The sequence below is a fragment of the Lactuca virosa genome, chromosome 5, assembly GCF_052849685.1.
Source record: "Lactuca virosa cultivar CGN04683 chromosome 5, Lactuca_virosa_CGN04683_v6, whole genome shotgun sequence".
Lineage (NCBI taxonomy): Eukaryota > Viridiplantae > Streptophyta > Magnoliopsida > Asterales > Asteraceae > Lactuca > Lactuca virosa.
In genome coordinates this window covers 355,117,738-355,189,826 of record NC_136430.1, presented here as the reverse complement: position 1 = coordinate 355,189,826, position 72,089 = coordinate 355,117,738, and the positions used below count along the sequence as shown (strand labels likewise).

Genomic DNA, 72,089 nt, shown 5'->3' with positions numbered 1-72,089 from the left:
ACATATGAACCTATTTCTAAATCTGACTTCCTCCTTAATAATTGTTTACTAACCTAAAGTAAGGAGTCCTTAGGAAGTTATTGATAACCAGGGTATATCGGGAAGTGGGGAACATGTTCTAGCGCAACTAAAATTGAACCATTTAGAGGTTGTCTGTAGATCTCGCTACTTAATTTAAGTGGACAACAATACTCGTGGTCGTCGTCAGCTGAATGGTATATTTGGAAAAGTTTGTCAATATTCTTCGTGTTTAAGTGGACCACAATACTGGCAATTGACCAGATCTATTCATGAAGGTGAAGGTACTGATAAACAAGTTAAGACTGTCTCACAACTTTGATCCCAAATATTTTTGTTTTTGTTAAATTTGTTAATAGTTTTCCTCTATGCACAAATTTAGGGGGAGAATTAAAAAAATTGCAAAAATCAAACAAAAATCAGAAAATTAAAAATCCAAAAATAGTGTTATATTTTGTTTTATTTCCTGTTCAGAAAAATCAAAAATCCAAAAATATTTTTGTTTCTGTTTTATTTTTTCAAAAAAATATAAAAAAAAATCCAAAAATATTGTGTGCTAAGTTTTTTTTAGTTTTTGCTTTGTCTTGAACGGTGAATTCAGATGTAGATGAGACTCATGGAGACTGTACCGAGATTTTCTAAGCCAAGGCTTCGTCCGTGATCATCGAAGAATTCTCATTCGAATGAGCAAGAAATGAAGACTATTCTTTCAACATTCAATCCTTCAACCCCAGAAGCAAGGTCAAGCTGTAATTGAAGATTATGTGACAGATTGCATTGAAGCCTCCTCAATCAATTTGTTGTTATTCATGTACCTGCTGAAGTGATCCAGAAGATTAGTTCTCTCTATTATTCTCTCTGAAGATTCTCAAGCTGAAAGCGCTATCTTTCAAGAATCTTTTCAAGAAGCCTCCTCACCCAACGTGCGTTCAATGCCAAATTCTGAAGAAAAGCCCAAGTGCTCAAGATGAAGTCATTTATTGAAGATTCATCATGTTCATCTTGAAGCTGTGAAGAATTTGAAGATTAATGTTGAAGCCAAGCTCCCAATGAATATTGACAAGAAAAGCCAACTATTTTTTAGGGGGAGTTTGTTGGGCCAATTAGAAAAGAAAGCTATAAACCAAGGGGGAGATTGTTGGGTCAAAATTTGGTTTATACTTTACTTTTCAAGGAAAATGTATTTTTATGTCTAGGACCGTAAACAACTTGGTGTTTACGGCTGTATACATGTTTACGGTTGCGTTTACGGCCGTGAACAGGTTTACGACCGTAAACCCATTCACGGCCCATGTCTACTATATATAGGGTGAGGAGTACATGTGTGAGTGTGTAAGGCTAGAGAAGGAGAGCATATTGTAGAGAGAGAAACTAGAGAGAAGAATAGTGTGTTTGTATGTGAATCTTGTATTTTGGATCTTCATTCTAATCAAATCATACAAGATTCATCATCTTCTTCTTCTCCTTCTTCTTCATTTGATCTGGCATCATCCGTTTGATTGGGATTCCGCACCATCAAACGGATCTGATTGATACACAAGCAGATTGGGGACTTACAAGCTTACATCAAAAGATAACCTAATGATTATTTATAGGGAACATAAAATATTTACCAAAAATATAAAATCCTAAAAAGGCTTCCCTAAATAACGAAAAATACCAAATTAGTTTCAATACCTCAAAATACTCAACATTATTAAACTATATAAAAACATCTAGATGCAATTTTTCTTTTAGATACAGAAATGGTTTTCTAATGAATTGTTTTCTTGTAGAAATAAGTTGGGAAGATGATTAAGAAATGGAATCAAGGAATATGTCTTATATAGATTTTGGGCTCTTCTGAAGTATGTTTCCATGATTCTGTTTAAACAGTTCAAAGTTCGCTGCCTATTGCTTGGACTGCTGAGTTATCTTTTTTTTTCTGGTTTTTATCTAAAGGAACATAATTCGAACTATTCAATTTAGAAAGATCTTAGATTCTGGTTAGAGGTTTGGATATGTTGTGGAACTGAAGTGTTAATTAGGATCAATTGTTTTCACTGTTTATGTTAGATAGGGTTCTAAAGGAGTCATTAATTTTGTATTTGGTGCTATTCCGTTGCTTTTATTGGTAATTCATGATACTTAAACCATAATCAAGTATTGATTTTGTTTTGTCTCGAGGTAGTGTCCGCGACTGTTTTGTGTTGAGGCCAACACAACGTGACAAAAGCTCGGTCACGACTTGGCAGTCAGCTGGGAGACTTTGACCGTTGACTTTTGGACCAAGTTTGACTTTAGGTAAACACTAGTACAAAAATGACCTACGGTCACACTTTCCGAAAAACGGCCTGACACACTTTTTATTAAAAGTGCGGCCAAAGGTCACTAAAAAAATTTAGATACTGTTTTTAGATACATTTAAATTAGTTTGTGTGACCACTGTATAGATAATCAAAACTTTAATCACATTTAATTATAACAAATGTGACAATTATTAGCCACATTCGAACAATGCGGCCATATGTCACCATCAACCACGTGTATTGATTAATGTTGTGATATTATTTTTATAAGAGACAATAGATAAGTATATGGTCACATGAGGCAATTGTATATGTTTCTGTATCATGGTGCATATTTTAGACACATTAAATCTAATGTAGCTAACATGTGATACATATCGTCACATTAAATATTTATGTGTCCATAGAAAAGTGTTTACTACATTACTTTTAGTGGTTTATGGTCATGTGCATTTTATTATGTATGTCAAAATATGATGAATTAGCTTTGAAAAAAACAAATATTGTGAGTGTTATTAGCATTTGGTTATGGTTACAATTATTATGTGTGTCTATATGTAAATCTAGTTATATAAGTAAAATAATGTATGTTCAATATAATTATAGTATGGTCATTGAATATGTGACTATGATTATATAATGGTCATTCTTTTTGTACTAGTGTATGCCTTAAGTTAAAAAATTGTAACAACTGGTAAAATTGGTCAGAGTTCGGCGGTCAAACCCGCGAACCGTTATGCAATAAAGACCAATTGTGTGTAATTTTATGTTTATAAAGTATACTAAAGATATTATATTTATAATTACTTTTAGAATATCTCAAACTGCTCAAACCTTCTATCATTGAACATCAAATCAAAAATTACAAAAAAATTAAATTTATTGGTGACGTTAAAAAAATAATTTTTGCATCAGATATATCTGAGAGTTATGGATAAGATATTTGAATAGAATATATGTTCTCCTGATTTCGTGGATATAAAGAACGACCAAAACGGGCGTCGTATGAGAAAGTTACGACTCTTTAAAGTTATAAAAATCAGTATTTATCTGATTTTTTTGAAACGAATCGTGCTCTGTTTCGTTTGAATAACTTCGAATCTCGTAAACTGTTTTTGAGCACGTTTTTGAACTCAAACTATGTTCTATTATTTTATTATAATTTTATCACATTATTAATCTCGACCAAAATCATATTCGAAAAATCTGTCGAATCCGATCCTACAAATCGCAAAACTTTAAACGGATTTTACCGGAGTTCTACTTATCGGATTTAAGATCCGTGTGACTTTTTGGAAATCTTATAACCAAGATTATCATTTTTCATTTTCAAAAAAATTATTTTATATCTGGATCGAGAGCACACGAATCGAGAAAGTTAGAAAATATCACCATTTTAGATATTCCAAATATGACATTGTACTTTTGGCACTTTGAGTCGATCATAATTGATTTTAAATTACTAGCAATATGACTATAACATCTACACTCAAATTTTTCTACCACATCACTCAATAATACACAAAATACATGTTTCTACATACACAAATACATGTTAATAATTGAAGCAATACATTGCTTCTAAAATTACCTCAAAGTACAACAATAAATAAAATTTGACAACATCCAAGTATGTTGCTTTCAAGTTTCACCTTGACCAAATTCACACTACTTTTCTTACAAACTTCATCCAATCCAAAGTATATCAATAATGTATGGTGAATACCAAATTTGGAAATTGAAAACAAATGTATCACACCACAAAAACCCAAAATCCTTCTTTATTTCTCTTCTCTTTTCTGATTCATGGACTATTTTGGCCAATGAAGAAGCATCAACCACTCTTTTCATCTTCATCATTTCCTGCCAGGGACCACCGGTGGTGGGTGGCTGTTTCCGGCGAAACCAAGATGGGCAGCATCCCCGTTTTCTTTCTTGTGCCTTACCTGTCAATGGATTCAACCCAAACCTCCACCAGAAGTGGAGATTTCCCTGCAATCAAGAAGACATCAAGCCAAACACACCCTATTATTGTTGTTGCTTTGCCCATTTGACTAACCTGCGACGAGAAAGGAACCCACGAGGGTTCGCTAGAGAACGCCCACTGCCACAATGCTCTGCCACCACCGCTGTTGACAACAGCCACCACCGAACCGCTTTTCTACTTTCGCATCCTTCCCTTCCTGTTCACCTATCTCAGCCAAACACGCCAGCTACTTTCGAAAAAGCACGACCCCAAACACCCCAAACCCAATCGATGTTGCTTGTTGTTCTGATTTCTTTTCCGAGTTGTTGTTGTCAGTTACAAAATCACGAAGACCAAGGATGGATCGCCGTTTTTGACGGACTTCTTCTCCCTCCTCTTTGCGATTGGTCTCCTCCACCGAGCCACTTGCTGCCACCTTCGATTTCCTTTTCTCTCCGCTCGACAGATGAGAGGCGTATGACTGCTTCATTCGCGTTTCTTTTGGCCGCCCATTCCTCTTCCCTGAGGCTGTGTGGTATCGTCACGAGTGGGTTACATGTGAAAAGAAAGCCACGTAGGATTTTAAGCATTTCACAACCAACCCACCAGGTTGTGGAAATGGTGTTCACCGGTGGGTTGGTGGTGATGAGGCAAAAGGAAGAGAGAGACAAAGAGTGAGGATGTTGTTGCCAATATTATATTGGCTGTCTTCTTGCGTCTTCACAAAGACGCCACACCCAAACCACCGGGGCTGGGGGCGGTGTTCACGCGTCCTTGGCCCCTCCACCTCAACTTTTCACGTGTGAAAAGGTATCCACTTCGGATAGCATGATCAGAAGAAGATGTGTCTCCTTTGGTATATTTGGGGGGTGTTTGGATTAGCTTATTAGCTTATTGCTTATTAGCTTATTTGTGGTGGTAATAAGCAATAAGCAATAAGCAAGGGGGGAGATGCTTATTAAAATTAGCTTATTTAGCTTATTTCTAACCCAATAAGCTGATTTTTAAGGATTTTATCCAAACACTTAAACTTAGCTTATTGTGGTAGGAATAAGCAATAAGCAATAAGCACGCTCTTTTTTTCCTATCCAAACACCCCCTTGGGGAATGAGGCCAAACAATTCATGTGTTTAATACTTTTAATTAAAACTGACCCCTTTGACATAAATGCTTTCAAGGCAAATCCTATTGGACTTACTCTTTACAAAATGGTCCTTGTGCTGTTTTAAAAGATCAAAAATAGTCCACTTTAGTTTAATTCATTACAAAAATAAATTCTTTTGGTTTGATATTTTACAAAACAAACTCGGGAATGATTTAAAGTCTAAGAATGGTTACTTGCGGTTATTCACCAAAAGCTTCACCAAAACGAATCGGAATCGAGATCACACATCGAATGTGAGTTTCTACGTCCCCTCTTTTAAAGTTTTAATATTTGGGGGAGAAGACATGAGTGTCTATTAAAGTTTTGATGATTTCAAAGTATTATACATAAAATAGCATCATACTTTATTATTGGTCAAGAGTTTATGAAAATAACAAACTAAAATGTATAAATCATAAAGCAATTATATAAGTTATAGTAGAATGTGTTGGTGATTTGTTTCACTAATGTGATTTAAGTGTAATGGGATTACTTTGTTGACCAAAAGTTATCTTGATAAATATTAAACGAGTAAGGAAGGTGTGGAGTGCACACTTGTTTAAGTTTATTCAAGATTAAAAGTAGACTGTCATTTAGGGCGAAGCCCCTAAACGAACGGGGATCCGGGGGCAGCGCCCCTGGGAGCGGGGTCCAAGGGGCAGAGCCCCTGGCTGGTATATTGTTGTACTGAAAATGCATCAAAAATCCAAATTTAGAATATTTAACCCGTTTTTTGGCTTGGTATTAATCCTTATAGAAAACCCGGATTTATGACAGTTTTTTGACTGTTGCCAAACTGTTTTATGACAATTTTGACAGTTTTCAGACAAAGGATGTATTTAACCAATTTTGGTCAGTTTTTTCTGGTACTTACGAAATTCATATATCTCATTCTCTGTTCTATTATCTTCTGAGTCTTATCCAATCAAATATTAGGGAGTACCACCCAATACTTTGATTTGATAGTGAAATCACAATTCTCAGAATATCCAAGTGCCTTTATTACCCTGAATTTCTAACAAAATGCTATAATTGACATAATTACACTTTGTTGTGATATATTAATTAATATTAATAAAAATCACAAGATTATAATTAGATTGATATAAAGATATAAGTTATGCGACGAATCATAAACTATAATACTCATCGTATATATGTGCACAAAAATATTGAGAAATCATAAAAAGACATTATATACATAACAAAATATGTTATTCAATATAATTATCTACAAAGGAAATGTACATTGTCTTAAACGAGTATAAACAAAGATTTGACAAATATATAATAAATAATTGAAAATATACCAAAAATCAATTATTATTATTATTATTATTGTTATTATTATTATTATTATTATTATACTCTTGATCATCACGTGGAAACAATTTCTAAGTGAATGATATAATTTATTTTTATAATTATTATAAAAATATAAATCATTTTAGTTGGGATAGGAAATTTGTCACATATGATTATATAATTGAGTCTCGGATTTTTAGGGATTATTAGCTAATAAATTATACATCATATCAGTTATGCAACTTATCAAATATCGTCATAAATGAGTATCCGGCTATGCGAACAAACATCCTCCTTATCGGCTAAAGTAAGGAACTACTCAAATTATTATCGCCACAATAGTCGAACGCTACGTAAAATTCACTATTTAACTAATTTCACTAAGATTTGAAAATCTTAATAATCTAAGATTTGCGTTAGCGACCCTAGTAAACTATTTAGGTGTTATATTTGCTCTATATTCCCTCACATCAATTTAATTAAATAATATATCCAATTAACTCGTTAGGTGTTAATTGGCATCATTTTTATTTAATGTAATTCGTTTTATCCTCTTACCAATGAAATAGCTTTGCATCGCTCAATAACTTTGTAACAGAACAATAACGTTGTTAAAAACTAATAAAGAAATCAATATATTAATTATATTGCAGCAAATAGCAATATACTTATGTGTTTATATCCATATTAGTAACCTATTCTATTCTTGTCCACAATAGCAACCAAGTTGTATATTTTCATCAATATATGTGATATGGAACATATTTAACTTAGATGGCTTAATGCTTGAGTCTTTTGGCTTAGGGCTTAGTATTTAGGGCTTCTGAATTAAGGCTTATGGTTTAGGGCTTAGGGATTACGACTTTGGGCTTATATCTCATGGCGTATGATGTATCACTTATAGATTAATACTCATGGCTTACGGATTAGGTTGTAGGACTTAGGCTTAGGGCATTTGGCTTATGGCTTACGACATAGGGATTAGGGCTTATAACTTAAATCATATTGCTTGATGATTAAGGTGTATGGCTTAAGTCTTATGACTTATGTCTTAGGGCTTAAGCCTTATGGCTTATGGCTTAAGCCTTAAGGATTATGTCATATGGTGTAAGGCTTAGGGTTTACGGGGTATGTCTTAGAGTTTATGCATTTGTGTATGTGTATGTGCATATATGTATATGTGCATGTATTTCATAAGACCTAAGCCTTCAGAACTACCACATAAGCCCTAATCCATAAGCACTACGCATAAAGCCCTAAGCACTAAGCATGTACCAAGCACTAAGACCTATGTCGTATGGTGGGTTGGGTGGGTGTTAGAAATTGTAGGATTAAGGTGTACAACTTATGTTTTAGGGCTTAAGGATTATAACTTATGGCTTAAGACTTATGGATTTTGGCTTATGGCTTAAGGTTGATGAGACATAAGCTATAAGATCAAAGTACTAACCCTTAGTCTTAATCTTTAAACTATAAACAATATGCCATAAACAATAATCCTTATGGATTAGGGTGTATAAATTAAGCTTCACTCTTGTCTCTTAAGGGTTATTGTGTATGGTTTATGGCTTGTGTCTTATATATTAAGGATTGTGGCTTATATATGACTTATAACTTAATGTTTATGGCTTATGGCTTATGGCTTATGGTTTATGTCTCGAGACTTATGACTTAAGGCTTAAGACTTATAACTTATAACTTGTGGTGTATGATGTTTGGCTTATGGCATTATGGCTTATGGCTTATGACTTATGACTTAGGGCTTATGGATTATGGATTAGGTCTCATGTATTATAGGTTTAGGCTTAAGGCACATTCCTACATCCCCACCTCACACACACCCACCAATTCACTTAAATCTACCCCCACCTACACCAATACCACCCACCTCGCCCTATATTCACATCCACACCCCACCCTCACCTTATATAAGCTACACCACCTACCCACACATACACCTACTTTATACACATCTGACCCATACCATGAAACTCACATGTATATACTCATCCACCAACCTCTACCATCCCATACCCATATGTAATGCCTGTGTTTCTAGGCTAGGCATTAATATTGACATTATAGTCTAGGTTAACCTTTGTAACTCGTTTTGAAGAAACGAAAAGGAATTATGTGTTTTATGCTTAATTATTAGGGCTTAATTAATTAAGAATAAAAATGAGCGTCAAAAATTAATTTTTAGATAAAGCCGATATCTATTAAGAAACTTGTAGTGGGCGTGACAAGGATTACAGATATATAAAGAATGCCAAAATCCGAGTTATGACGAAGAAGTTATGACTTGTCGAACTTTCGCGACAAACCGGCACGGAGCCGAATGTCGTAAAAAGTGAGTTTTCGAAAAACTACTTTTTGGCCTTAGTGATCTAAACGAAACTCGTAGTGTTCGTTAAACCGAGAGTAAGTATAAAAAGAACGCCCAAATCTGACTTCGTATGAGGAAGTTATGATTTTTCGAAGTTTCAGCTTAGCAGTAGACAGCTAAAAACTCGAATTTTAGATCGAGTGATTTTTAGCCGACACGACCTAAACGAGAATCGAAGGTCTCGTCATTAGTAGCATAACGGTAAAAAGTATGACGAAAACGGACGTCGGATGAAGAAGTTATGAATTTTTAACGGATTTCCTGTCCCGGTCTGTTAAAAATAATAATATAAAAATTAAAGTCAAAATTAGCCGACGAAGTCTAAACGAAAGTTGTAGAGCGTAATTTTACCTACGCGTGCATATAAAGAACGTAAAAAACGGAGCTCGTATGCGAAAGTTATGGATTTTAGAAGTTTTTGCACAAAAACCGAGAAAATTCGCATAGTCACGATTTGCCACGTCACCCTCGCTTAGAACGTGCCACGTGTCCGAAATGGGTGAGTCAGGCGAGTCACGTGTCCGAGCTGCTGAGTCATCCGAGCACCTGATCTGATCCGAAGTGGTCCAATAGCGGTGCGACACATACTCTCTTGCACGTGACCGAGCCCTCGCATGAAGCCACGAACACACCCTACTTCGGACTAGACCTCGGTCCAGTAAGAAGAGGCCAGCAGCCCCTTCGCACGCGCAGACCATGTGCGAGCCATGTGCTGCGCACCCTCGCCTGCGGACCCCACCACCAAAACCAACTTCGGACCCCTATAAATAGAAGGGTCCTGCGAGCCTTCTCGGGTACTTTTGGGATTTCACCATCTTTCACCCCTTTCTTCATATTTTCTTCATCTTAACATTCCCCAAAGCCCCGGTATCGATTATAAGCCCCGGAATACGCCACGAAGTGCCCGTGAAGCCCGAAAAATTTATCTTTTCGGTTTCGAAGCCCGACCCTCGCAGAGCCCGGTTTCTGAATAAAACTCCCGGTTTTATTAGAAACGATTGTTTTTAGGAAACGAATTGCTGCCCGATTTTCATTAAATCAGGTGAGTGTATAGTCACTTTCATTTTACACATAGATATGAAGTATTTACCTTATAATACGTGCTATGTGTAAATATATTAATTGTTTATTTGAGGTGACTGTTGAGTTGATGTTTTATACAAGTTTTAAACTGTATAAGTATTTTTATCTACAAATATGTTGGGTAGAACATGGGTAGATAGTTGGTGTGTGATGAAATAAAGTGATGAGAGGCCTCGTTGTGATTTGTGATTCAGTCATCTAGCGGAGTTTGGATGACGACCACGGACTTTCTAGACAGTCTAGTGGGAAGCACTAGCAGGCCCGCAACCTGTAGGTGTTAATGAACTTGGGTGTTTATTCGCTGTACTCCATCCCCCTCATGGTTGCCTTTAGGACATGTATGGCTGAGGAAACCCCTTAGCAGTAGTGTCCATCCCGATCATATTCTTTAGGCTAGGTCCCTTGTGAAAAGTGTTTAGGGACGTAAAGTGAGGATAACGGGAACGGGTAATCAGGGTTATTGTTGATAGGTGAACTTAATAAGTTTATTATTACTGTGGGTTGAAAACCCTATATGCTCGCCAGGCTCCCAAGCCTGACCCACTCAGCTTTTTATGTTACAGGTAGTGGACCCCGAGCATAGTCGGAGGACGATGAGAGATTTTTGGATTATAGGCCAGTAGTTGTAAATAACTGTTGAAAGGCTTATAATGTCTTGTTTATGCTTTTGATCTGTATCGGAACATGACATCCCGAGGTTTTGATATGAAATGAAATTATATATTTCTTAAAGAAAGGTTTTGATAATTTTTTTTTCATATGTTGTTTGGGGACCAATTCCGCAACATCTTTTGAAAAGATTTTCTGATTTTATTTTAAAAAGCATAAATTAAATCGGTCTTTTCTGGCCGAAAAATTAGGGGATGTCACAGTTGGTATCAGAGCATTAGTTTAAGCGAACTAAGAAATTGTAGGATTTCTAGACTTAAACTTAGAATGCTAAGTGATGATTGTGAGATGAGTGTCTACCATATTTTAGACACGAGCACTAGTTATTTTAGGAAAGATGCCTAAAATGCCCTTATGTGCTAAATGCTATGTGTTTGCCATGTGTGCCATTAATTGTTCGGATCTATGGTCTGTTGCCGACCGGATCTGGAAAACCTTATGTGTGTAGGATTCTAAGCGTACGATTACGACATTAGAACTAACATGTAAACGTTTCGGAGTGATAAGGGAATTGAAATGTCTAACAAGGATAAAGACCTAAATTCGCCTTATTCGGTATATAGATTGTAATGGCAAGAACTCGTAGTGGAGTTGCAAATGCAAACGGAAACAGGGATCAACAGCGTCAACCTCAAGTAGTTGAGCAAGTACCTGTTGTAGGAGCTGCACCTGAGCCAATGACGATGGCTGGGGTACAAGCAATGATACAGACGATGCTGGATCGCAAAATGGAGGAGACGAGGCGATTACTACAACAGAATAGGGAAGAGACTACGATACCTGTTGAACAGCCCTTATTGAATGAAGGGCAATCAGTAGGAGGGAACTATAGTGGGACTCTTGGTCAAGTCAACCCACCGATAGTTAGACAAAACAACCAGGATGGAGGAGTTGATGGACGCGGATGCAAATATAAAGATTTCATGGCATCTAAACCACCATATCTATCTGGGAGTCCGACACCAGTGGAAGTCATGAATTGGATCTCCGAAATGGAGACGATGTTTGAAAGTTGTGAGTGCAGCGACAAACAAAAGACCGCACTTGCAATTCCTCTGTTAAAGTCTGGTGTGTTGAGCTGGTGGAAATTACTAGCTGATTCGATGCCCAAGGGAGAAGCTAGTAAGATGTCTTGGGAAGACTTTGTGCTACAACTGAAACTGCAATACTGTTCTGAGCAGGACCTTCTGGAAATTAATAATGAGTTCCAGAATTTAAAGAAGGGAAAGATGAGCGTTACTGAATACGCTGCTAGTTTTACTGAAAAGATGAAGCTTGTTCCTTACCTAGTTCCAACTGAACTCTCTAAGGTCAACAAGTTTGCCCTCGGATTACCAGCGGACTTTGGTCCGATGGTTAAGCAAGCAACCACTTTGAAAGCCGCCATCTCGGCTGCTAAGAATGTGGAGATTCAGATCAGGGAGAAGGGTCTGGAGAGGGAAGAAGTTGGTGAAAAGAGAAAATTTGAAGGAACTTCGGGTTCTAACAAGAAAAGAAAATTTTCTAAGTCCAAGAAGTTTGGAGAAGGAGGAGGTGAAGTGAAATGGTGTGAGAAGTGCAAGAAAAAGCACTCTGGGAAATGTAGCGAGGGGGTGACTTGCTACAAATATGGAAAGACTGGGCATTATGCCAACGTGTGTCCATCCGACAAGAGGGTATGTTTTGAGTGCCATGAAGAAGGGCATGTTTTTAAAGACTGTCCAAAGAGGAAGGATGCAGCAAAGCTCAATCTACCACCAAAGCCGAAAGCGAGAGCCTTTCAGATGACCCTTGAAGCTGCAAAAGAAGAAGTCGATGTCGCTTCAGGTACCTTTCTCGTAAATGAATTGCCTGCCCAAATTTTGTTTGATTCTGGAGCCAATTACTCCTTTATTTCGCATGAATTTGGTAGAAAACTAGCTTTGCCTGTTGATAGACTAGTTAATGCCTTATTAGTCGAAATTACTCGATTCATCCCAGCAGTACGAAAATGTATAGGGATCTAAAACCCTATTACTGGTGGCCGACGATGAAGCTCGATGTTGTTAAGTATGTGGCCGAGTGTGTAACATGTGCTAGGGTTAAGGCACAACATCAGAAACCGTATGGGAGTTTAGAACCCTTACCTGTACCCATGGGTAAATGGGAGGACATTACCATGGATTTTGTGACTAAACTGCCCAAGACAAGGAACGGTCACGACATGATTTGGGTGGTCGTGGATCGCTTCACTAAGAGTGCGCATTTCATAGCCGCTAACGAGAAATGGTCTATGGATAAACTTGCGAGTTCTTACGTGAAGGAAATTGTGAGGCTACACGGTGTTCCGTTAACGATTGTATCCGATCGTGACAGCCGTTTTACCTCAAGGTTTTGGAGAAGTCTACAAGAGGAATTGGGTACCAAGTTGTGTTTGAGTACAACTTACCATCCTCAAACCGATGGTCAGAGCGAACGAACGATTCAAATATTGGAGGATATGCTGAGAGCATGTACCCTAGAATTCCAAGGTAACTGGGATGAACATTTACCTCTAGTAGAATTTTCCTATAATAATAGTTTCCACTCGAGCATCAAGATGACACCTTATCACGCTTTGTATGGGGAGAAGTGTCGAACGCCATCATGCTGGTTGGAAGCTGGGGAAAAGCAGTTTATGGGACATGAAATAGTCCATCAGACTGCTGAAAAGTTAAAAGTGATAAGGGAAAGGATGTTAGCTGCTCAAGATCGACAAAAGAGTTATGCTGACAAGAAAAGACAACCGATATCCTTCGATGTTGGAGATTCGGTTTTACTTAAAGTCTCGCCGTGGAAGGGACTTATAAGATTTGGTAAAAGAGGAAAGTTGAGTCCAAGGTTTATTGGACCATTTAAAGTTCTTCAGAGGATCGGGAATCAAGCTTACAAGCTAGAATTACCGGAAGAACTGGAGGGTATTCATAATACCTTTCATGTGTGCTATTTGAGAAAGTTCACGGGAGATGTGCCCGACATAATTCCCATTTCTGAGTTAAGGTTGGATGAAAACAAGAGGTTGATCGAAGAACCTAAGGCAATCGTTGACCGTAAGACTAAGAAGCTGAGACGCAAGATGGTCGATTTAGTGCTTGTGCGTTGGAAACATACGAATGGGCCTAATCTCACTTGGGAAACGGAGAGTGACATGATGAGTCGCTACCCGCATTTGTTTGCTGATGTGTGATTCCGGGGACGGAATCCTCCTAAGGGGGAGAGAATTGTAATGCCCGTGTTTCTAGGCTAGGCATTAATATTGACATTATAGTCTAGGTTAACCTTTGTAACTCATTTTGAAGAAATGAAAAGGAATTATGTGAATTATGTGTTTTATGCTTAATTATTAGGGCTTAATTAATTAAGAATAAAAATGAGCGTCAAAAATTAAATTTTAGATAAAGCCGATATCTATTAAGAAACTTGTAGTGGGCGTGACAAGGATTACGGATATATAAAGAATGCCAAAATCCGAGTTATGACGAAGAAGTTATGACTTGTCGAACTTTCGCGACAAACCGGCACGGAGCCGAATGTCGTAAAAAGTGAGTTTTCGAAAAACTACTTTTTGGCCTTAGTGATCTAAACGAAACTCGTAGTGTTCGTTAAACCGAGAGTAAGTATAAAAAGAACGCCCAAATCTGACTTCGTATGAGGAAGTTATGATTTTTCGAAGTTTCAGCTTAGCAGTAGACAGCTAAAAACTCGAATTTTAGATCGAGTGATTTTTAGCCGACACGACCTAAACGAGAATCGAAGGTCTCGTCATTAGTAGCATAACGGTAAAAAGTCTGACGAAAACGGACGTCGGATGAAGAAGTTATGAATTTTTAACGGATTTCCTGTCCCGGTCTGTTAAAAATAATAATATAAAAATTAAAGTCAAAATTAGCCGACGAAGTCTAAACGAAAGTTGTAGAGCGTAATTTTACCTACGCGTGCATATAAAGAACGTAAAAAACGGAGCTCGTATGCGAAAGTTATGGATTTTAGAAGTTTTTGCACAAAAACCGAGAAAATTCGCATAGTCACGATTTGCCACGTCACCCTCGCTTAGAACGTGCCACGTGTCCGAAATGGTTGAGTCAGACGAGCCACGTGTCCGAGCTGCTGAGTCATCCGAGCACCTGATCTGATCCGAAGTGGTCCAATAGCGGTGCAACACATACTCTCTTGCACGTGACCGAGCCCTCGCATGAAGCCACGGACACACCCTACTTCGGACTAGACCTCGGTCCAGTAAGAAGAGGCCAGCAGCCCCTTCGCACGTGCAGACCATGTGCGAGCCATGTGCTGCGCACCCTCGCCTGCAGACCCCACCACCAGAACCGACTTCGGACCCCTATAAATAAAAGGGTCCTGCGAGCCTTCTCGGGTACTTTTGGGATTTCACCATCTTTCACCCCAAAGCCCCGGTATCGATTATAAGCCCCGGAATACGCCACGAAGTGCCCGTGAAGCCCGAAAAATTTATCTTTTCGGTTTCGAAGCCCGACCCTCGCAGAGCCCGGTTTCTGAATAAAACTCCCGGTTTTATTAGAAACGATCGTTTTTAGGAAACAAATTGCTGCCCGATTTTCATTAAATCAGGTGAGTGTATAGTCACTTTCATTTTATACATAGATATGAAGTATTTACCTTATAATACATGCTATGTGTAAATATATTAATTGTTTATTTGAGGTGACTGTTGAGTTGATGTTTTATACAAGTTTTAAACTGTATAAGTATTTTTATCTACAAATATGTTGGGTAGAACATGGGTAGATAGTTGGTGTGTGATGAAATAAAGTGATGAGAGGCCTCGTTGTGATTTGTGATTCAGTCATCTAGCGGAGTTTGGATGACGACCACGGACTTTCTAGACAGTCCAGTGGGAAGCACTAGCAGGCCCGCAACCTGTAGGTGTTAATGAACTTGGGTGTTTATTCGCTGTACTCCATCCCCCTCATGGTTGCCTTTAGGACATGTATGGCTGAGGAAACCCCTTAGCAGTAGTGTCCATCCCGATCATATTCTTTAGGCTAGGTCCCTTGTGAAAAGTGTTTAGGGACGTAAAGTGAGGATAACGGGAACGGGTAATCAGGGTTATTGTTGATAGGTGAACTTAATAAGTTTATTATTACTGTGGGTTGAAAACCCTATATGCTCGCCAGGCTCCCAAGCCTGACCCACTCAGCTTTTTATGTTACAGGTAGTGGACCCCGAGCATAGTCGGAGGACGATGAGAGATTTTTGGATTATAGGCCAGTAGTTGTAAATAACTGTTGAAAGGCTTATAATGTCTTGTTTATGCTTTTGATCTGTATCGGAACATGACATCCCGAGGTTTTGATATGAAATGAAATTATATATTTCTTAAAGAAAGGTTTTGATAAATTTTTTTCATATGTTGTTTGGGGACCAATTCCGCAACATCTTTTGAAAAGATTTCTCTGATTTTATTTTAAAAAGCATAAATTAAATCGGTCTTTTCTGGCCGAAAAATTAGAGGATGTCACACCATACCCATATTCGAACCTACCCACCCATTTTACGTCAACACATATACCCCCACACCATCTCACCCCTGTATCGCCCACTTAAGTATTTGTTTTAGAGTTATTTCTGGTTTACCATCATTAATCAAATTTTAAAATATTTAAAATTTTAAAAGTAATTCATTAGAACTTCAGTTTTTTTTTTATATAAAAGATAATGAAAATTATTAACTATTAAACTTTATTTGTCTTTCTTAACTTTTGACCACATGTTTTATTTTATTTTTTTAAATGTGAAATCTTTTATTTTGTTTTTTTTGAACTTTTTAAAATAAAATATTCATTTTCCTTAAAAAAAACCTGTTGCCGCCATTCTCCATTTCGATCTTCATATTTTAAATTTTATATCTTTCAAAATTTTCCAAATTTTTAAATAAAAACATTCATTCCTACCGGTTTCCCCAAAAAAAACTCCTTGCCGCCTCTCTCGATTTCGTCTTCGTTCCTATCTCGATCCCCCCTCACACTCCGTCTTTTATTGCCCTAAAAAACGCATCTTAGGCCCTCGATTCTTTCTCCCTCCCACTCGTTTCTCCTCCATCTCCAAATTCCAAATTCTGGTCGTCGCCACCATCTAATTTGCACCGCCTCCGTCGCCGGCTTCCCCTCTATCTCCGACAATTTCTCCATTCACGCATCCGCGTCCGCCAGCTTCTGCAGGTAAGGGTTCCTTTTCCTTTTCATCTGAAAATCGAGTTCTAGATCCCTAAATGTAGTTTTTTCTTGAATTGTTTGAGGCTGAAATCGAGATCCAGATGCGTATATGTAGTTTTTTTGTCTTCTTTTTTTCCTTTGAAAATCGAGTCCCTGTTCTATGGTAATCCATTGGTCTAAGTAAAATCTTTCTTTAACTTTGACCAAAAAACATTCAAAATCCATATCAGATCACAAAGTTATTTATTCCATTCATCATGTTTTTGTTTGTTTTCTTTGAAGTCAATATTCAAGATCTGTGGGTTATCAACCATCGGTTTTAGCTCTAGCTACAATGCTTCATATTATAGATAAAGTTGACTATTTCAACTATTTTTGACTATCCGGATCAGATTGTTGATGTACTCAAAACCACCAGATATTTGGAACCTTAGAAACAAGGCTCTCTTTAAGGGCAAAAAGGGGATTTGTTATGTTGTGTTTGATCACATACGGATGCGGTAGCTTTTAATTCGTTTAGTAGCAGGTGTAGGAAATATAAAATTGAGTGGAATGCTTGGTTAATTAGCTCCTCTGTGTAGTGCTCTAACTCCTTTGTAGATAGTTTTGTGCCCAGCCAACTTCTGGCTTGGTTATTTCTATTTTCTAAAAAAAGTTAACAATATCACATTATAATTGGAGGGTGTTTTAGACAATGGGATGGAGTTGGTAGTAAAGAGACTATCAAAATCATCTAGACAAGGTTCACAAGAGTTCATAAATGAAGTCATTTTAAGGGCAAAGCTTCAACATCGAAATATCATGAGGCTTATAGGGTTTTGCCTCGATTCGGATGAAAAATTACTCATCTATGAATACGTATCCAACAAAAGCCTCGACTACTTTCTCTTCAGTAAGCCAAAACACCAAATTTGATTTATTTTTAAACTTTTTTGTATGAATTTGTTACAATCTCCAATTTTTTTAATACAGATCCAAACAAACATGGGCAGTTAGATTGGACGAAATGATATAAAATCATAGGAGGGATTACTAGAGGAGTGCTTTATTTACATAAAGATTCAAGATTAAGAATCATTCATCGTGATCTGAAGGTTAGCAAAATTTTGCTGGATTTTGATATGAACCCTAAGATTTTTGATTTTGGTCTGGCGAGGATTGTTGGAGTGGATCAAACCGAAGTAAACACCAATCGAATTGTCGGAACATAGTAAGTTTTCAACTCCCTTGTTTCTGTTGGTAATTTTAATGTTATCAAACATTAAAGGGGTTATAAAGTTGATTTCAATAAAAAAAATCAACCCTTACCCAACCTATTTAATTAAATGGGTTAAAAAATTTTGGGTTGAGTTTGGGTTAGGTCGGCTTATGGTAGCTCTAGTTACATGGTTAATATTGTGAGGGGTCAAAAACTTTAGATACGGGTTTCACTATTTAGGGTGCATTTGGTTGTAATTTTTTTTTTCAGTTTTCAATTAAAATTTTCAAATAAAAATGAAAAATTTTGAAAACACGTTTGGTTGTTCCACTTACCTATTTTGCTTCTATTTTATTGCAGACACTAAACAAACCCATTCTACCCTCCGGTCATGAAAATTTACATTTACAATCAAGTTCTATAGATATCTAGTTTCAAAAGCTGCTTGGTAAAAAAATGCAACTTTTCATTCTCTTAGTTGTTACACATGCTTAGATTTACCCTATATGCGGTTCTTTGTTACCACCTCCCAAGCAAGAAACACCATCCATAGACACATTCTCTTTTAGGTCGTAATGGTCTTCAAAGTTAATGTTCAACTCCCATTATAGTGATAAAGGTGTAACTCAGTTTTCTCTTTTAGGTCGCAATGACCTACCACTTATTATTAGATCAACGTTGCTATCAAATAAGCAACTTTATCTGATTGTATGATTTACCTTGAATTCTTGATAGATGATGGTTGTAAAGTTGTAATATTGTTTTTTGGGTTTGTTATTAGGGAGGTTGAATGGGATCTTGGGTTAGACTAAAGATGATGTGGTGTCCACAGGGTGACAACAACAGGCAAACCTTTGTTTTTCCGATCCTATTTCAAGATTCCTTTTAGTTGACAGACCATTATTGTATATATTGAATAAGTAGAGACTTTATGTGACATTTTACAAGTCGAGCATATTTGATACAAAAGTTGGAAATGCTTTGAATAACAATTTTGTGAAGCTGGGTCCGTGGTATGACAACGGGTGGGGTTATATAGCTTTTTATTTGATAATGTGTTGATATATATGATGGTTTCTTTTGGCAATTCACGTGTGCTGTTTTGACTATATGTGTGATCCCTTCAACCTTATTGTAGATTCCAACATTGAAGTTTTTGCAAGAGTCAATCTTTCATTTACACTACCACTGGCGGAGAACTATTGCAAAAAGAAGATTAGATGAAAGTAAGATATTATACTAGAGAATAAAATGAGAGTACCTTGCTTTTTCTTGCATCTAGCCAAATTAGAGGCCTAATGAAAGAAATATCAATAAAATTTCATTTCGTTGTGAAACATAACATCTTATTTTCATTTCTTATTCCTATTTTTTTTTCTTAAACCCTTATGCTTAGAAAGTACGATGCTATTGTGGATAAAACTTTACTGGTAATTAAAACTCAAAAGTAAAGTATATTGCTATTATTTGTACTTTCCCCTAACTGAGTTGTTTGATTGTTAATCAGACACCATAGTTAAAGTACCATCAACCTATAATGAAGTTGCCCATGATCCTTATGGAAGGGAAGCTAAACATATCACCAACCTATAATGAAGTTTTTTTGGATCTGTATGGAAGGGAAGCTAAACATTTTACTGAGATTTGTGTTCCAGATATTTTTTAAAAATTCATTCAAATACATTAATGGTTTTTTTTCCTTCGTAAACTACTCTATTATGTTTTTTATTTATTCAATTTTGTTTCAATGTTGTTGGTATAGGTATCAAATATAAAATCACCTCAAGAAAATTAACTTCAAAACTCAATGAAGCGCAAGGAAACTTTTATATCGAGCAATAGCTTTCTCATGAAGACAAGGAACAATACCAACAAGATGAATGCCTAGTTATGTCTAGTTTTTGGTTTATGATGTTCTTGCTTTATTTATCATATTTTAATACTTGCAATTAGTACAATTTTCATTTTTTTGGTATTTTAATTACAAATTTAATGTATGGATTTGGATTTCAATTATTAATAATATCGAATTCTGAATTTTGATATTGTTTCATTTTGTCGGTTTTGGTTACTTTCATTTATATATTCTTTTGATGTATCTACAATATAGAAAAAGTAACAATAAAAATTGAATTATTGTGGCTTTAATATAAATTTGGTCATGTTTTATAGGTTTTCAATGTCTCTAAAATTATACAATGGTTACTTTACATCATTTTTTTAACGTGTTGATAAATGGTTAACAATAGCCATAATATACAAGAATTATGAGTCTACAGTTGTTTTAAGATGATGTTTTTTCTAAAGTTTTTGTGACTAAGTTAAACAATAATAACATGAAAAACTGTTTATGTGGCAAATAAATACCATAATTGATTGTTGTTGTGACTAAATACTAGCAAATCGTCACTTACAAAATTAATTACATTTGTCCATTTAGCGAACATGGTCATGTTCACCGTAATTATATGTTTCTAAAAGATACCCAATTGTCTTAATACGATACCGAATAGTCCTTAATTTTAACAAAATGTGTGTCTTTATAATACTTATGATTGTATTTCACTTAATTGTGTGTCTTTATACGATAGACAATAGTCACAAAAATTAATTGTTTTTTGTGACTAATTATTAGCAAATCGCCATTTATGGAATTAATTACATGTGGCTATGTAGCGAACATGGTCATGCTCACCATAATTACATGTTTATAAAAGGTACACAATAGTCTTAATAAAATTTAAACTGTGTGACAATATAATAGAAAACAACCACACTAAAACAACAGGAATGTCGCAAGTTGGTGATATACAGTCACTACAGTTACTAAATAAATGTGTCTACTGACGGTTTAACGCTACAATATTAGATAAAATGATTGATTTAATGAACAAAATTACGTACACAATTGCCACACTTTTATAATACGGCCACATTTTTTCATATCATACGAACACTACATTTTAAAGTCACCATAAGACCCATACGATGGCGTCACCTTCCGTCACACTTTTAGTAAAAAAAAATGTCACTATACGCATATTGTCACACTTTTTTGGTGTGTCTGTAAGTCATTTTTGTACTAGTGAAATTTGAGGGTTTTGAGTTGTAGTTTAAGGATTGGTCGCTGATTGTTGTTTAGGTGACCAGTAGTACCAGTTTTCGGATTGTGAATGTTATACTGTTATCTGCTAGACTGTGAGGTGGGTTTTCTCACTATACTTTGTATTGTAGTATGTGTCCTTATGTGTAGGATATTGATGTACAGTAGTGATCTGTTAGACTAGTAGATCTGCTATGTTTACATGTTCTTGCTTGTTATTGTTTGATGCATATATCGACATAGTGTGGTTGAGTTGAGTTAGTATTGCTTTGTGCTATAGGCCAACAAATCCAGGAGCAATCTATTCTTAATGTGTAGGCTCGAGGGCAATCCAGTCATAAGCTGTGGGCTCGTGCGCAATCCAGTCATAAGATGTGGGTTTGGGTGGGGCAATCCAGTCTTATGTTGTGGGCCCGGTGTGCATGTATTTAATATGTGTTGTTGTGTGGGGTATTTTAGGGGAAATTACTAAGTTTTGGCTTACAGTTGTGAATTTAAATATTTTCAGGTACTTCAGATGATTGGATTGCCCCCGATCCCACAACTTATGACTGGATTGCCCTCGAGCCCATTCATTATGACTGGATTGCTCCCAGGTTTGTTGGCCTAGTAATTATCTATAATTTTTGACAAAGGCAAGAGATAGTCAAAATAAATTGAAAACCCTAGGAGGATAGCAATTTTTGATTAAGTATGTATAAACCTAGTTTTTCATATTTTTTCACTTTTTCATCAATGTGCATATTATAGAAAAAACCCTATGCTATGATACCAATGATGAGATTTCCAGGTTGAAAAACAAATAAAATATGCAGCAGAATCATAAAAATATTTTTATGGGCACATGTAACGTAGAGATCTATGCCTTTTCTCATAATAGCAACATACGCTGAAAAATATAAACTAACTAGGTATAATCGAAAATCACATGGATTGGAATGTATACCTTGTGTTATAATCGTATATAACACTTCTTGATCCTCAAGTCTTCCTTGGAAATCTAGCACCAATAGTGTGGATACCTCTAATAGCTCACACCCAAAACCCTAGAATGCTAGAAACGAAAAGGGGAGAGAAAGGTGGAGTAGAATTTTTAGATTCTTCTTATCAAGAGATTTGGCCAAAAATATGATGTCTAGGGTCTCTATTTATAGCAGGTGGATCACCAGGATAAACCCCAAATTGAATACTAAATATTCCAAATTTATCTTATTCAAATTGATTATCCTTATCAGCTATGAGAGGCTTCCAGAACCCTTCTGGAACCTAATAGAAACTGTCCAAGGTAGGAGGGTTCTACAATTAACTTCCTTACTTAACTATTAAAAAAATACAGTTCAACCCTTACGCCTTTAATTAATTATAATTAATAAAAAACTAAATTCGAATTAATTCTAAACCATTTCCAATTAATTTATTAACCAAATAATAAATCAACAAACTATTTCCTCACTCTCCTAAAGTTGTTTCTAGCTATTTCTAGTTCTTGAGGACAATCCAAAAAGAAATTTGCTTTTATATCATTTCAGTTATGACCTTAGACATCTTAATCATACAAGTTAAAGAATAAAGGGGATGATTTATTATATATATATATATATATATATATATATATATATATATATATATATATATGGAAAAGTGAATTTGAGGCTATATAGCTTACATACCCGATGCTTAAAAAGACGTCGTTGGGTTATTTGCGTAGTCCTTTGGTTATTTGCGTATCTGACTTTTGTTCCAATCTGATTCCTTAAAACATGAGAAGTGTCGAATCCTTCCTGATAACACTGAGGTTCAAGCGTTTGATTTTTTTGTTGATTCACCATTGAAGGTTCCATCGTTTGATTTTTTTCTTATTCACTATCGATTTACACCAGAGATTGCGTGATTTTGGCTTCGTGATTTTGGCTTCAGTTCTCGTATGCACTGATTTTCGATTTTTCTTGATTTCTTGATTTTATTCGATTTTCGTTGATTTCGTTTATGCACGGATTTTCGAATCCTATTTAGAATCGAGGTATGTTCTTATATCTTCTTTGATTTCTTTTTGTTTTTCTGGCTAATCAGGTCACAGGATGAGGCTTCTTTATTTCATCTTCTTCAGTTTGTTCTTGGTGTGCCTTTTGTTCTGAATGTGCCTTAGGTAAAATTAAAGTAGATTTATAGTAATTTCATTACAGTGAAATTTGTGAACGATACCAGGTTAATTCTTTGGTAATTTCTGTCTTTTATTCTTTTCAGATATAAATTTGTTGATAATGTACAGCAAGCGTTTGTTTAAATGCCTGAGTGAAGTTTTGTTCACATAAATATCAATTTTAGTAGCCAAGCGACTAGTGAAGGGTATAGATTTACAATTTTACCCATGTTGGGTTTATACAATTCCTTCTTGGATTTTGAGCTGTGTTGATTTCACTCATAGAATCCGGTATCTGGTTGGTGGTTACATACCATGTGTTGTTCACAATTTTTTTTATGTCCAACAGGTGTTCAATTATCATTTGTTATCAGACACAAAGAAACATGACTAATAAGTTCTTTTGACCCAATTGTATACTTGAAGCTACAATTAGCCCATCATTTTTTGTTTTAAAGTGCCCTCTACCCTTTGAATGGATTTATTATTTATCATGTACACCTTCATACCAAAAACCTCATAATGTTAATCTGCTTGATTATTCTCCTAGCGAATTCAAACCACAAGCCTTCCGTCCCTCATTTTTGTTATCATGTGAGCACTTGTTTTTTTCCTAACAATTTAATAAATAAATAATTAATGATTCAAATTTTAATTTATATGTTTGTAATTTGAGTGCAGGTCAGCTTTTGGTCAACACCAAAAAAGTTGCTTCACATCAAATCATAAGAGAAAAACTCTTGGCATTGAATGGTTTGTTGTTATTTATTATAGCATGCCTAAATGTTGAATGGTTTGTTGTTGTTATTTTTGGTGGAGGTTCTTATGCTTACCCTGTTACATCACCCAAATCTTGTAAATTTGATAGGTTATTGTGCAGATGTAGATCAACGCCTCCAATTTTATGTGTTTCTGACTTCGGGATCACTTGAAGATCATTTACACGGTTAGATATATGTCAGTATTCTTTAACCATTTTTTTGAAATCCATAAATGTTAGTACCTTTATCAAGTGTTTTCCTTTGGGCTTTCGCATTAGGTTGAATGGATAAAAAATGAAAATTACACTAAAGGTTTGGAATGTTGATCATATTTTCGCTTTTGTACAACCATTCCTTATTCTTTATACCAATTTATTTTATGCAGATGATTACCATTGAAAGATCTTGGGTTGCACGTAGACACCAAAGAAGCTGAAGATTGTGTTAGATGATGTAATCATCTATTAGTTAGGACACAATTTTTATAGTTTTTAGACGAAATTTATATGTTGACAGAAAGTGTATAGAAAATAGTATTGTTTTTGGTGGATTGACTTGAAATAGCAACCTACGTTTCTTATTTATTCGAAAATAGCAATGTACTTATCATATTTTCGTTTTTAGCCCACAATAGCGCCATAATTTCGTTTTTAACCCACAATAGCATCATAATTTTGTTTTTCACCCACAATAGCATCCACAATAGCATCATAATTTTGTTTTTCACCCACAATAGCATCATATATTCGTTTTTCACCCACAATAACATCATAATTTTGTTTTTCACCCACAATAGCATCATATTTTCGTTTTTCACCCACAATAACATCATAATTTCGTTTTGACACGTATTTTCAGTTTTGACCCATTATGGTCGCATACTTTTAGTTTTACCCATAAAATACCCTCATACTTTCGTTTTTTCACAAAATACCAACGTACTTCCGTTTTTTTCACAAAATACCCTCATAAATTCGTTTTTTCACAAAATACCATCGTACTTCTGTTTTTTTCACAAAATACCCTCATACTTTCGTTTTTTCACAAAATACCATCGTACTTCTGTTTTTTTCACAAAATACCCTCATACTTTCGTTTTTTCACAAAATACCATCGTACTTTTGTTTTTTTTTTTCACAAAATACCATCGTACTTCCGTTTTTTTTCACAAAATACCCTCATACTTTCATTTTTTCACAAAATACCATCGTACTTCTGTTTTTTTTCACAAAATACCATCATACTTTCGTTTTTTCACAAAATATCATCGTATTTCCGTTTTTTCACAAAATACCCTCATACTTTCATTTTTTCACAAAATACCATCGTACTTCCGTTTTTTTCACAAAATACCCTCATAATTTCGTTTTTTCACAAAATACCATCGTACTTCCGTTTTTTTCACAAAATACCCTCATACTTTCGTTTTTTCACAAAATACCGCCGTACTTCTGTTTTTTTTCACAAAATACCCTCATACTTTCGTTTTTTCACAAAATACCATCGTACTTCCGTTTTTTTTCACAAAATACCCTCATACTTTTGTTTTTTCACAAAATACCATCGTACTTCTGTTTTTTCACAAAATACCCTCATACTTTCGTTTTTTCACAAAATACCATCGTACTTCCGTTTTTTTCACAAAATACCCTCATACTTTTGTTTTTTCAGAAAATACCGACGTACTTCTGTTTTTTTCACAAAATACCCTCATACTTTCGTTTTTTCACAAAATGCCATCGTACTTCCGTTTTTTTTCACAAAATACCCTCATACTTTCGTTTTTTCACAAAATACCATCGTACTTCCGTTTTTTTCATAAAATACCCTCATACTTTCGTTTTTTCACAAAATACCGTCGTACTTCTGTTTTTTTCAAAAAATACCCTCATACTTTCGTTTTTTCACAAAATCCCATCGTACTTCCGATTTTTTCACAAAATACCCTCATACTTTAGTTTTTTCACAAAATACCATCGTACTTCCGTTTTTTCACAAAATACCCTCATACTTTAGTTTTTTCACAAAATACCATCGTACTTTCTTTTTTTTCACAAAATACCCTCATACTTTCGTTTGAAACACATAGTGGAAACCAAATTTCAATTATAATCACACAAATCATAAACAATCAACAAATTTCATTCGAAAACATTAAAATTGTTAAGCATCAATAACTTCTAGATTATTCATACACCGTTTGTGTCTAAACATGAAAAAGGTGTAGCTAACCAAAAAAAATGTCAAGAAGCATCTAGTTTTTCTTTTGCTCATAGAAATAACACATCTCATCATTATGTCTCTTGCAACGATTCATCCGTCTGATACATGAAAATAAAAATAAAAAAGTGTTAATATAATTATTAGAGTTCTCAATCAATAAAATTAAGTTATTAATATAATTACCTTTCTTTTTGAACAACTAGTAGCATAATGACCCAATCCTTGACAGTAAGAGCATGTTCGTTTTTTGGGGGCTTCCAAAGAAGACTTGATTCTACTTGCAAGTTTAGGACGCCCTTTTGTAGTAGTTTAACCAAGAGGATCACGGACAGATAACTGTGGCATCATATATTCTTGTGAAACTCACATACAAAAACTTTGAGATGCATTCTCCAAAGCACATATTTCTTTCGGTTTGCTTGATCATCTAAAAGATTTATCAATATCGTATTGAGCTTTTGTATCTCCGAAGGGGAGTCCCTTGATTATTCAATTAGTTTAGTAAAATTTGAACGAACACAAAATAATGTGTTGGCACTAACTCCATTTTCATTATTAATTTCTCCAAGTCCGATACTAACACTACCTAGTTTGTACCTAGCATCAAGGGTCCATCGCGGTAAAATATAGTGACTCGACAGTTCTTGAACATTCTTCTTCTTCATCACGTATAAGCTATGCTTGCATAAAATCCCATGTGTCTCATACATAGAAAAAGAACATGTGACGCTGACTTGATTTAAAGAACAAAAGGTAACAATACGCCAATATTTTTTATCAACGTCCAATTGCCCAACTCTATATGTGCTTTCTTATGTAGTTTTTGTTAGAGTATCGTGAGTCAAATTGGTAATAGCTTTGGTCTATTCTTTTTTGAAAGTATCAAACATCTTTCTAGTATAACGTTGACCTGCTTTTGCTTCGATTGGATGCACCGAAGAAAGAACCGGCCTCGAGTTCATAGTCTTGAAGTCTTCATCTTCTTCGGCAGCCGTTCGTGACTCAACTGCTTTGTCGTATTGTACAACGAATTCACTCAACATGGTCCTCGAGTTGACAAATCCATCAAAAAAATGAATTGATACTCTCACTTCGTCCGGTTGTGGTCATACCAGCAAAGAAAATATCCCTCAAGAAGGGTTTAGCCCAATGTATACGTTGGTTATACATGTCACTAATCCAACAATTGCTTTCCAGTTCATACTTAATACGCATATCTTCCCATGTTGCTTCAAATTGTTCAATGGTGTCACTATTTACCCATTTTCTATGCGTTTCTTGAAAATCACTGTAACGGGAAACATATGATCGAAGGTGATCAGTTTCATGCTTCCTGATATTCCATGAACAAAAGCGATGTCGAGTATTTGGAAACACTTTTTTTATTGCGTTGCCCATAGCTTTGTCTTGATCGATAATAATTGCCTTCGGATACTTGCCAAACATACATTTGAGGAAATGTTCAAATAACCATTCAAATGTCTCTTCCTTTTCGTTTTCAAGCAATGCTCCACCAAAAAGTATAGACTGCCCATGATGATTCACCCCAGTAAAGGGAGCAAAGGGCATCTTGAATTTGTTAGTCATATAAGTGACATCAAACACAACAACATCTCTGAATTTTGTATAGGCATCTCTTGATCTACCATCAGCCCAAAAGATATTTTTAGGATACCCATCATCAGAAAAATCCACGACAAAATACTGGTCACTGTCAACTAATGTTTTATCTTGAAAATGTTTTATAAGTCCATATAACTCCTTTCCTCTATGTTGTTTTCGATGCTCAGAAAAGACATCAACACATTGCTTTGAAGTAACATCAGCTACATTTGAGGTTTTCATTGTATTAACTGCCTTTTTAATCTGAGAAGGTTTCAACCCTGCTTGACCAAATTGCACCATAAGAGATTTACCTTCTATTGAACGGTGGAAATTACAATGAGATCGATGCTTGATCACCTTCGTTGGTGTCATGGTTAATTCGTGATTGTGTGTGTCATTAAATAAGTCCACCAACCATTTTCCATCCTCATGTCTTGTAATTCGAAGCTTTGCTTGACATCCATTTCTAACATCTCTACGACATTTTTTTCTCATTTCCACTTGAATCATTGTTGTCTACCCGTTTGAAACCTTCTTTGCAGCATACATAATACTTCCGATAAGGCTCAATTGTTCTTGTGCTTTTAACAGTGTCATCTTTACGTATACCAAAACCATGTAAAAAGGAATAATCGTTATAAAATGTATATGCTTCGTCAGGCATATCGAAAACCTTTCCCAGTATCTTTTCAACATTATCTTCATCTTCGTCAAATTCAATGTTCACATCGAAATCTTGATGTTCTTTAGATTCATATGTTTCTTCCACGAAATCATTTGTGTCAACATTTTTATTTATATACGGTTCTATAGCCTGATCAGTTGCTTCGGTTTCAAACATCATGGCCTTCTCCATTCTTTCTTGCTGCTAATCATATAAATAAAACAATATGTTATTCATCACACATAACCAATTTTATGTTTTTTTAAGTTAATAGATGGATCCAAATAATTTGTGGATACATGTGCATATAATGTATCAATGATAAGTTAAAAAAAGGTTTGTATGTTTAATTCATAGGACCTTCTAATTGTTTAAAAAATAATAATAAAGTTGTCATCAAATGTAATATTACACAGAAACTGCCATCGACTTCTCCTTGTTTTTTTTCCATTGATTTAATTCATTAGTAGGAATAGGAATAGTACAGATACATTTAAATGGTCAAATAAAATTAAAAAAAAATGCTAAAAGCAAGCAGCTAGCACTAACAAAAGCACAATGTAACAAGAGAAATTTACAGACAAACAAGACTTGAACAATACAGAAACTATGAAAACAGAAACAGAATGGTGGCAACTACTATGAATTTTTCCATAATACTAGAATAGTCAAGCCTACGATTCTTCACTTTTAGGTATAAAACCATTATTTTTTTATTTCTTTTGTCATAATGGAGATGGGTATTTAATTGATTATTTATATGATTTGAAGCTAAGGAATCTGGTGTATTCTAACTCAAAACATGATGTATATCTCATGTCTAACTACTCAATTATGCATTAGTCATCATTATCTTACAATCTAACTGAGATTCTTTGATGGACTGTGCATAAACCTTAAAACTTTGTTGACTGGAAATCAATATCTTAATCGATATGTGAATTTACCTTCTTTGTTTTTTCTGTGAACTCTGATTGCTTTGAATTCCAATTTATTTAAATTCTTTTTTTGTGATCGTATGACAAAACGTTTTTGTTTCACAACCAGGCTATCATTGAACGAAATCGATCATGGAACAGGATGCAGCTAGCACAACAATGTTTGAACGAAACCAGTTAATTGAATTGAAACTTATTTTTATGCGAATTGCGATTTCTGTGAAATCGTGTTTTGGTTTAGTCGAAATTGCGATTCTATGAAATCGTTTTTTGTTATTGTCGATTGTTTTCACAACGATTATTATGTAATCATTCGAAAAAAAGGAGAATCGATTTCTATTTTATCAGGAATAAGGAAACGTAGATATCTTTGTTAGGAAATTGTTTTTTTTTTCAGAAAATTACCTCTAATCAAAACTACATAGTTTTAATAAGTGGGTATGTAATGTTATATACCCTTGAGGGTATATCCACTTTTCCCATATATATATATATATATATATATATATATATATATATATATATATATATATATATATATAGAGAGAGAGAGAGAGAGAGAGAGAGAGAAAGGTGGGGTGGGGGGAATTATTTAAATTTTCTCATGGAAAACTCGCCAAAAAGACAGAAGATTTTTGTAACTCAGAGGTTGGTTGATAATGATCTAATCGGGTCCGTTCAAACGTTTTTGTCTGACTGAGTCCGGATAGCTTGTTTGATCTATGTAAAAGAACGGTCCGACACGGTCAGCAAGGTCTGACTCGATCATGAAAAAATGAAGATGACTTCGTCCACATACCTTCTTTTTTCTAGTTTACCATTCTCTTTCACCTAGCGACATTGTCTTCTTCCTTTTAGTATGCATGCATCTCAACTCTTGAGCACAACCCATCCTTTGACGTCGTCCTCTCCACCCTCGTCCTTCTTACTTTTATATCTAAAGGAGATGTATTATATATATATATATATATATATATATATATATATATATATATATATGATGAAGTTTGATATGTTTTGCTAGGTTTTCAGTTTTTTTCTGTGTAATCTACTTGAGTATAAGTTTATGAGCACAAAATAATATATACGCTGAGTTTTTGTAAATAGCTAGCCTTATTTTGATAACCAATCGACACGAATTTTACAAAAGTTTCATTTGAATCTTTATGTTTTCTGTTTCTGAGTAATTAGCAACATAGAATTAATGAATCCATTGGTCATTAAGGATTATATTGTTGCAGTTTTATAAGAAAATGTTTGGGAGATGTGATTCATGGATTTGAACCGGAATTGGTGCTTTTTGGTTCAATTATGAAACTAATTTCTTGCTATTTCTCCAAAAATGTTGTAAATGGAATGTTAGGTGTGCAACTATGTTTTTTATATCCTTACATGTATCATAAATTTATATGCTTGGTTGATGCCAACTGGTTCAATCTTTAATTTTCTTGTTGATTTAATCATTTATCTAAATTTGTATGCTTGGCTGATTGAGTTCTTCATGATTATTTTTTTTGAATGGGTGGTTGCTTTTGATGGGTTTCTTGATAGTTGGTTTTTTCTTCCGACATGCGTATTAATTGTGTTGGTGATTTTAGTGTCACCATATCATTTTATGTAACTGGAACTAACATGTGAGCTAAGAGGCTTCATAATTTGTACTCTAATATATGTACGGGTTTGTACGGAGTGCATGCATGTATAAGATCGAATTAGAAGCCCGTTCTACGACAAGTCGGGGGTCCGGGGGCAGTGCCCCTGGGTTCGGGTTTTCCAAAGGGGCGACGTCCCTTTGGCGCGGTCTAGGGGCAGCGCCCCTACTGGGGTCCAAGGGGCAGAGCCCCTGGCAACGCCCCAAAAACTATTCAAAAAATACATATGGGAACATAGTGGGAAAAATGAATTCTTGAGTGTGATTATGGTAAAACTGACGAAATTCGTCAGTTTTGGAAACCCTAAATCCTCATTAAATTTCGGATTTCCTGACTTGCTTCTAAAGTAACCCATGATGGCCAACCCTAATGAATCCCTAATATTGTTTATTATATATAGACGACTCTTCACTTTGAGAAGGACACACGAAATTATTAAGATCTCTTTTTCATCAAACAAACACAAAATCCTTCTGGTAATTTGGCTTACGACTTCTGTGCCTAAAATCGTAAGTGTCCTCTTGGATTATCCTAGGCTGAATTTCTTGTAACCCAGACATAGGGTAGAAATATCAGTTCGGAAAGTGTTCTCACAATCCAAGTGGTATCTAGATCTCCACTACAAACTCTACTTTTCCAACAAATTTTTTGTTGAAATGTTTGAAGGCTTATGTAACTATTGATTTTTACCTGATTAATCATCCCACTTTTGTATGCATTTTTAAAGTTTTGTTGTCATGTGTTAATGAGTATGCCAAAGAATCGTTATAAATGTTTAGTCAAATCTTCATATGTTGACGTTTGTTGGCTAAATTGTTGTAATTAGGTAGATTTTTGAAAGTACATTGCTGTAATAACTTCTGACTCAGTAATATTTGACTCAATCAACAACTATTAAACAACATCTCACTTATTTTGTGATTTGGTTTATGTAGAAGACGAGAAATGCTATCATATCCGAAATTTTTGGATCTCTCCTACGAAGAAGAGGAACGAAGTTCAACTTAATCTTTTCAGTTGGGTTAAAACTTGGGCAATCATGTTTAGTTTAGATTTGCATGTTTGGTGTTGCTCCTCTGTGGTATATTGCTCTTTTTGAATTGCATTTTAGTTTGTTGCTAGTTTTTTTTTAATATAATCATTTTTTATGTTAAAAAATAATTAAACTTGATTTTAAAGATATTATATGTTGTCCCTTAATGAACATTGACCGACCAAAAATTGATAGAAACCATCTTCGACTTTCGACCGTTGATGAAGAAGAAAACTTCAATGAAGATTCACACTATTCCAGTGAAGTATGCGTTTAACCTATTTTCTTCTTTATCATGTTGCACGCCCTATATTGCTTACTTGATTTTTTTGGTGAATTTGCTTAAGTTATATACCCTATATTGCTTACCTATTGTTTTGTAGTGAAATTTTTATTTTATTTTTGCGATTATTAACTATTAATGTATTATATGTGTTTTTAATTTTTGTAAACACTAATTTGATGACTAAGTCCACTATTTAATCGACAAGTTGATTTCAATGGACACAAGTTAATTAACAAAAGTAAATTAGTTACTAACTAGTAAGTTAGTACCTCCACTTCACGGGGGGCGAACTTGTGTAACTAAGAAAGTTTAGGGAGAAAAATTATAATTATACGAAAGCCATGTGGCCAAAGTGTAAAACATAAAAGTGTAGGGACGAAACAGGGAAATATACGAAAGTTCATGGACGAAACCTAAAAGTATATAAAACTGTTGTGGTGAAAATTTGAAACTCAAAACCTCTAGAGACCAAAACAGGAAATATAAAAAACCGTAATGGCCAATGTTTGAAACCCACAATTTAAAGGACAAAATCTGCCAAAATCTCAACTATCAAGGAAAAATTGTCAATATTTTAAACACAAGTGGAATAAATTATATGGAAGCAAACTATATTGTTCATCCTTCAACTGTAACTAGATATACTATATAACTACAGGAAGAACCCATGCTTCACATGAGTTAGGAGTTTTTTTTTACGGTCTTTGTAGTTTTGTAGTAAGTTATGTTTGTAATTCATAGTTCTTTGTATTTTAATGGAAGCAAATACGAAAGTAATGAATATGAAAACAAAAGATGCTGAGTTTCCTTAGTACGACAAATATGAAAACATAAGACGTAGATATCGTAACCGATTTGATGTGGTCAGTCGTCGTTCACAATAATCTACTCTATTTCTTCGTAAATTTTGATTAACTTTTCAACCAGTTGTATGGATTGCTCCAATTATTTGATGATGGAGGATGTATTCGGTGTGATTTTTGTTGTTCTAGAACCATGTTGTAACTTCGGTGTGATTTTTATTGTTCTAGAACCATGTTGTAACTTCTGTTTAAGCAACACATATAAACATACAAAAGACGAAAGACAAAAGACAAAAGAAATAGAGGTTAGTTAAACTAAACCCAAGGGTTTTTCAACTTTGAATGAGTGCTATCATATAAATAAATAAATATATGACATACATACCCTCCAATAATTTATACATATCTTGAAGTGAGCAGTGCCAGGGAAAAATCATTGAAATGCACTCATGTAGTGCACTATAAACAACATATCTTATGTGGTGTAGGATCGACTGTCTTGGAGAATAATATATATTTCATATAAACTAACAAATGAAAGACATATAACGGCTAGGGTTTCGTATTATTATTAAAGAGAAGTACAAATACAATGAAAGGGAAAGACATAATATATAGACAAGCTCATTAGGGTTTCCTAGCGAAAAGGCCCAATCATAAAACTCAATACAAAACAAAGCCCAAAATCTTATTAGGCTAACATCCCCCCTCAAACTCACAATGCAACAACAATAAGCATTGAGAGTTTGTCAGACAGAAAATGCAATCGAGGAGCAGTCAACGGCTTCGTAAGAATATCAAGCAATCTGCAAAGAGGAAGGAACATAAGGAAGGGAGATAGTGTCCTTCTGGAGATGATGACGTGTGAAATGACAGTCAATCTCAATGTGCTTTGTGCGCTCATGAAACACTAAATTCTTGGCAATCATTATCGCACTGTCGTTATCACAATACAAAGGAGTAGGCTGAGAGATGTGAACGCCCATATCTGCAAGAAGCCATCTCAACCAAACAATCTCACAAGTGGCGATAGCCATGGCTCGATACTCAGATTCTGTAGAAGATCGAGAAACAACATCTTGTTTCTTGCTTTTCCATGATATCAATGAATCTCCAAGAAAAACACAATACGTACCCAGTAGTGGACTTACGATCATAAATATCACTATCCCAATTTGCATCACTATAGGCACGCAACTCAAGAGAGGATGAAGATGGAAACATAAGAGTGCGGAACTGAGTACCACGTAAATATCTCAAAATACGAAGAACAGCTCCCCAATGAATAATAGTAGGAGCAGTGACAAACTGGCTAACCACATGAACTGCATGAGCAATATCCGGTCTAGTGACAGTCAGGTAAACCAAACTCCCAACAATGGTACGATAAAGGCTTGGATCTGATAATCGGACACCATCAGTTGGAGAGTACTTTGCATTACTCTCTATAGGCGTATCAACTGTTCGATTATCCGTGAGTCGTGTACGTTCAAACAAATCTGAAATATACTTCGTTTGAGATAAAAGATAACCCTTTGGAGATTGAGCAACTTCAATCCCCAAGAAATAACGAAGCAATCCCAAGTCTTTCATAGCAAAACGGTGAGCCAAATCACGCTTTAAAGACTCTAAACCATCATGATCATCACCAGTAATAATCATGTCATCGACATATAAGGAAAGAATAATCCTGTAGCACTCGGTTCCTGGTATGTAATTTATTTTGTTGTATTTTGCATTTTGGCCTTGGACTCGGCGAGTTGAGGTCCAACTCGTCGAGTCGGAGCGTATTGGACACAGAAGTTTAATGACCTACTCGACGAGTCCGCGTCCGGACTCAGCGAGTAGGCGTTGTCCGGATAAAAACCCTAGATGAGGGTTTGCACCCTATTTAAACCACTTATTCAGCCTCCTTTTCGTCCCCAATGCTTCCAGAACTCCCCATAAGCAAACCCTAGCCGTTTTTGAGAAGAACTAAAGCATTTTTGGTGGATCTTGCTAGTTGGGACCATAAGGAGGAAGGGAAAAGCTTGAGGAAACAAGTGAAGACCAGGGGAAACCGAGTTTGTGCATCTTCCAGGGTTCATTGGAGGTATAAAGCTGTAACCTTGCTCTTTCATTTGATAGATCCCTTTTTGGGGAGATTTAGGGCTTTTATAAGCCATTTTTGGTAACCAACCATGATTGCAAGCATGGTTGGGGGTTGAGGCTTCGGAATCAAGTCTTTAAGGGAGTCACAAGGCAGTTAGGGGTTGCTTTTGCACCCATCTAAGGTCCCATGCATCATAAGAGCTTATTTTATGTCCTTTTGAGCTCAAAGTCCCATGCATGCACGTAAAGTTTGTAACTTTACGTGCTAGATCGATTGAAGGAGCTTAGATCTATCATTTGGTCAAGTGTTGTACATCAGAAATCGAGGATTTAGGGAGTGGACGTTATCGACTTGGCGAGTCCGTTCTTGGGACTCGACGAGTCCAAGGCTTTGAGTCTCATATCTGTTGAGGGTCAAAGAACTCAGTTGGGTGTTAGAAGGGTTGTAGCAGGACATAAAGAGTGACCCAACGCATTGGACTTAGTTTTTAGACCTGGAGTTCATGGGACTCGACGAGTGCTAGAACAGACTCGGCGAGTCCAAGGCAATCTCCTTATGTTTGAAGATGAACTCGACGAGTTGTTCATACAACTCGGCGAGTCAAGGTCAGGACTTGTTCATCAGTTGAAGGTGAACTCGATGAGTTGTTCATACCACTCGGCGACTCGGATGAAGGTTCATTGATGTTCGTAAAGAAGGGGAACCCGTCGAGTCGTTGCCAAACTCGACGAGTCAAGTCGTGGATAAGGACGAGTAAAGGGAAAGGACTCGACGAGTTGACGGCCCAACTCGGCGAGTCGGGTCAACTGGAAGTTGACTTTGACTTGGACTTGGTTGGGGGTAAAATAGTCATTTTACCCTAAGAGTAGATATCAGATTCTGACTGAGTGTTTTGTGGGGATTGTAGCCGGAGGATTTCCGGAGCAGCAGCAGACAGAGGTTTCCCGCACAGATTATCAGCAGCTACTCGTACGAGGTGAGTTACCTTCCAGTAGGGGTGGGTCTAAGGCCACAATGCCGGCCCACCAAAGAGGGGTATTTAGAAGATGATTGTCTTTGTGATAATTATCTTGGTCTGGTTACGTGCTTTGGTCATGAGTTTTATCTGTATGATATATTACGTGTATATAGGGATTAGTTTCCCTGACAGCGGTCCTTAGGACCGAAGGGTAGGTCAGTACCCGGATATGCCTGACTGTATGTTTATAACTTGTTGTTGTATGCTAGTGGTAGGGGGTGGAATAGTCCCCAGTTACCGGTTGTAAGATACCGATGACAGTTACCGGTTGAAAGATACCGATGATGGTTACCGGTTGAAAGATACCGATGATGATTACCGGTTGAAAGATACCGATGATGGTTACCGGTTGAAAGATACCGATGATGATTACCGGTTGAAAGATACCGACGATGATTACCGGTTGAAAGATACCGATGATATTGTATGGTATGTGGTATGATGGGGGAACTCACTAAGCTTTGTGCTTAAGGTTTCGGTTTTGGTTTCAGGTACCTCTTCGTCTAAGGGGAAGGAGCCGGTGGCGTAGCATCGCATCACACACACACACACATGATTCCGCATCGGACTTTCTTGGATTGTACTCTGATTTTCCTTATTTTTGATGTCATGGTTTGGGACACAACATTATGATTTTGTAAGGTGTTGCTTTATTGACAGTGTTATGGTAAAATGTTTTAAAAATTATTAATTTAAAAATGAAATTTTCGGGCTTGAATTTTGGGATGTTACAAATCTGACCTGCATTCGTACATCGAATAAATAGAGTCGAGTCATGGTTACTTGGTTGAAAACCAAGAGAAGTAATCACCGTAGAAAATTTCTCAAACCAAGCAAGAGGGGCTTGTTTGAGGCCATATAGAGCCTTCCGAAGTCGACAAACTTCACTTGGTTGGTGAGCAATACCAGGGGGAGGAGACACGTATACTTCCTCATGAAGATCACCATTCAAGAAAGCATTCTTGACATCCATCTGATAAATCTTCCATTGGATAATGGAAGAAATTGCAATCAAAGTGCGAACAGTCGTCATTTTTGCAACAGGAGCAAACGTCTCCTCATAATCCATACCATACTTTTGCATGTACCCTTTCGCAACAAGTCTAGCTTTATAACGCTCAACGGATCCATCAGACTTTGTTTTGATTTTATAAACCCAACGACAACCAATCGTGTGTTTTCCGTGTGGAAGCGGAACCAGATCCCATGTATGAGTCTGATAAAGAGCTGCAAGTTCCTCAGCCATAGCGGTCTGCCAAAGGGGATCAGAAACGGCCTATTTGTAGGATGTTGGCTCAGAGAGACGATGCACATTAGCAATAAAAGAGGCAAAAGCCGGTGAGTAAGAGGAATAGACAAAGTCAGGAAGCTTTGTGGACTTCTTATTATGATAAGGCCTCGATAGAGGGGGGTCTTGATGATTTGCAGGCAGAGGATCAACGATAGGTGCTGGATCAGCCGCATGTGGTGGATCAACAGTAAGTGGTGGATCAGTGACATGTGGTGGATCATCAATGTCAATGCTAAACGGATCAATAGTACGAAGCTCCTCTCGGGTTGCATCATGTGACTGAACAGGAATGCTATAGAATGGAATATGCTCCAAAAAAGTGACATTGCAAGATACATACAGTTTCTGATTTGAAGGATCATAACACCGATAACCTTTCTGATCAATACCATATCCCAGAAAAACACAAAGAGCTGATTTTGAAGACAACTTATCTCTCTCTACATGAGGCTTCAAGACAAAACATGTACACCCAAACACTCATAATGAAGAATAATATGGGAGTTATCCAAACAACATTTCATAGGGAGACTTCCCCGAAGTGTACGCAGTAGGAATGCGATTAATAACATAAGTGGCGGTATGAACAGCTTCTCCCCAAAACATATTGGGAACTTGAGCAGAGAGTAGTAAGGATCTGGCAGTTTCTAGGAGATGTCGATGTTTTCTTTCTACAACACCATTCTGTTGAGGAGTGTCTGTACAAGATGATTGATGTATAGTGCCATCAGATGCCAATAATTGTTTAAAATCATTGGAGGTAAATTCTCCTCCCAGATCACACCGAAAACATTTTATGACAGCAGAGTGTTGAGTCTTGACAAGAGCTCTGAATTCACTATATATGGTGAAAAAGTCTGACCTGCGCTTCATAAAATAAACCCACGTATAACGAGTGTAATCATCAATGATTGAAACATAATAGTTAGCTCCTGATTTGGAGGTGATCGGAGAGGGACCCCAGACATCAGAATGCACAATATCAAAGGGAGCAACAGAACGAGTGACACTTTTATTAAACGGTAAAGCAGAAAAATTTCCCAGTTTACAACCACAACAATCAGAAATATCATCAAATTTCAAAGAGCCTAACACACTAGTGGAAACCAAAAACTATAAACGAGACGCTGACACATGTCCCAAACGAGAATGCCAAAGATAAAAAAGAGATGATGAAGGGTTTAAATGAAAAGACGACAAATCGACACTAGATGCAGCAACATCAGCAACATGTAGCTGCTCCAAGACATAAAGCTCCCCAAGTCTACGGCCTATCCCAATCACCCTCCGAGACCGAATGTCCTGTACACAGCAGAATAAATCAAAAAAGAAGACCCAACAACCAAATTTACACAACTGACTGACCGATGCAAGATTCAAAGCAACTGTAGGAATGTAATACACATTTGTTAAAGATATATAAGGAGTGACAATAGAACCAACACCCTCTACTGACATGGGTGTAGCACTAGCAGACATAACAGAGACAGGTATACGAGAAGATAATGAAGCAAAAGATGAAAAATATGGTGACATGTGATGAGATGCAACAGAATCCAATATCCACAAGGATGAAGGAATACCTGACGTGTTGGATGAAGACAGACCTGAATGAGACATGGAAGCTGACATGTCAATTGGATTGGTAGCTAAGAACCGTCTGAACTGCTTAAAAATCTGTGGATCCAAGGATGATGGTGGTGTGAAATCTGTTTCATTCTCAACTGAAGGTGTACAGCGTACTGTGGTGGCCTAAAAGATGAAAATGAGGGACGTGACTGTCCAGAAGACTTGTTCTGCTGTGAAGACTGAGACTGTGCTGCTGATCTTATTTGTTGTTGCTTCTGATTTCCCTTGCTTGTCAGCAAAGGACAATTTGCCTTCCAATGGTTCTTCTTCTTATAGAAAGCACACTCATCAAATGCAACTCTGGGACGATTTTGGTTTGAAGATTGAGGTCATTGTGGAACAGCAAAGATAGCAGGAGTGGCTGTCTTGGGTGCTTTGTCAGTATGGGACTTGATACGAGTTTCTTCAACAATCAACTCGTGAACAACCGAATCAACAGTGGGAAGAGGTGTACAGTGCAAGATTGATCCACGCAGACCTTCAAAATCTAAACGTAATGCCATCAAGAACTGAACCAAACGTTGCTCTTCCCTTCTATCAATATAAGGCTTAAAAGTCTTCAACACATCAGGTTTTGTAAGAGCTAACTGATCCCACAAATCCAACATAGCTACATAAAATTCCGTGAACAGTAACCATGATGAACAATAACGTCAGTGAATAGTACCCATGAACAGTAATCGCGATAAACAGTAACCGGTGAACAGTAATCGCTGATGAACAGTAACGTAACGCCTAAATGATGACATATACTTTAAATAATTGAAAAATGACGTATGTTTCCAAGTACCACATAATTTTGGACATTTTTACTATTTTGTACCATATTTATAACTTATTACAAATATCTTGGATTATTGTGTTCACTCAATGGTATATAGCCTAATACTATAAAAATGGTGTTTAAGATATGTAAAAAGATTCATGGAACCTTTTAAACTACTTTTGTTCCAAAACGTTTTGACCATTTTCTCATTTAGGCATCGTACATTGCCTAATGGTGTTTTTTTGAGCTTTAAGACATCACTTAAGTAACTTTTTTTCTCCCAATATTTTTTTCAAAGTAATACAAATATTTAGATATGAATAAAGAAAATATGAAGAAATACAACAATCGAAGGTCATCAAGTTGGCATAGTTATCGTTGAAGCTACCCTGATAACGCATTAATGGCCAAAACAACTATAAAAAAAATTCATATTCATCTTATATATCTAAAACCTCAGATGTATTCTCAAAAGTATTGAGGTGAAAATCATTATTTGAGTTTAAAGTAGCATAAAGGGATAACTTACATGTGCAAACTATAATACCCTAATTGGAAAAGGAATGGAATTGGCCACAAGCTTGCCAGTGTCAACAACATCCTATTGTTTTTGCAAGACACACACTTCACATCTTCAATAACGTTGACTGGAGATTTCCAAGTTGAATCTTTATTGCATAATAAATACGGAAGAACGGGAAACAAAAAGGATACCAGTGTGTGATGGTGTCGAAAATTGGCGTTTGGTAGAATCGAGGGTCAATTCCAAAATCAAATTAGAGTTCAAAACATTTTCATACAATTTTTTGAGTCGAACAGAAACAAAGCAGCAGATGAAACAAACAAACCTGGGGTAAATTGACATGGAGAACAAAGTTTTTTGGAGGCGACATCTTTTAGGTCGTCGAGCTTGCCATCAGAAATATGAGAAATTAAAATCCTAAATGAGAGTAGAAACCGTTTCTTAAGATCTTCGACAGATTCAAACTCTACGCCGAAGCTTTAGCAACTTTTTTGATTTAGTTCTTATGGATTTCAACGGAGAGCAAAGAATGAGGAAGACGAATTCAGAAGACGGTAACTTAAGGAATGGAACTGCAGTGCAATAATAATTAGAAGTTAGAAAAATCTATTGGGAAGGTGTCACTGATTAGAACCACAAAGAAAATACATGTTTGAAAAGAAGGCATATGTGAAGCAAGTGTAGGAGACTGATTGGAGGATACTGCTAGTAACTTCCAACTGCGGAGGGCGCCAAAACCACTCCGGCTCCATACCAGAGGTATCCAAGCCGAATTGAAACCACTTACTGTTCACGAGCCACATCAATTTTTAATATATATATATATATATATATATATATATATATATATATATATATATATATATATATATGGGAGAGATCAATAGAAAAAGCATAGTTGGGGTTAGTTTATGAAACCCAATAAAAACATGACATGTGTCCTTTTAGATATAGACGAATGGTCCTTATTGTTTGAAATAGTGACCATTAGTTCCTAACCTTCTTTTTAACTAATAAAATTCAGTTTTTAAGTCCATCAAAGGAAATAAGAATCGATTACAGATTATAACCACCCAAAAAGTGTGACAACTGTCAATTTTGGATCCAACAAAAGTCAACAAGTCAACAAAAGTCAACTCGACCCGTATTAGAATTTTAGGTAAATCTTGATGTTTCCTAATGTACAACCAACAAGAATTAATACGAAATACCTCTTCCTTTGCCAATTATTGGATAAAAATCCTATTTTTGTATCAACAACGTTGATTTCGTTAATTCCAACATATATTATTTTGGTATAAATGTATTTTCAAGACATTGTGTCATCATCTTTATTGATAATGATTCCTTTATATGAATTGAATTTTTATAATTCAAATTAGGTAATTATACATTATTTTACCATATTTTTATAAAACACCCATTTTTTTTATAAAAACACTTAAGTTTTTATAAAAATTAGGAGAATTGACTTTGGTGCATGGAAAGCCCCAACACTAGTCATGTCTTGCTTCAATTTCCCACAAAACACATCATCATCCATGCAAACAAGCAACCATCACCTCACCCCACCCCACCCCACCCCCACCCACCCCCCTCTTTTAAGTTGCGGCCGAGAGATCCCACCCCCCTACCATCTTCATTTTCCTTCATTTTTCTCTCAAGAAACAAGCTCAAATCCTCCATAGATTCATCCTTCCAAGTTGATTCATGTGTTAAATCCATAGGATAATACCACGTTCAAGTGTTCTTCAACCATCTTAAAGTGTTCTAAACTTGAGAATCTTCATCTTCATCTCTTTAACCAACCACAAACACACTCAAGGTGAGTTCATACCCATATTTTCGAGTTTTTCATGTTTTTTGGGGGGGGGGGGGATACCAGAAAACTTTGATTTATAACACACATGTTTGCATGTTCCATTTCTATGTTGTATAAAGCATTAATCTTCATGAAATGTGGTTATTACTTGTTTGTAGAACATTTATTTGTGGTATGATAGTTGGAGATGCAAAACTAGGAAAAACAAACATAAACTATGTTATATGTTCATTAGAAAGAGTTATAACTACAAAACTACAAAGATTAAGACTTTTATGAACAAAATATGGCTTTTCTAGCAAAAATGGTTATGATCTAGTTATTTTGCCATTTTTGTGGGATATAACCCAAAATATGTTGTTTTAGACATGTATTTTGAAACTAGACAAAAATATCAAGGAGTTAACTTTACACAAAGAAAACCCAAAAATCTATCATTTTATGTAAAAATGGTTTTTTAAACAAAAGAGGTCATAACAAGTTTATGGCATTATATTTTTGTGGGTTTTGACTAAAAATATAGCTTTACACAAAGAAAACCCAACTAGTCGTTAGCACGGTTATAATAACTGACATGTGGTATTAACAATACATTTGGTTTATGGGGCTAACACACATTCAATTAGTTTTATATAATGATAAAACTACATAATACTATTTTCCAGTACAACACTACTTACATTTTTGGTCTTTGGGTTTAAGACTTGCCATTCATTTTTAAAGAAAATATTGGATTTTTTGAAAGCACACTCTATCATTTTACAAGGAAAAGTTACCGATTTTCGTCATACAAAACTCTTATGAACTCACCAACTTAATTGTTGACACTTTTTCAAAACCACTTGTATTCTCAGAAAATCAGTAGACAGGTAACCAAATTTTTTTTAAGGATGGGGCGTCGCAGCGTCAAATCATTTACTTTTGTCATATGTATTTGGTATCAAGTAAACAATGTTTTGGATACAATGTAAACTCCTTAATTATCAATATGGTGGTTGTATGGATTTGATCACTATTATTCATTATGTTATGATACTGTATATGAAGTCATCCACCCTCAGACGTTTCCGCCGTTCTGGTTTGGGGGTGTGACAGATTGGTATCAGAGCATTGATTATAGTGAACTAAGTATATCAAACCATGTAAGATATACAATTATAAATACAATTGGGCTAAAACACTCTAACTAAGAAGTATACTTTTAGAATGTAATAGTATTTTTATAAAAGTATACATACATGCATACATACTAGAGCAGTGTCATAATAAGAACCATATAAAAGTATTAAGATAAGTTGGACACTACGATTAAACCTAGATAGTGTGTAATCATATCTGGGATAAATATGGCTTGATCAACCATATTTATGCGAGATATGACTAGCATGTGTTTGGGAATGGTCGTGGTGAACAAAAAATCTAAAACTTACCACCCCCCCCCCCCTAATTCAAAGAAACTCTAAGAATCAAAAATAAAGTTCAAAATACTATAGGAGTATTTTATGATACTATAGAATCATACACCTAGATTCTTTATGTGTCTCTTATACCCCTATTCTCGCATAGACATCATGGCAGGATTTCATTTGCCGGGAGACCCTTACTTCCCCAACCAGTGGAACGGGGATGGATAGAAGAGGAGCCAGGAGAGGACCCTAAAGTCCAGATGGAGGAGGATCCTGAAGATCAGGTGGAGGATGACTCAGACGAGGAGGAGGACTCTGACCCAGAGTACGAGGTCATTAACCTGCCATGTCACCCTTGTTCCCGCGCACCGACAGGGTTACCAGGGGCCCACGCCCCGTTGGGCGGAGGATTTACAGAGATGGAGCTGACAACACGACCAACGTTCCCCGTATGGCATGGAGCGGGGGTTTTACGACCTCAGTCACAGAGGTCCAGCAAACAGGGCTCTTCCTGTCATGGTCCAGCAGATCACACGTCTCACTGAGCAGGCCAGAGCATCCACGACTCAGATTTTGGATGTGGGTGACGCCGTAGAGGTCACTGCCGCACGATCTCGACGGGTGGACATGTAGTATCATCGATAGACTCCAGGAGGAACTCACCACTGCCCGACTAGAGACCAGAGAGTACCAGGAGAGACACATGGACCTCGAATAGAGGGTGATCGAGGCTGAGCGCCGAGTAGAGGAGATGCAAGCCTTCATGGCTTCATTCCAGGACCCACCAAGGACCACACGCCGCAAGTGGGGCTTATACTACTCACATTTTGTTATATATTAGGTTTACAAGTAAGCATTGGTGCTACTCTTTCTGGTATGTAGGTTCAACCCTACGAATAAGTGATTACACTATTCAAGGGGTCGTTATGATGTTAAAATTTTCTTTCTTTATTTGATGTATTGTAGACCTTCATAAAGGTCAATTTTACCAAAAATATGTATTAATATATGTTATCAATGAAATTGGCGTGCACTTTATTTCATTGGGTATTACTATCAAATTCATAAGTTGTTATGCAATTGTTTGCTTATTATAGTAGATTCCATTTACGAATTGTTTACAACGACGGGTATAACACCTATATAACTAAGACATTCCATTTCAATAATGCTCGATTCATGATCATTAGTGAGGACTTACCATCATCCCGCCTTTAAACTTTATGGCAGAAGAATGCCACCGCGAAGGAGTAACAGGTGTGTCAACAACACACCAGCAGCCACACCAACACCAACACCACCAATGGATCCCGCTATGTTCCAAGCTGCTGTGACAGCTGTGGTGGCAGCCACCATGGCTCAAATCAGCAGTAATGGTACGAATGGAAATGGGAATGGGAATGGAAACAACAATGGGAACGAAAGCAGGAACGATACCAACAGTTCCAATCTTGGCGAAAGCCAAGGTCACCAACGAGTATGCTCTTACAAAGAATTCATGAACTGCAAACCCAGAACCTATCATGGCGACTGCGGTGTCGTCACCTTGACAAGATGGTTTGAGAAAACCGAGTCCGTATTCAAAATCTGTTCATGCCCGGGCAAATACAAGGTTAAATATGCGGCTTGTACATTCGCGGACTCGACCTTATCATTGTGGAACGGTCATGTTAAAACACTGACCCTTGCTGTGGCCAACTCCATGAGTTGGGAGGACCTAAAAGTTATGATGCTGGAGGAGTATTGCCCACGAAGCGAAATGCAGAAGCTGGAACAAGAACTGTGGGACCACACCATGAAGGGCTCGGATATTGCCACCTACACCACCAGGTTTAACGAATTGGCGACGTTGTGCCCCGGGCTGGTCACCCCAGATGCCAAGAAAGTGGAAAGCTACATCTGGGGACTATCCCCTCAGATTCAAGGGATGGTCATATTTGCAAACCCAAGCACCTACGACAGTGTCAAGCATCTGGCACAAACTCTTGTCGACCAGGAAGTCCGCCAGGGCATTATAACCCCCACACCCGAACAACCAAAAATAGGAGACAACAAGCGAAAGTTCGGGAATAAGAAAAGGGGGGCAAACCGCCCAAGAGCCTGTCAAGAAACAACATACCGTGGTCGTTCACGCTGTCACTGCCCCTATTGCCCCTGCACCAGCCAAGCAATATGCAGGGACTCTTCCAAAATGCAACAAGTGCAACTTCCATCACTATGGAGCCTGCCGAGAGATGCACTGTAATAATTGCAACAGGAAGGGGCATACCGCCCGTTTCTGTAAGGCATCGACACAACAAACCACCCAAGCCGCTAATGCTGGGATGAGTCAGCCGTGCTACGGATGTGGTGAGACGAGGCATTTCAAGGAGTGCCCAAAGGCAAAGAATAGAAATGGAGGAGGCATGGGAAGGGTTTTAGTAATAGGGCATGGGGAGGCAATGAAGGACCCCACCGTGGTTACCGGTACGTTTCTCCTCAATAACTCATATGCATGTACACTTTTCGATAGCGATGCGGAGAGAAGTTTCGTAAGCCATAAATTTGAACACTTCCTTAAACATGAACCTCAAACACTTAATGAAACATTTACCATAGAAATGGATAACGGGAAAACAGAAACCACAAATAACATATACATAGGATGCACTCTAACTCTAAACAACCATTCCTTACAAATCGACCTAATGTCGGTCACAATAAGGAGTTTCAACGTTATCATTGGCATGGATTGGTTAAGTCCTCACCATGCCGAAATCCTGTGTTACGAAAAGGTCGTTCACCTTAACCTGCCTAGTAGCGAAACCCTCGTCATCTATGGTGACAAACCCAAGAAAAAAATCTAGAAATCATCTCTTGCATCAAGGCTCAAAAGTATCTACGCAAGGAATACCACGCCTTCTTAGCCCACATTGTGGATGAGAAACAGGAAGTGAAAGACATCAAGGATATTCCAGAAGTCTGTAACTTTCCTGATATATTCCCAGAACACCTTCCGGGAATACCACCCGTGCGCCAAGTCGAATTCAGAATCGACTTGATTCCTGGAGCCACTCCCACAGCCAAATCCCCATATCGTTTAGCACCGAAAAAAATGCAGGAATTGTCCAGTCAACTGAACGAATTGCCGAGCAAGGGATTCATCAGACCAAGCTTCTCACCTTGGGGAGCACTGGTCTTGTTCGTGAAGAAGAAGGATGGATCATTCCGCATGTGCATAGACTATCGAGAGCTGAACAAACTCACCATCAAGAACCGTTATCCTCTACCTCAAATAGACAACCTTTTCGATCAACTGCAAGGATCAAGCTATTTTTCAAATATTGATCTAAGGTCGGAGTACCATCAACTGCTAATTCAGGAAGGAGATATCCCTAAGACGACAATTAGAACTTGCTACGGTCACTACGAGTTTGTGGTGATGCCCTTTGGTTTGACTAATGCGCCAACGGTGTTCATGGACCTAATGAACCGTGTATGCCGACCTTACTTAGATAAATCTGTGATAGTATTCATCGATGACATACTAATCTATTCACGAAGTAAGGAAGAACATAGTCAGCACCTATGGCAAGTCTTGGAGACGTTAAGGGCAGAGAAACTGTATGCGAAATTCTCGAAATGCGAATTCTGGATTCGAAGGGTGGACTTCTTGGGACACGTGGTCAGTGAGGAAGGGATACATGTGGATCCTTCCAAAGTCAAGGCAATTGAAAATTGGGCAAAACCAAGAACACCGACGGAGATACGCCAGTTTTTAGGTCTTGTTAGCTACTACCAAAGGTTCATACAAAATTTTCCAAAATTGAAAGGCCGCTCGCTACCTTGACGCAGAAGGGAGTGACTTTCAGCTGGGAGGATAAGCAAGAGACTGCCTTCCAAACACTAAAATAAGCCCTATGCAGTGCTCCTATCTTGTCTCTCCCAGAGGGGACCAAATACTTTATGGTCTACTGCGATGCCTCCAGGCAAGGCCTAGGGTGCGTGCTCATGCAACGAGGAAAGGTCATTGCCTATGCCTCGAGACAACTCAAGACTCACGATGTCAACTATAGCATGCACGAACTCGAATTAGGAGCAGTGGTATTTGCCCTAAAGATCTGGAGACACTACCTTTACAGCACAAAGTGCACAATCTTCACTGATCATAAGAGTCTCCAACACATCCTCAATCAAAAGGAGCTCAACATGATACAACGACGATGGGTAGAGCTACCAAATGACTACCAATGCGAAATTCGTTATCATCCAGGCAAGGCCAACGTTGTAGCGGATGCCCTAAGTCGGAAAGAATACTCGGGGCGCCGAGTGAAATCATTAACCATGACCATCCATTCACACATGTCCACACAAATCAAGGAGGCACAACTTGAAGCCTTGAAACCCGAGAACGTCGCAAGTGAGGCCTTGCGGGGATTGGATAAAAACCTAGAGGTCAAGGATGATGGGGCACGTTATCTCATTAACTGAATCTGGACGCCAAAAGGTGGGTACAGAGACATAGTCATGAACGAGGCTCACAAGACCAAATACTCCGTTCATCCCGGTTCAGACAAGATATATTTGGATCTTAAGAAACTATATTGGTGACCAAACATGAAGGCAGAAATCGCTACCTATGTGGGAAAGTGCCTGACTTGCGCCGAGGTCAAGGTAGAATACCAAAAGCCCTCGGGTTTGCTTCAACAACCAGATATACCCGAGTGGAAGTGGGAGAGGATAACCATGGACTTCATAACCAAGTTGCCCAAGACGACGGGTGGACTTGACACCATCTGGGTAATCGTCGACAGATCAACCAAATCTGCACACTTCCTGCCAATAAAGGAGACAGACAAGATGGAGAAACTAACACGGACGTACATCAAAGAGATCGTACGTTTACATGGTGTGCCAATGTCCATTATCTCTGATAGAGATATTAGATTTACCTCGCGGTTTTGGCAATCACTACAAAAGTCCTTGGGAACCAGACTCGACATGAGTACAACATATCACCCTCAAACCGATGGGCAAAGCGAAAGAACCATTCAAACGCTGGAATACATGTTGAGAGCTTGTGTGATAGACTTCGGTAAAGCGTGGGATACCCATTTACTGCTCATCGAGTTCTCATACAATAACAACTATCACACTAGCATTAAGGTTGCTCCATTTGAAGCCCTCTATGGGCGCTAGTGCAGATCACCTATGTGCTGGGCCGAAGTGGTTGACATGCAGCTAACAAGAGGACAAGTGCCTAATAGCGTACTCACTGGCCCTAAAATCATATGGGAGACTACGGAGAAGATTATTCAGATCCGTGAACGATTAAGGGCATCCCGGGATCGACAAAAGAGTTATGCAGATAAGCGACGCAAACCCTTGGAATTCCAGGTTGGTGACCGCGTTCTATTGAAGGTCTCACCCTGGAAGGGAATGATAGGTTTTGGAAAACATGGGAAACTGAACCCAAGGAATATCAGACCATTCGAAATCCTTGCCAGCATCGGCCCAGTAGCTTACAAACTTCGACTACCACAGGAACTCCGTAACGTACACCCCACCTTCCATGTGTCCAACCTGAAGAAATGTCTGTCTAATGAGACTCATGTAATCCCACTTGATGAAATCGAGGTAAACAGAGTCTACACTTCGTAGAAGAACCTGTGGAAATCATGGACAGGGAGGTCAAAAGGACGAAACAAAGCCGCATACCCATAGTGAAGGTCCGTTGGAACACCAAGCGAGGGCTGGAATTTACTTGGGAGCATGAGGACCAAATGAAACAGAAGTATCCACATCTCTTCCCTAGCTCATGAGTACTCACTCCAGTACGAATTTCGGGACGAAATTCCTTCTAACGGGGGGATGATGTGACAAATGTCAATTTTGGATCCAATTAAAGTCAACAAGTCAACAAAAGACAACAAGTCAACAAAAGTCAACTCGACCCGTATTAGAATTTTAGGTAAATCTTGATGTTTCCTAATGTACAACCTACAAGAATTAATACGAAATACCTCTTCCTTCGCCAATTATTGGATAAAAATCCTATTTTTGGATCAACAACGTTAATTTCGTTAATTCCAACATATATTATTTTGGTATAAATAATATTTTCAACACATTGTGCTATCATCTTTATTGATAATGATTCCTTTATATGAATTGAATTTTTATAATTCAAATTAGGTAATTATACATTAGTTTTACCATATTTTTATAAAACACCCATTTTTTTTATAAAAACACTTAAGTTTTTATAAAAATTAGGAGAGTTGACTTTGGTGCATGGAAAGCCCCAACACTAATCATGTCTTGCTTCAATTTCCCACAAAACACATCATCATCCATGCAAACAAGCAACCATTACCTCAACCCACCCCACCCCCACCCACCCCCTCCCCCTCCCCCCTCTTTTAAGTTGCGATCGAGAGGTCCCAACCCCCCACCCCACCCCACCGTCTTCATTTTCCTTCATTTTTCTCTCAAGAAACAAGGTCAAATCCTCCATAGGTTCGTCCTTCCAAGTTGATTCTTAGATTTTGGTAAGCATTTCTTTGATTATCTATTGATTTTAAACACATGTATGCTCGTTTTTGTGACTCTTACACACATTGACATGTGTTAAATCCATAGGATAATACCACCTTCAAGTGTTCTTCAACCAAGTGTTCTAACTTGAGTATCTTCATCTTTATCTCTTTGACCAACCACAAACACACTCAAGGTGAGTTTATACCCCATATTTTCGAGTTTTTCATGTTTTTTGTTTTGGGGGGGGGGGGGGGGCATACAAGAAAACTTTGATTTATAGCACAAATATTTGCATGTTCCATTTCTATGTTGTATAAAGCATTAATCTTCATGAAATGTGGTTGTTACTTGTTTGTAGAACATTTATTTGTGGTATGATAGTAGGAGATGCAAAACTAGGAAAAACAAACATAAACTATGTTATATGTTTATTAGAAAAAGTTATAACTACAAAACTACAAAGATTAAGACTTTTATGAACAAAATATGACTTTTCTAGCAAAAATGGTTATGATCTAGTTATTTTGCCATTTTTGTGGGATATAACCCAAAATATTTTGTTTTGGGCGTGTATTTTGAAACTAGACAAAAATATTAAGGAGTTAGTTTTACAAAAAGAAAACTAAAAAATCTATCATTTTATGTAAAAATGGATTTTTAAACAAAATAGGTCATAACAAGTTTATGGCATTATTTTTTTGTGGTTTTTGACTAAAAATATATGGTTTTAAACTTACAAAGTTAACTTGAGTTAAATATCCCAAAAAGGTAAAAAAAAAAAAGATTTGCAAAGTTATATTTTTCTAGTTACCAGTAAATGTCGTTATAAAGGAGCAAAAACTAGAAATTGACTTTTTCATACCAAATGTCCTCATACTTGTGTTAGATGTAAGTTTATATGACATAATCTTTTAAAAATATCTAGACATGACAACTTATATGTATATATATATATATATATATATATATATATATATATATATATATATATATATATATATATATATATGATTATATAAATGGACTCAACAAAACATTTATAATAAACTATAATTGGTATAGTTTCGGAGTCACAAATATTACTTTATCATTTTGCACGAATCATATAATTATTTAAAGATATAATTACTTTTACACTATGTAACTACTATGGAAGAATAATACTTTCATTTGCAAAAAGAGTTTTCGTTACACTAGACGTGAACTTGTTAATACAATTTTGTGAGACATAGCCTTCACCGTACCTACTTGAGTACATACTAAAGTTCCTGAATTATAACTAGAGTCTCAGTAAGAGAGCGTGACACTTGTGTATAAATCTATACGGGACTGACAGCCCTGCACCCAAGCTGTTAGCTACAGTTAGACCGGCAGGTCTAGGGTGACAAATGTCTAACATTCCGACGCCCGAAGAACGTCGTAGCAGGCCAACTAGTCGCTAGCACGGTTATAATAACTTACATGGGGTATTAACAATACAGTTGGTTTACGGGACTAACATACATTCAATTAGTTTTATATAATGATAAAACTACATAATACTATTTTCCAGTACAACACTACTTACATTTTTGGTCTTTGGGTTTAAGACTTACCCTTCATTTTTAAAGAAAATATTGGATTTTCTGAAAACACACTCTATCATTTTACAAGGAAAAGTTATCGATTTTTCTCATACTAAACTCTTATGAACTCACCAACTTAATTGTTGACACTTTTTCAAAACCACTTGTATTCTCAGAAAATCAGTAGATAGGTAACCAAAAAGGGTTTTGAGGATGAGGCGTCGCAGCGTCACGCCATTTACTTTTGTCATATGTATTTGGTATCAAGTAAACAATGTTTTGCATACAATGTAAACTCCTTAATTATCAATATGATGGTTGTATGACTTTGATCACTATTATTCATTATGTTATGATACTGTATATGAAGTCATCCACCCTCAAATGTTTCCGCCGTTTTGGTTTGGGGGTGTGACAAAAAGAATTTCCTATAAATGAGAAATTCTAATAACGATATTTTGTGATTTCAATTCGCAAACATTAGAATTGGTTATCGTTGCCGATTAACAATTTAACACAATGGAAAATATATTCTTCCTTTGAAATTCCAACACCATAATTAAATATAGCATGCAGATTGAGAATTGAAATTGGTAATATTTGATTAGAATCGGATGAATATGTGATAAAAAAATTGAAATTCTTGAGTGTTGATTAAATGATGCGGTTACTCATTGAAGAAACATTTGTTTAAGTAAATTGAAATTAATATAGGATGAAAATTTTAAATCTATTGTAGATCGAAGCCTCCTGAACCAACAAGTCAATAAATGGATCAAGAACATGCTGAAATAAATTGACTAATATAACCCTGACTATAGCACGCAAACAAGTTTATGAAATAAAGTTGACGGTTGAAAATGGAAAGATGAATTAGATAATTTGAAGGATTAAACGCGTAATTGTCACCAAACGTTAAGGATGATTTATGTAATTTAAATGTCTTCTAAAATACGTTAAGTATATATATATATACATATATATATATATATATATATATATATATATATATATATATATATATATATATAGCTATGTTCATTTGTTTAAATTAAGTATTGTGTTATTCGTATGCATAAATGTGGGCAAATCAAAATTAAATAAAAAATTAAATAATTAAATAAATAAATAAGGGTAATTTAGTAATTTGTTTAGTAACTTCTAAAATTAATCCCTATAATCATGGTATTGACCTAATCTCTCCAATTTAAATCATGGACTACAAAACCGACTATCACCGGCGTTTTCTTTCTTTTCTTTCTGGCCCGATCAGTAGCCACACGAATGGGGAAGGCAAAGAAGATCGCTGATCTCCAAGAGGGTGCTTTAGGTGGTTTAATCGACTGAATCGGATGGAGAGGAGGGTGAAGCGAGGGCAGCAAGGGTTGATTAGCAACTCTCCGCTTACTCTCTTCTGATTCTAACAGCGAGGGGTGAGACCAGAAGAGGGTCCGACGACAGGTGGGGATTCAATTGAATTTTGGGAATTAGGGTTTTCAGAAATTTGGATTGACAGAAATATGCAGCCAGAAATTTCAGAAGCAGCCGCTATACAAAATATGACGAGGGTTCCTGGCAAGAGAGGTAGGAATGAGATTCCGCATGAGATAATTGAGGTTAGTCAGGATGAACTGATGAAGAATCGACTACGAGAAGACCAAGTCAAATCAACTGGAATAGCTTTTGGGCCCTCATATCAGGTAATTGGTTATATTTTCTTGGTCTCATAGTAAGAAGTAAGAACCCTGTTTCAATTTGTAAGATTGAAAATGTTTTTGATGTTCTAGAATTGTACTTATAGTCTCCTATTCTGGATTATTTTCAGCCGACTTCTTCAGGGAAGGGGAAGCCAACGAAGCTGCACAAGAGGAAACATCAGATTGGATCTTTATACTTTGATATGAGATCTAAAGAGATGGAATTGGCAGAAAGGCGCTCAAAAGGCTTTCTCACAAAAGCAGAAACACAAGCCAAGTATGGATGGTAATAAACTCATAATTTTTTTGTATGTTGCATGTTAATGTTGTGTCAATTTTTCTTCTACAAATGAAAAGCGTTGCAAAGATTTTTCCTTTGTTTTCTCAAGAGCTCGTCAATGTTTCTGAAATGGAATCATGAATTCCAATTCTGTTGGAATGGAATCATGAATTCCAATTCTGTTGGAATCTAAACTACAATTTGGTTTTGTTTTGACAGAAGTTGATGCTTGAAGAACGGACCGCAAATTTGAAAGTGATTCTAAGCATTCTCAGAGAATATTATTCTTACATGATTTGATTCATGACGGTTATTTTCGTTAAATGTATAATTTCATGGATGATCAAGGAAAGAGCTATTCTTCTGATAGAATAATCTACAATAGAATGATAGGAGTATATGTAATAATATATTCTACTAGAATATTAAGGTCGAATAATATACATAATTTTATTTGTTATTAGTGAGTATTTCATTGTCATAGATTATTATATAAAGTTTTTACTTTTTTAAGAATGTAATGAAAAATTTGAAGTTGTATCCAAAAATGTGTTTATTAGTCGGTGTTGGCATTCGCATAGAATATCATTCTAATAGAAACATGTATCCTGAAATTTGTAGAGAATCTGATTCTAACAGAATAAAATCGGGTTTAATTATAAAAATTACGTTATAATTAAAATTAAAGTAATTAAAAAATTAGAATTTTAAAATCAAGAGAGTTACTTATCCCCAAAAATATGAAATTTTCCTTTTTTAAATTTATCTCAATTGTCTAAAATACCCTTAGAATGAAATTAGATGGTATTTTTCAATTATCTTTAATTTAATAATATATATATTAATCACTTTCTTAAATTAAGTAAAATGATTGGCCCATATTTATGCATACAATAACACAATAATTAGTGTAAATAGAATAACCTAAGCCTATATATATATATATATATATATATATATATATATATATATATATATATATATATATATATATATATATATATATAGAGAGAGAGAGAGAGAGAGAGAGCTAGTTAAGTATGTATATAGAGCGAGGTTCAAATTTGGATTGACATCTATTGTGCGGGCGTGTGGACAGTGTTATTCTTTGAGAATGATAAAGAAAATATGTTGTTTGATAATGTGAATATGTTCAATTTTATATAACTATTGTGATTATCACACATTCTTACTAGTTAAAGCGTCTATAAGGTTATTATAGATATTTTATTATTATTCTTATTCTGTCACAATTTTTATTGAGTCGTATTCTGTAAGAATGAAAATGAGTGAAAAACGATGTGTGAGAACAAAAATGAATAATAATTAGTGAGAATGCATGAAAATGACGATAGTTGTCTGAGGTTGAACGTATTCACATTACTAAACAACCTATTCTTTTTGTAATTCTCATAGAATAACATTGTGCACACGTCCGTATAATATATATATATATATATATATATATATATATATATATATATATATATATATATATATATATATATATATAAGGAAAGGTTAATATACCCTTAAAGGTATATAAGCTTAGGTACCCAAATCTACTATAATATGTCATTTTGTATCATATATGCATTACAATGTTCTTAAACTTCAACACTAACTTGATTTACTTTCAAAATTTTTGAAATTTCACTATTATCTTCCTCTTACATCACATTGTTATGCCGAACACCTACTAGGCTATATATATTATATTTGAATATGAAATTATGTAAGAGTAAGATAATGGTGAAATTTATAAAAATCTTGAAAGTAAATCAAATTAGGAGTTGAATTTGAAGAACTTTAGAAGATTACAATGCATATATGATAATAAAACGAGATAATATGATGAATTTGAGTACCTAAACTTATATACCATTAATGGTATATTCACTTTGCATACTAATCAACAAATACGTGTGCCACTAAATCATATAGTTTATTTTTCACTTGATTGCAGATTTTGATATTAATAAGAAACGATTACTTCTGAGTTATTATTTTTTTTTTTTTTTCCTTTTTCAATTAGAGTGGAAAGTTATTTTTATATTATACTTCTATTTTAAACTACTAAATTACACAAACCTACACTAACAAATTAAATGGAATACTCATAATTCTATTTGTGCCAGAATTAAATAAACCTACACTAATAAGTAGGTGCAACAAAATCAAGATTAGTTAGACTTTTTGACTTCGTAATATTATTTTTGCTATAATCTTATTTCTGTTACGATTTTACTGTAATATTCTTTTCTAGCTTAATATTCTTTTCTAGCTTGTTGCTAGTTTTTAATAAAATTTTAATAATAATAATAATAATAATAATATTCATTAAGGATAATATGTGTATACCCATGTAAATGTCCACTTTATTATGTTGTGGGGCACTAAATATATTTATTTAAAGCAGCGTTTAGTGTTTAACGTTTTCTAGCAGGGACAAATAGACAGCAGCTTTTTATCGTTGCTCATAAAGTTAAAGTTGATTTATCACAACTCCATAAATTAAAGCAAATATATAGGACTATAGGAGTAGCCTAAAAAAATTTGTTTAGGATATGATAATAAATGTTCACAATTTTAATATAAAATGCTAGTATTATAGATCTTTTTAGAATATGTATAAACTTTTTAATTTTTTAATTGATATATATATATATATATATATATATATATATATATATATATATATATATATATATATATATATATATATATATATATATATATATATATATATATATATATATAGACTTAGGTTATTCTATTCTAACTAATTATTGTGTGAATGTAGAAATGATTGTGGGCCAATCATTTTATTTATTTTAAGAAATTAATTAATACATATTATTGAATTAAATATAATTGAAAAATACATCTAATTTAATTAGAAGAGTATTTTAGTCAATTAATATAGATTTAATAAAGGAAAATAGCATATTTTAAGTGATCTTATACTCTATTAATTTTAAAAATCCGATTTTACGAATTATAATTCTTTTAATTTGGACATTTGGAAAGAATATGTTTATAAGTATATTCAAAAAAATTCTTGAACCTATTTCTTGATCATGACTTTAAAAACTTCATTTTGAATAACAAATTCTTGAACCATCAATTGAAGAATAAAAACAAAAATTACATTAATTCTTATAGCATACAGGTAACAATTACTAAGAATTACATTTATTTTTAAAGAATAAAACTAAAAAAACTTTCAAATCGGGAAAAAAAACATCTAAATCTAACAAAGACACTGATACATTTTAAAAGAATAATGTTGCTAAGAATCACTTTCAATTTTGTGGTACGTTCTTCAAGCATCAACTTCTGTGAAAACAAATTCAATTGTAGTTTAGAATCCAATAATGCATTAGTAAATGAAAAATTGGAATTCAAGATTCTATTTTGACAGAATCGGAATTCAAAATTCCATTTCAGTAGAATGTTGTAAGATTCATATGTACCTTGTTTTGCTTCGATATCTCTCGTTTCGTTCCCAGCCTACAAAACAGCCTACAAAACAAGAACATTCTTGTTCTTGTTCTTGATTTCATGTATACCTGCAAATGAGAAATACAACCACTCATTGTTATTGCTTCATCTTCTTTCCATGGCAATTTCAAGCAATAAACATTACATCGAATTCTGTCAAGCAAAACAAACAATTTCCTGTAAAACATTAACCCCACAAATCCATTCCATTTATCCATTCCTATCAAGAACAATCAAACCCAAAACCCATCAACACTCCACTGATTTTTTGTCAAAACATAGGAAAGAAAAACAAAATCAAAATCAAACAAACACCCTCTTGATCGACCCTTCTGCTTGTTTCATCATCATAATGGGGATTCCAAATCAAAAAAATAATGATGATAATAATAATAATAATAATAATAATAATAATAATAATAATAATAATAATAATAGAGCAAGAAGGTTACATGTGTTGTTGATCCCGTTCAATTCCTGTGGAAGAATCACCACCTAAATTCCCCTGCCACTGAACACCTCTTCACCGCAATCTCTTAGCCACCATCGAATCATCGGTCCACAAGGTCGCTGCTTTCTTTTCCCCCTTCTCACATCACCATTAGAGCAGGAAGAGGGCTTTACGGATTCTGCCCACCTTCACTGCTTCGGCCTCGTCGATTCCGAACACGACCTCCTCGCGAATCGATCGGCCAAGTGCGACCCTTTGCACCCCCTTATGTCGCCTCCTCTATCGCCTCCTGTCTTCCCTTCGACCTTGCGGTCTTCGCCATCCGACCGCCTCTCTGCCAACGACGTGCAGAAACGAGCGTCTCATGTGCCGGACGGGATGCTTCCTCCACCGATTGCTGCCATTGCCGGAAGATTCCTCACTGTGTATAATTGCTGAACAGAAGGGGGAGATGGCAGTGGGGGCTGGTGGAACATGGCCGATGGTTTCTTTTGCCAAACATTGAAGGGTACGCTCAATGCTAGGGCAAGGTTGAAGAAGATTAGGGAATAATTAAATACTTATTTAGTTACCAAAATTAAATAATTGGTAAGATTACATTAATACCCTTTAAGAATGATTGGCTGATATTAAATCCTACAATCACATAATAATTACTTTGAATACCTGAACCTATCTCTCTCTCTCTCTCTATATATATATATATATATATATATATATATATATATATATATATATATATATATATATATATATATATATATATTGTGACAACCCGATATTTCAAGTCAATGTAATGTTCAAAAAGTCAGATAATATTAAACTATTTTTGATGTAATAAAATGGCGTCAAAAATGAAGTGTTCTAAAGTCTCATTTGGGTTGCATAAAATGTTAGATATATTGTCAAGGTTTCCAAATATATAAAGAACACCCAAATCCGAGTTATAACGAAGAAGTTATGACCAATCGAAAATCCGCGACACAACCGGTAAAACATTGTTAAGCGTAAAAAGTGAAACTTCAATAAAATACTTTTTAGCCTTAGGTATCTAAACGAAAGTCGTAGATTATGTTAAACCATGAGCATACATAAAAAGAACACCCAAATCTGACTTCGTTTGAGGGAGTTATGATTTTTCTAAAGTTTCAGAACATCAGTAGACAGCTAAAAACTCGAAATAAAGATCGAGCGATTTTTAGCCGACGCAACCTAAACGAGAATTGAAGGTCTCGACAATAGTAGTACAACGGTAAAAAGACAGACGAAAACGGACAGTAGATGAAGAAGTTATGGATTTTTAACGGAATTATCCTGTCCCGGCCTACTTAAAATATAATATTAAAAATTAAATTCAAAATTAGCCGACGGAGTCTAAATGAAAGTTGTAGAGTATATTCTCACCTACGTGTGGATATAAAGAACGTCGAAATTGGAGCTCGTAGATATGAATTTTGGAAGTTCGAGGCACGCACACCAACCTTATCCGAAACTCACGACGTGAGCAAGAGAGACTCACGACGTGAGTCTATGACTGATGTGTGCCAGAGCTAGACCACCAGTCGTCGCGTCTACGGGCCAAACTCACGACGTGAGCCATCCCATGCTCACGACGTGAATCCTGAGAATTCACCCTATAAATAGCATGCGAGGGTTCCGACTCTCATTGCTCATTTCCCTTTTCTCTCTCAGTTCTACTCCACATTTAGCACCCCGAGATGACCCCGACACCCCGGTTACATATCCAAGCCCCGACGAAGGTCCGAAGTGTCGAGAATCCCGAGAAACTTACCACTTCCCGGTCGAAGTGCTGCCCGAGAAAAACTCGTTTTTCTTCAAATCACCACACTTTCCAGGTGAGTTCATAACCCTATATTTTCACGTCTTTTTCATGTTTTAGGGGGGGGGGGGGAATACAAGTGAAACACGAGATAAACTCACACTTAAAACACACGTCGTTAGAAATGTTTTTCAAATACTTTATCTAGATTTTGTTTGTGGATGATTAACCAACATTAATACCAATGTTACACTTCACATGCAAAGTTGATATTACACCAAGTTTTTACCACCGAATGGAACACACTTTCGGAAAAACTATAATGGGTATAGTTTACGGGTTATTCATTACATCTTTACGTAAACATTGTGAAAATGAAATACTTTCATCTACATGAAATATAGACTTTTCTTTTCGTAAATCTATTAATACTAAGTGTTGTGAGACATTCAACTTCAACGTACTCACAAGTACGTATTTCAAGTCCTGTATTATAAACCATAATCTCTTGGAGGGAGAGCGTGATACTTGTGTATAGATCTGTACGGGATTGACAATCCCGCACCTAAACTGTTAGCTACAGTTAGACCGGCAGGTCTGGGGTGACAAACGTCATAACACTACAACGCCTGAAGAACGTTGTTACAGGCAGTCTGGGTCAATAGCATGGTTATAAAACTCACACGGAAGTATTAAAATAAGTTTGATTTACGAGACTCTTGAATGCATTCAGTAAATACATTATTTGAGTATAAATACACTTCCACCATTTTGAGCACGAAAGATACCATTGCACTCCAGCCTTTGGAACTTTTCAAACTATATGTAGAAAATATTGGATTTTCTGGAAACCACGTTCAGTTATTTTTACTAAAGGACACACAAATTTCAGTACAAAAACGCTTATGAACTCACCAACTTAATTGTTGACACTTTTTCAAAACTACTTGTATTTCTTAGGGAATCAGTAATACAGGTAACCATCAGCTTTTGGAGAAGTAACGCTAAGGCGTCTATTATCAAAACATTTTAAATCATCATATTTGTAATATTCTTTTGAAACATGTATTACACGCAACAATGTAAGTTTTTATTATATTTATGATGGTTGTGTTTACTTTCTTTACAATATTCAACTGTTATGATACTACGTGAAGTCACCCACCCCCGAACGTTTCCGCCATTCTGGTTTGGGGGTGTGACAGATTGGTATCAGAGCATTGTTTATAGTGAACTAAGTATATCGAACCACATAAGATATACAAACTATAAATGCAAAGGGACCAAAAAAAAACCCTCTGACCAAACGTTTTCATAAACGATACTTTTAATAAATTATAATGAAATATATATTTTTTCTTTATTTTAAAAGTATAAATACACGCATGCATCGGTCTCGTATCATAGCAACAATTTTATAAAAGTATTAAGACAAGTTGCGACACTACGACTAGGCCTCGGGGTATGTAATCAAATCGAGAATAAATATAGCCTGATCAACTATATTTATCCTGGATGTGACCAACGTATGTCGAGGAATGGTCATAGTATGCAACAAGTCGAAAACTTACCAAAGAAAATACTTGAATCAAACTTACAAATTTGAAATACTATAGGAGTATTTTATAAAACCATAAGAGCTATAGTAATCGTGCGAACCTCGATATTTAGTTAAATTTAGGAAATCATCAAATAAATAAAAATTTTATTTATCAAAAAAAAAAAATTTATCTTTTTACTCCCGAGTTTTTATAAAAAAATTCTCTTACCTCTATTTCTCGACTAGACAAAATGGCAGGATTTCACATTTCCGGGGATCCCTACTACCCTAACCAGGGTAATGGAGGCTGGATTGAAGAGGACCCAAAGGAAGATCCCGAAGAGATTCCCGAGGAGGAGCCAGAAGAGGATTCCGAAGAGGATCCCGAGGAAGACCCAAATGAAGAGTCAGAAGAGGAAGGAGATGGTGGGAGCACTGACTCGGAACCCGAGATCTACAATCCTCCCCGAGGAGCAGCAAATCCACAAAGGAACTTTTAGGGCCCGGCGCCCCGCTGGGCTGTGGATCTGAAGCGATGGAGCAGGGAACAAGGGCGACGCCCGCCCTACGGCATGACACGAGGCTTTTATAACCTCAGCAACGGGGGTTCGGCTGACAGGGCACTCCCTGTCATGGTTCGACACATTGCCAACTAAGGCGAGCAAGCAAGAGTGAATGCCAGCCAACTCTTGGACATTGGGGCCACCGCTGCTGTCACTGCAGTACGTCTTCGTCGTCTGGACGAAGAACATGAGCGGACAATAGAGCACACCTTTTCCCTACAAAAGGACATCACTGCTACTAGAGCCGAGGTAAGGGAGTTCCGTAGGGGCCAAGCCGCATTGGAAAGGCGCTTCATCGAGGCTGAACGTCAAGTAGCCCGAGCTAAGGCATCCACAACCACATACCATGGTCCGCAACGTGCTACCCGCTCGGAGTAGAGCGCGTGCTTCTGGTGCTATATCTATACCTATCGGCAAAGTGTTGGTGTTACCTTTTCTTGTATAAATGTAAACCCGACGGATTGTGAGTGCACAATTCGGAGGCCGAAATGCTGTCAAATTTTCCCATTTTCATTGATGTACCCTAGACCTATAAAAGGTCAAATTTTCCTGATCGTTGTATCATATACTAATATCAATGAAATTGACACGCATTTATTATTTCCTTGAGTATTCCATTTAATTCTTAAAAGAATCATACACTTATTTTTGAAAGTTTCCATTAACATGCAAAAACCAGAAATGTTCAGAACCAAAACTTATAATACTAAAACCTTCCATAATCATTTCTAATGACTTATCAAGGATTCGTCTCTTAACTTGTGGCAGAATCATGCCACCAAGAAGAAATCCTCGACGCTTCAAAAATACAGGAACACCAACACCACCTCCACCACCCCCTCCGTCGATGGATGCTGCTACCTTTCAGGCTGCTGTAACAGCTGCCGTAACCGCAGCAATGGCGCAAATGAGTAACAACGGATCAGGAGGAGGAATAAACAGCTCTACAAATGGCCAAAACCAGAGTCGTTCCGGGGAATGTACTTAAAAAGACTTCTCCAACAGCAAACCCATCCCCTTTAATGGAACCGGGGGAGTGATGGATCTATCCTAATGGATAGAGAAAACGGAAGCCGTGTTCGAGATATGCTCATGCCCCGAAGAAAGCAAAGTAAAATTTGCCACATGTACTTTCTCCGAATGAGCCCTAACGTGGTGGAATGGCCACGTCAAGTCACTAACTCTGGTGGTGGCAAACTCCATGGGTTGGGAGAACCTGAAGCAAATGCTATTACGAGAGTACTGCCCAAGGGGCGAAATCCAGAAACTTGAACAGGAACTTTGGGAATTGACTATGGTGGGCTCGGACATCACAACCTATACGAATAGGTTCAGTGATTTGACAATACTTTGCCCAGGGATGATGGCCCTAGAAAGCAAGAAGGTGGAAAGGTATATCTGGGGGCTGTCGCCCCAGCTCTGAGGAAGTGTGCTAGCTTCCAAACCCACTACGTTCGACAGTGCCAAACAACTGGCACAGACCCTCGTCGATCATGGGGTCTGCCAAGATGTCACGACCATCGTTCCAGAACCAACCAAAGGAAGCAACAACAATAACAGCAATGCCAACAACAACAACAAGAAGAAGTTTTGGAACAAAAGGAAAAGTCAAAATTCGTAAGAACCTTCAAAGAAACAAATAGTGGCGGTCCATGCGGCTAGTGCCCCCACTGCTGTCCCTGTTACCCCTACGCCAGTAAAACAATATGATGGGAACCTACCAAAGTACAACAAATGCAATTACCATCACAACGGGAATTGCAGGGAGATGCACTGTAAAAACTGCGACAGGAAAGGGCACACTGCCCGTTTCTGTAGGGCACCGGCGCGACCAATCACCCAAGTCCCTGGTGCTGGAGTGAGCCAGGCATGTTATAGGTGTGGGGAAACTGGGCACTACAAGAGGGATTGCCCTAAGGCAAAGAATGCTGGCGGTGTAGGAAGAGTGCTGGCAATAGGGTAGAACGAGGCAATAGCCGATCCCACAGTGGTTACGGGTACGTTTCTCCTCAACAACATTTATGCATGCATACTCTTTTACTGTGGTGCGGAGAGAAGTTTCGTGAGTCATAAATTCAAACACTTACTTAATCAAAAACCCCAAGCACTCAATAAAATATTCACAGTAGAAATGGCAAACGGTAAAACGGAAAGCGCAAACGATATGTACATAGGCTGTACGTTAAATTTAAATGAACACTCGTTCCAAATCGATCTTATGCCGATTACTATAAGAAGTTTTGATGTCATCATCGGTATGGACTGGTTAAGCCTTCACCATGCCGATATACTTTGTCACGAAAGGGCCGTTCGCCTCAATCTGCCAAGCGGCAAAACTCTTATCATTTATGGTGACAAACCTGGTACAAATTTACAAGTCATCTCTTGCGTCAAAGCCCGAAAATACCTTCGCAAAGAATATCATGCCTTCCTAGCCCACGTGGTCGACAAGAAACGAGAAGTGAAAGACATTAAAGACATTCCAGAAGTCTGCAACTTCCCAGATGTTTTCCCAGAAGACCTTCCAGGAGTCCCACCAGAACGTCAAGTCGAGTTCAGGATCGACTTGATCCCTGGAGCTACCCCAGTAGCAAAATCGCCGTACCGTCTAGCACCGGATGAAATGCAGGAGTTATCCAGCCAGCTGAACGAACTTCTAAGCAAGGGATTCATCAGACCGAGTTTCTCACCTTGGGGAGCGCCAGTCCTATTCGTAAAGAAGAAGGACAGATCTTTTCGCATGTGCATCGATTACCGAGAGTTGAACAAACTCACGATTAAGAACCGATATCCCTTACCGCGCATAGACGATCTATTCGACCAACTACAAGGAGCAAGCTATTTCTCAAAGATCGATTTAAGATCTGGGTACCACCAGCTGCGAGTTCTGGAAGGAGATATTCCCAAAACGGCATTCCGGACTCGCTATGGTCACTATGAGTTTGTAGTGATGCCCTTTGGATTGACAAATGCACCAACAGTGTTCATGGACTTGATGAACCGAGTATGTCGTCCTTTCCTGGACAAATTTTTGATCGTATTCATAGATGATATACTCATCTATTCAAGGAGCAAGGAGGAACATAGCCAACACCTCCGACAGGTCTTGGAAACATTAAGGACAGAGAAGCTTTACGCAAAATTCTCAAAGTGCGAATTTTGGATTCGGAAAGTAGATTTCCTAGGTCACGTGGTCAGCAAGGAGGGGATACACGTGGACCCTTCCAAAATCAAGGCAATCGAGAACTGGACAACTCCAAGGACTCCAACGGAAATCCGACAATTCTTGGGCCTTGCTGGGTATTACCGAAGGTTCATACAAAACTTTTCGAAGATTGCTAAACCACTTACCACCCTGACTCAGAAGGGTGTAACCTTCAATTGGGGAGAAAAACAAGACATTGCGTTCCAAACACTGAAGCGAGCTCTGTGCAGCGCGCCTATATTATCCTTGCCAGAAGGAACAGAAGACTTTGTGGTCTACTGTGATGCATCAAACCAGGGACTTGGATGTGTCCTAATGCAGCGAGGGAAGGTCATCGCCTACGCCTCAAGACAACTGAAGACGCACGAGGTAAACTACACGACACACGACCTCGAATTGGGAGCAGTAGTGTTCGCCCTAAAAATCTGGAGGCATTATCTTTACGGTACCAAGTGCACCATCTTCACCGATCACAAAAGCCTCCAGCATATCATCAACCAGAAAGAACTCAACATGAGACAAAGACGGTGGGTGGAATTACTAAATGATTACGAATGTGAAATTCGTTATCACCCCGGAAAAGCCAACGTGGTTGCAGACGCTTTGAGCAGAAAGGAGTACTCGGACCGCCAAGTAAGAGCATTAACCATGACCATCCACTCACACCTGTCCGCACAAATCAAAGAAGCACAGGAAGAAGCCTTGAGGCCAGAGAACGTGTCAGGTGAAGCATTGAGAGGAATGGACAAAAACCTTGAAGTCAGGGATGATGGAATTCGTTGTCTCATGAACCGGATCTGGACACCGAAATTTGGTGGATTCAGGGATGTTGTCATGAACGAAGCTCAAAAAACTCGCTACTCCGTACATCCCGGCTCAGACAAGATGTACTTAGACCTCAAGAGGTTGTATTGGTGGCCGAACATGAAAGCCGAAATAGCTACCTTTGTGGGCAAGTGCCTGACTTACGCCAAGGTTAAGGTAGAATATCAAAAGCCCTCGGGACTACTTCAACAGCCAGAGATACCCGAGTGGAAGTGGGAGCGGATAACCATGGATTTCATAACCAAGTTGCCTAAGACTACGGGTTGACTCGACACCATTTGGGTTATCGTTGACCGATTAACCAAATCCGTACACTTCCTACGAATAAAAGAGACAGACAAACTAGAGAAGCTGACAAGGATCTACATTAAAGAGATAGTGCGCCTTCACGGAGTACCGATATCTATTATCTCCGATAGAGATAGCCGATTCACATCACGATTCTAGCAGTCGCTGCATAAAGCTATGGGAACTAAGCTGGACATGAGTACAACCTACCACCCACAGACAGACGGGCAGAGTGAAAGGACCATTCAAACGTTAGAGGACATGATAAGAGCTTGTGTGATAGACTTTAGTAAGGCTTGGGATACCCATTTACCGTTGATCGAGTTCTCGTACAACAACTGCTATCACACTAGCATCAAAGTTGCCCCATTCGAAGCCCTCTACGGCCGTAAGTGCAGATCACCTCTGTGTTGGGCTGAAGTGGGCGACACACAACTAGCAAGAAGTCAAGTACCAGACAGCACTCTCACTGGCCCGGAGATCATAAGAGAAACTACTGAGAAGATTGTCCAAATCCGAGAACGATTAAAAGCTTCAAGAGACAGACAAAAGAGTTATGCGGATAAAAGATGGAAACCCTTGGAATTCCAGGTTGGGGACCGGGTACTATTGAAAGTCTCCCCCTGGAAGGGTTTGATACGTTTTGGAAAACATGGGAAACTCAACCCTAGGTATATCAGACCATTCGAGATCCTTGCTAGGATCGGTCCGGTGGCATACAAACTTCGATTACCGCAGGAACTCAATAACGTACACCTTACCTTTCACGTGTCGAACCTAAACAAGTGCTTGTCCGATGAAACCCTCGTCATCCCTCTGGACGAAATTGAAATCAACGAGAGTCTCCACTTCGTGGAAGAGCCTGTAGAAATCATGGATCGGGAAGTTAAAAGAACTAAACAAAGTCGCATACCCATTGTGAAGGTCCGTTGGAATGCCCAGCGAGGACCTGAATACACCTGGGAGCGCGTGGATCAGATGAAACAAAATTACCCACATCTTTTTCCTACTCCATAAACCCTGTCTTAGATTAAATTTCGGGACGAAATTCCCTCTAACGGGGGGATGATATGACAACCCGATATTTCAAGTCAATGTAATGTTCAAAAAGTCAGATAATATTAAACTATTTTTGATGTAATAAAATGGCGTCAAAAATGAAGTGTTCTAAAGTCTCATTTGGGTTGCATAAAATGTTAGATATATTGTCAAGGTTTCCAAATATATAAAGAACACCCAAATCCGAGTTATAACGAAGAAGTTATGACCAATCGAAAATCCGCGACACAACCGGTAAAACACTGTTAAGCGTAAAAAGTGAAACTTCAATAAAATACTTTTTAGCCTTAGGTATCTAAACAAAAGTCGTAGATTATGTTAAACCATGAGCATACATAAAAAGAACACCCAAATCTGACTTCGTTTGAGGGAGTTATGATTTTTTTAAAGTTTCAGAACATCAGTAGACAGCTAAAAACTCGAAATAAAGATCGAGCGATTTTTAGCCGACGCAACCTAAACGAGAATTGAAGGTCTCGACAATAGTAGTACAACGGTAAAAAGACAGACGAAAACGGACATCGGATGAAGAAGTTATGGATTTTTAACGGAATTATCCTGTCCCGGCCTACTTAAAATATAATATTAAAAATTAAAGTCAAAATTAGCCGACGGAGTCTAAATGAAAGTTGTAGAGTAGATTCTCACCTATGCGTGGATATAAAGAACGTCGAAATCGGAGCTCGTATGCGAGAAATATGAATTTCGGAAGTTCGAGGCACGCACACCAACCTTATCCGAAACTCACGACGTGAGCAAGAGAGACTCACGACGTGAGTCTATGACTGATGTGTGCCAGAGCTAGACCACCAGTCGTCGCGTCTACAGGCCAAACTCACGACGTGAGCCATCCCATGCTCACGACGTGAATCCTGAGAATTCACCCTATAAATAGCATGCGAGGGTTCCGACTCTCATTGCTCATTTCCCTTTTCTCTCTCAGTTGTACTCCACATTTAGCACCCCGAGACGACCCCGACACCCCGGTTACATATCCAATCCCCGACGAAGGTCCGAAGCGCCGAGAATCCCGAGAAACTTACCACTTCCCGGTCGAAGTGCTGCCCGAGAAAAACTCATTTTCTTCAAATCACCACACTTTCCAGGTGAGTTCATACCCCTACATTTTCACGTCTTTTTCATGTTTTAGGGGGGGGGGATACAAGTGAAACACGAGATAAACTCACACTTAAAACACACGTCGTTAGAAATGTTTTTCAAATACTTTATCTAGATTTTGTTTGTGGATGATTAACCAACATTAATACCAATGTTACACTTCACATGCAAAGTTGATATTACACCAAGTTTTTACCACCGAATGGAACACACTTTCGGAAAAACTATAATGGGTATAGTTTACGGGTTATTCATTACATCTTTACGTAAACATTGTGAAAATGAAATACTTTCATCTACATGAAATATAGACTTTTCTTTTCGTAAATCTATTAATACTAAGTGTTGTGAGACATTCAACTTCAACGTACTCACAAGTACGTATTTCAAGTCCTGTATTATAAACCATAATCTCTTGGAGGGAGAGCGTGATACTTGTGTATAGATCTGTACGGGATTGACAATCCCGCACCTAAACTGTTAGCTACAGTTAGACCGGCAGGTCTGGGGTGACAAACGTCATAACACTACAACGCCTGAAGAACGTTGTTACAGGCAGTCTGGGTCAATAGCATGGTTATAAAACTCACACGCAAGTATTAAAATAAGTTCGATTTACGAGACTCTTGAATGCATTCAGTAAATACATTATTTGCGTATAAATACACTTCCACCATTTTGAGCACGAAAGATACCATTGCACTCCAGCCTTTGGAACTTTTCAAACTATATGTAGAAAATATTGGATTTTCTGGAAACCACGTTCAGTTATTTTTACTAAAGGACACACAAATTTCAGTACAAAAACGCTTATGAACTCACCAACTTAATTGTTGACACTTTTTCAAAACTACTTGTATTTCTCAGGGAATCAGTAATACATGTAACCATCAGCTTTTGGAGAAGGAACGCTAAGGCGTCTATTATCAAAACATTTTAAATCATCATATTTGTAATATTCTTTTGAAACATGTATTACACGCAACAATGTAAGTTTTTATTATATTTATGATGGTTGTGTTTACTTTCTTTTACAATATTCAACTGTTATGATACTACGTGAAGTCACCCACCCCCGAACGTTTCCGCCATTCTGGTTTGGGGGTGTGACAGATTGGTATCAGAGCATTGTTTATAGTGAACTAAGTATATCGAACCACCTAAGATATACAAACTATAAATGCAAAGGGACAAAAAAAACCCTCTGACCAAACGTTTTCATAAACGATACTTTTAATAAATTTGTAACGACGTAATTTTTCAAAACAATTTTTCATTTCAAAACATACTTTCCACCACATAAAAATCACAAAATCATAATAAATCTCTGTATCATCACAAAACATGTCCCAAGATCTCATATAAATAAATCCTCTCTTGTGTGTACGAATCATGCCGGCGCCTTCCCGCGATCCTCACTAGTACCTGAAACACATCACACATCAACTGTAAGCATAAAAGCTTAGTGAGTTCCCCAATATACCACATACAACACATACGCCACTCGAGGCTACAATACGACCCTCCGGTCCGATGTGTCTCAGCGGGACCCTCCAGTCCCGTAGCTCGTTGGACCCTTTGGTCCGGTCATAGCTCGTTGGACCCTTCGGTCCGGTCTGTATCGTTGGACCCTTCGGTCCGGTCTGTATCGTTGGACCCTCCGGTCCGGTCTATATCGTTGGACCCTCCGGTCCGGTCTATATCGTTGGACCCTCCGGTTCGGTTTATACAAAACACAGCATACATATAACACAATACACATACTCTCATACATACACATAGCATAAAAGACCCTCTGGTCTACACATAAATACCACTCTAGGTAATGTATAGTGAGAAGACTCACCTCGGGTGTCTCGGATGATCTCGCACACGAATCTACTGATCTAGCCCCCGCCTAATCACATACGAAATATCCTCAATAAGTAATGGCTCTCAAAGGCTAGATTAAACCCCCTTCCACGATCTCTCAGAAGGGTAAAAGACCATTTTACCCCTCCTTGACTCAAAAGTCCAACTGTTGACCGAAACCCTAAAAGTCAACGGGAGTCAACGGTCATAGTTGACCCTACTCGCCGAGTGCACTAAGGTGACTCGGCGAGTACACGCATGTCCTCTTCGCCCCTGGTCCTCTCTTGACTCACTGAGTCAACCTTATACTCCACGGGTCGTCACAGATCGCGAGTCGCGGGGCAACCCGACTCAACTCGTCGAGTCCTCTCATGGACTCGGCGAGTACATTCCATGCTCACACTCAAACGACTTTCTGAGGTCAGATCTGTTCCTCTAATCCATAGATCTGGCCTTTCCAAACACTATAATCACGTAAAGTCTCAATCTTGATGCATAAGCAACATTTATATGACCATATATGATGATTTAGCCCCAAATACCTTAACCCAAGGCCATGACCTCTATTGTTCTTCATAAAGCTTGATGAATAAGGCTCTCTGGACCTCTATGGATCCAGATCCAAAGCCTTATCACCAGAAGGGGCTATTTGGACATCAAATCTAACCAACAAAGGGTCTAAGAAACCCTAAATCCATATGATCATCATAAGAACAGAAGGAGAGTCGAATTACTACCTCAAATGTGAAGATCTTAGCTCCAAATCCACAGAATAGCAACCTCCTATGCTTCCTCTTGGCTAGTACCTCCTTCTTCTTGCTCAACAACACTCCCATGGTCAAGAATGGCTTCCTTTCTCTCTCAAAACGCTCAAGCACTCTAGGGTTTCTCTCTATGGTCTGGTAGCCGCCATTGAAGGCCATAAGGGCCTTTAAATAGGTCCCAAACCCAAGAAATTAGGGTTTCATTTAAACAGCGTGGACTCGCCGAGTCCAGTCAGTAATCCAGTCTAACAATGCGCGGCTCTACTCGGCGAGTCTAAGCGCCTACTCGCCGAGTCCCTCTCCAAAACTCAATATAAATTCATAAATTAAGATACCTGGAAATCCGGATGTTACAATTCTCCCCCACTAGAATCAGACTTCGCCCTCGAAGTCTCATTCCACAAAAAAATATGGATGCTGCTCACGCATCTCTAACTCCGGCTCCCAGGTCATCTCGGAACCCTTCCGTTGTTGCCACTGGACCTGAACCAATGACACCTCCTTGTTTCTCAAAGTCTTGATCCTTCTATCCCGAATCGCGATTGGCCTCTCAACATAGTTCAGGCTCGCATCCACCTGAATGTCCTCTAATGGAACCACTGCCGACTCATCGGCAATACACTTCCTCAACTGAGACACGTGGAAGGTATCGTGAATCTCTCTAAACTCCGCAGGTAGCTCCAAACGATACGCTACCCTGCCCACCCTGGCATTCACCCTGAAAGGACCAATATACCGAGGCCCCAACTTACCCCTCTTCCTGAATCGGATCACTCCCTTCCAAGGAGATACCTTCAGGAGTACTAAATCACCAACTTGAAACTCGAGCTCCGAGCGACGCCTGTCCGCATAACTCTTCTGGCGACTCTGAGCGGTCCACAACCTCTGTCTGACCTGCTGAATCTGCTCAGTCGTCTGAAGTACTATCTCTGTACTACCCATCACACGCTGCCCGACCTCACCCCAGCAAATGGGAGTCCGACACCTCCTCTCATACAACAGCTCAAAGGGTCGCATACCAATGCTCGAATGATGGCTGTTGTTATAGAAAAACTCAGCCAATGGTAAATACGTGTCCC

General features: G+C 37.2%; 2 protein-coding genes and 2 long non-coding RNA genes across 14 annotated transcripts; 3 read left to right on the top strand and 1 right to left on the bottom strand.

Moving 5' to 3' along the window:
- The first annotated feature begins 16,785 nt into the window (after positions 1–16,785).
- LOC145111936 (uncharacterized) lies at positions 16,786–20,290 on the top strand. Of its 8 annotated transcripts, none has more exons than XR_013710377.1 (5): positions 16,786–17,939; positions 18,020–18,257; positions 19,027–19,471; positions 19,753–19,856; positions 20,008–20,290. It is a non-coding gene; the product is annotated as an uncharacterized LOC145111936 (long non-coding RNA). The 8 variants fall into 8 exon arrangements; XR_013710379.1 differs by lacking the exon at positions 20,008–20,290 and having other exon boundaries at positions 16,786–17,053; positions 17,739–17,939; positions 19,753–19,999; XR_013710382.1 differs by lacking the exon at positions 20,008–20,290 and having other exon boundaries at positions 16,786–17,053; positions 17,729–17,939; positions 19,753–19,999.
- Positions 20,291–23,029: 2,739 nt separating this feature from the next.
- On the top strand, positions 23,030–24,833 carry LOC145112196 (uncharacterized). Of its 4 annotated transcripts, none has more exons than XR_013710463.1 (6): positions 23,030–23,270; positions 23,419–23,494; positions 23,593–23,694; positions 23,838–24,082; positions 24,170–24,445; positions 24,635–24,833. It is a non-coding gene; the product is annotated as an uncharacterized LOC145112196 (long non-coding RNA). The 4 variants fall into 4 exon arrangements; XR_013710464.1 differs by having other exon boundaries at positions 23,593–24,082; positions 24,170–24,241; positions 24,357–24,445; XR_013710465.1 differs by having other exon boundaries at positions 23,593–24,082; positions 24,170–24,434.
- Positions 24,834–26,503: 1,670 nt separating this feature from the next.
- On the bottom strand, positions 26,504–28,449 carry LOC145113456 (protein FAR1-RELATED SEQUENCE 5-like). The gene is made up of 4 exons (XM_079049547.1): positions 27,585–28,449; positions 27,361–27,478; positions 26,656–26,808; positions 26,504–26,570 (listed from the first exon to the last, which is right to left on the bottom strand). The coding sequence occupies exons 1-4, from the start codon at positions 28,447–28,449 to the stop codon at positions 26,504–26,506; spliced, it is 1,203 nt and encodes a 400-aa protein (XP_078905673.1).
- Positions 28,450–53,604: 25,155 nt separating this feature from the next.
- LOC145117268 (uncharacterized) lies at positions 53,605–54,149 on the top strand. The gene is made up of 2 exons (XM_079053576.1): positions 53,605–53,784; positions 53,910–54,149. Exons 1-2 carry the CDS (start codon positions 53,605–53,607, stop codon positions 54,069–54,071), a joined length of 342 nt encoding a protein of 113 aa, XP_078909702.1. The 3' UTR covers positions 54,072–54,149.
- Positions 54,150–72,089: the final 17,940 nt, after the last annotated feature.

What these genes read in the sequence shown, in the direction of transcription:
- LOC145113456 (XM_079049547.1), bottom strand. Translation starts at nt 28,449, where the DNA reads ATGACACCAACGAAGGTGATCAAGCATCGATCTCATTGTAATTTCCAC. An exon ending in CAACGTTATACTAGAAAGAT is followed by an intron (nt 26,809 to 27,360) that starts GTTTGATACTTT and finishes ATGATGCCACAG; the next exon opens with TTATCTGTCCGTGATCCTCT. An exon ending in CTAGTTGTTCAAAAAGAAAG is followed by an intron (nt 26,571 to 26,655) that starts GTAATTATATTA and finishes TTCATGTATCAG; the next exon opens with ACGGATGAATCGTTGCAAGA.
- LOC145117268 (XM_079053576.1), top strand. Translation starts at nt 53,605, where the DNA reads ATGCAGCCAGAAATTTCAGAAGCAGCCGCTATACAAAATATGACGAGG. An exon ending in CTTTTGGGCCCTCATATCAG is followed by an intron (nt 53,785 to 53,909) that starts GTAATTGGTTAT and finishes GATTATTTTCAG; the next exon opens with CCGACTTCTTCAGGGAAGGG.